Source organism: Podarcis erhardii (genome assembly GCF_964252035.2).
Source record: "Podarcis erhardii genome assembly, chromosome: 15".
Lineage (NCBI taxonomy): Eukaryota > Metazoa > Chordata > Lepidosauria > Squamata > Lacertidae > Podarcis > Podarcis erhardii.
Window position 1 is genome coordinate 16424973 of NC_138505.1, and position 69542 is coordinate 16494514.

General features: G+C 47.6%; 4 protein-coding genes and 1 long non-coding RNA gene across 11 annotated transcripts in view; 2 read left to right on the plus strand and 3 right to left on the minus strand.

Moving 5' to 3' along the window:
- Positions 1 to 1558: 1558 nt before the first annotated feature.
- On the plus strand, positions 1559 to 15267 carry LOC309330607 (intelectin-1-like). Its single transcript, XM_081842326.1, has 8 exons — positions 1559 to 1759; positions 3683 to 3755; positions 5562 to 5717; positions 6795 to 7042; positions 8156 to 8314; positions 9943 to 10063; positions 12509 to 12612; positions 14868 to 15267. Exons 1-8 carry the CDS (start codon positions 1583 to 1585, stop codon positions 15018 to 15020), a joined length of 1191 nt encoding a protein of 396 aa, XP_081698452.1. The 5' UTR covers positions 1559 to 1582; the 3' UTR covers positions 15021 to 15267.
- A 2167-nt stretch (positions 15268 to 17434) lies between these two features.
- On the plus strand, positions 17435 to 24941 carry NUDT17 (nudix hydrolase 17). Of its 2 annotated transcripts, none has more exons than XM_081842521.1 (9): positions 17435 to 17534; positions 18522 to 18651; positions 19359 to 19481; positions 20431 to 20614; positions 21463 to 21488; positions 21837 to 21929; positions 22915 to 23013; positions 24082 to 24218; positions 24362 to 24941. In XM_081842521.1, the coding sequence occupies exons 2-9, from the start codon at positions 18556 to 18558 to the stop codon at positions 24522 to 24524; spliced, it is 921 nt and encodes a 306-aa protein (XP_081698647.1). In that variant the 5' UTR covers positions 17435 to 17534; positions 18522 to 18555; the 3' UTR covers positions 24525 to 24941. The 2 variants fall into 2 exon arrangements, with proteins under 2 accessions (XP_081698647.1, XP_081698646.1); XM_081842520.1 differs by lacking the exon at positions 17435 to 17534 and adding an exon at positions 18249 to 18370.
- A 531-nt stretch (positions 24942 to 25472) lies between these two features.
- LOC309330716 lies at positions 25473 to 27817 on the minus strand. Its single transcript, XR_014151537.1, has 2 exons — positions 25892 to 27817; positions 25473 to 25851 (listed from the first exon to the last, which is right to left on the minus strand). It is a non-coding gene; the product is annotated as an uncharacterized lncRNA (long non-coding RNA).
- A 55-nt stretch (positions 27818 to 27872) lies between these two features.
- On the minus strand, positions 27873 to 57741 carry PIAS3 (protein inhibitor of activated STAT 3). Of its 5 annotated transcripts, XM_081842443.1 has the most exons (16): positions 57601 to 57741; positions 55878 to 55940; positions 47635 to 48100; positions 44732 to 44816; positions 42323 to 42373; positions 41694 to 41784; positions 40339 to 40473; positions 39906 to 40011; positions 39002 to 39075; positions 36566 to 36726; positions 35583 to 35719; positions 34395 to 34563; positions 33409 to 33539; positions 32419 to 32490; positions 31720 to 31757; positions 27873 to 30205 (listed from the first exon to the last, which is right to left on the minus strand). In XM_081842443.1, exons 1-16 carry the CDS (start codon positions 57622 to 57624, stop codon positions 29927 to 29929), a joined length of 2082 nt encoding a protein of 693 aa, XP_081698569.1. In that variant the 5' UTR covers positions 57625 to 57741; the 3' UTR covers positions 27873 to 29926. The 5 variants fall into 5 exon arrangements, with proteins under 5 accessions (XP_081698569.1, XP_081698571.1, XP_081698570.1 ...); XM_081842445.1 differs by lacking the exon at positions 32419 to 32490 and having other exon boundaries at positions 57601 to 57740; XM_081842444.1 differs by lacking the exon at positions 55878 to 55940 and having other exon boundaries at positions 57601 to 57728.
- Positions 57742 to 64852: 7111 nt separating this feature from the next.
- Positions 64853 to 69542, minus strand: part of ANKRD35 (ankyrin repeat domain 35) — a 28828-nt gene continuing 24138 nt past the window's right edge. For both annotated transcript variants that reach the window (XM_081842427.1, XM_081842426.1), the window contains exons 12-14: positions 69404 to 69469; positions 67947 to 68044; positions 64853 to 66506 (exon numbers count right to left, since the gene is read on the minus strand). In XM_081842427.1, coding sequence (XP_081698553.1) covers positions 67982 to 68044; positions 69404 to 69469 — 129 coding nt within the window. In that variant the 3' untranslated portion in view covers positions 64853 to 66506; positions 67947 to 67981. The remainder of the gene's footprint in view (positions 66507 to 67946; positions 68045 to 69403; positions 69470 to 69542) is intronic.

Here is a 69542-nt window from a genome sequence, read left to right on the forward strand (position 1 = left end):
TTTTTTGTGGGGTTTTTGCACCCTTTATTACCTTGATTTATGAACTCTTCTTTCTTAGAACCAGGATGTGATCAGGAATTCTATCTTTAAATAAATAAATGAGTATTTGACTTGGGTCCCACCCCCCCACAGAAAAGCACTGTAATATATATTTTAGTGATCCAATATGCAAATACTTTTCCTCCTAACCTAACCTAACCAAAGGTTTTATTTTGTTTGGATTTCATTTTCCTCATTATCCTGGCACTGTTTCCATGTTGCACAATATGCAAACACATTTATGTCTGCAGAGGACTTTCCCCCCTTTTTGCCACAGCAATGTTGTTCATTGAATGTGCGCATGGGGCTATAGCAGAGCTCTCCAAACTTTTTATGTTGGCGACACACTTTTTAGACATGCATCAATTTCGCGACACAGCAATTCAGTTTTAATAGCAAACTGGAGGTTAAACTAACCCCTTGTAAGAGATACAGATGCATACATAAACTGCAATGACAAAATGTACGGGGACACAGTTACACACCACAACTGGCACACAGCTGGCAGAGTTTGGAAAGCTCTGGGATATCAGGTCCCTGACATTTCCACACTTAATGTAAAGCTGTAGATAAAAGAGTACAAGCCACTAAGTGATGGAAGTAGGAAATGCAGGGGATAACATTGCACCCAAACCCAGCCTGCTGCAGGTCTGTTTCACGCTGAATAGAGTTGCAATATAGCTACTGGAATAAGTTACTGGACAGATAGATGGATGCCTGGGCCATTTGTACCTCATTGTCAGCTAGCTCCTTGGCACTCAAACAGTGTGGCTGCTGGCTCACCCCAAGAAAAACTGTCTCTGGATTAGGTGTTCTTGGTGGGCATAGGCACCAACCCCCAGGGGCTGAGGCAGTTTCAGCCCTCCCCCACTCCATGTATTTTTTTGGAGCCCCTCAATTGTCCCAGGCCACCTCAATCTTCTGGAGAAGTTGTAGCCTCTGGTGGTGGGGATTTTCTTATAGTGAAAGAGGGAAGACTGCAGGGGTTAAGTAGTTTTGCACAATCCTGTTTTAGAACGGCAGGTTCCAAGCTTTTCTGAGCTTCCACCCCACTGCATAGATTTATACCCAGTGGCCCCCTACCCCCTACTTTATAAAGAGTTAGCGGTTTGGAAAACCCACTAAGAAAGTTTAATTCAACAAAATTAATGAAGTTGATTTAGTGAGACCAGCCTTTCAGAACCTGAGAGTCATTTACACCTCCAGCACCACCCCGGCTAGCAAAAGACCCTAAACCTCTTAGTAGCATGTGTAGGAAGACACTTGGGTCAGCTTCTGGCTTATCATGTCTGACAAAGTTCCCCCAAAGACAGGGCTGCAACTGAACACATAGCAGGAGGCCAGTGATACTCTTTTGGAGGTTTCTAGGTGCAATTTTAATTTCAGTGATATGCGACTCTGGAATGCAAGGCATCCAGTAACTTTCACTTCTCCACCTTCTGTTGCAAAAAGTCTTGACTTCCCACCCAACTAGAAAGCCAGGCTTGCAGGGGATGCCCCATGTCTGAAAATGAAGTCTTTTCCCGGAAACATTGCTGAAACCATGAAACCCTTCATCTGCCACTCAGCCGACTCACCCTGCTCTTTGTACAAACAATTCTGGAGTTCCTTGATGTTATCCCCCTGGCTGTTGACTTTTGTCAGCAAGCTGCTAATAAAAGGCAGGACAGAGGCAACCTCTGAGCATCAGAAGACCAGAACGTCGACATCTCCTAACCAGGTGAGCCGGAAACTTTCCTTCAAAGCACAATAGTGTGATAGAATATGGAGGGAACAAGTCACACTCCCTTTGAACACAGAGAACCCACCACTGTAGAGCAGTAGGATTCAGCGGTTGCTGTGTTGATACCAGTTTTGGACAAACTTGAAGACCCAAAGGGAGGCAAGAGGGTTGTGGTGTATCAGTGACTGGTCTCTTTGCATTGCGGCAAATAGCAGCTGCGGGTGGGTGATGTTCCTGGCTGCTGCTGGTAACAAGAATAACAGTGGTGGTCCTGGTTGGTGGGGTGGGGTTTTACTACTACTAGGTTAGTATCAGTGGTCCCGACTGGTATTGTTGCACGATACCCCAGCCTTCAAGTGGTGCAAGATCTCGTGGGTTACAGGGAATGAGGCACAGCAGAGACTACGGTGTCTTTAGGATATATGGTTTATACACAACCTGAGCCTACAATGGAGGGATTCACAGCATCAGTACCACCGAGGGGTCTTGTTTCTCCCATAGCTGCAGCCTGGATTCAAGCAGAAATCAAACATTGTGATCTCTCTCTCTCTCTCTCTCTCTCTCTCTCTCTCTCTCTCTCTCTCTGCCTTTTCCAGCCACCTTTCCCCAGCCTTCTTATCACACATCAACAGCCAGCTCTCAGCTCTGGCTTTTGTCCTTCTAGCTAGGAGGAGCTGAAGGAGGGTCCCCACCCATCTGCCTCTGGCAAAGGGCCCCCTCTCCTTTCCCGCAGGTTGTCAGGTAACACCGCATCTGGCTCCAGGCTAGGATCTGCACCTGTGGGCAGAATATTCAGAGCAGAAGTCCTTTGGTCTTGCAGTTATGGCTGTGATCGTGGAAGAGCGGACATTCAACGCTGCCCAACTTCAGTCGTGGAAAACTTCAGATGGTCTCAAATGCAGGGGCCAGATTACTGATTTGGGTTCCCATTAGATCTTATATATCCCATTGTTTCAAAACAGCGGCACTGGTTGCCCGTTCATTCCTGGACCCAAGTCAAGATGCTCATATTAGCATTCAAAGCCCTAAATGACTCAGGCCCCAAATATCTGAAAGACCGTCTCCTTCCCTGCAGACGCTCTAGGAGGTGGTGTGATTAAGATCAGCAGAGGGGGCCCCTCTTGGTAGTTCCTTTGCCCTCAGGTGCTTGGCGGGGGGGGGGGGTGGCCCAAGAAGAGAGGGCTTTCTCTGTGGTGGCCCCTAAGTTGTGGAAGTCCCTGCAGAAGTGCATCTGGCACCTTCATCCTACAGCTTTCAGGGGATGGTGAAGACGCACTGCTTTGCCTGGCTTTTCACACGAGGGATATATTATTAAGACCCACCTTATTTTTATGGTTGTAAGTTGTTTTTTGATTGCTTTTAATGCTGTAACCCACCATGGGACCTTAGGGTGAAGGGATGAATGAATGAATGAATGAATGAATGAATGAATGAATGTTGGTGTGGATGGGCCGTGGAGAGTTCAGTTGGTAGAGCAGAAGACTCTTGATCTCAGAGTTGTGAGTTCAAGTCCCACGTTGGGCAAAAGATTCCTGCATTGCCGGGGGTTGGACTGGATGACCCTCGTGGTCCCTTCCAACTCTATAGTTCTAAAGCAAGTGATGAATCATGTTGATTGCGGGGCGCCGGATTAAGAGAGACAAATTGTTCAGTCCTTTGATTAAGACCACTGCTTTTTTTTCTGGGGGGACGCATAACCTGAAACATTTTGTGAATCTTTGTACTTTTGTCCATTTACTATATTTCTTTTTCCCAATTTGAACTATAAAATGGTGATTTTCTTGAGTCAAAATGAGAGTACCCCTAAACATTTTTTATTTTTATTTTTTTAGGGGGGAAAGCACTGATTAAGGCCCACCAGTTCCTATGGGTGAGCCACCCCTGCCATTGACTCACCAGCCCTCTCATTTTCACCCACAGAAAGAGTCCACCATGAAGCGATTTGCTCTCCTCCTTTTACTCTTGGTTGACCTCCCAAAGGGGGACCTGTGTGGTAAGTATATGCTGGTGCCTAGGGTGGGGTGAGACTGTGCCAGGATGTTGTGCTTTTCTTTTGTCTTTTTTGGGGGGGGGGCAAGGGGCCTTTCCATACACATTTGGCATATCTTGGGGCAAACTCTTGGAACCGTTGTGTTGGAAGGGCACCTCCAAAGGACATCTAGCCGAGCCCCCTGCCAACGAAGGAGATGCACACCTGCAGCACCCAGTGATAAGTACCTATCCAGCCTCCGCTTAAAAGCAGCTAGTGATTGAAGAGTCTCTCACCTTCCAGGACTCTGTGTTCCACAGCTGAACACCTTGTGCCATCAGGAAGTTCTCCCTGCTATTGAGTCAAACTCTATTTCTCATAAATTGAAACTGCTGGTTTCAGCCCTCGCCTCCGGAGGAACATAAATCAGATCTGCTTTCTGTGAGGGCCCTTCAAATGTTTGAAGGCGGTGATTGTATCTTAAGAACATAACAAACATCTCCTGGGTCAGGCGGCCAACCAGCCGTCTAGTCCAGCAGCCTGTTCTCACAGGGGCCAAACAATTGCCGGTGGGAAGCCTGCAGTCAGGATCCGAACGCAGGAACCCTTTCCCCTCCTGTGGCTTCCAGCAACTGCTAGTAGCCATTGATAGTCTCCTCCTCCCCCATGAATTTGCCCAATCCTCTTTAAAAACCATCCAAGCTGGTGGCCACTACTGTCCCCTATGGCAGGGAGTTCCATAGTTTAACTATGTGCTACATGTAGAAGCCCTTTTGTTTCTCCACCCTGACTCTTCCAATATTCCACTTCATTAGATGTCCCCCGGGTTCTAGTGTCAGGAGAGCGGGGGGGGGGTGTGTGTGTGTCTCAGCCTTTGGTCTCTTCTCCAGATTGAACAAAGCTTCTTAAACCTTTTCTCACAGGATTGGCTTCCCAGGCCCTTGACTGCCCCCATTTCCAGTTTGTTCATATCCCTTCCTGACAACCAGTTCAGGTGAAATCTGACCAAAGTAGAATGGAGCAGTACCAGTGCTGTTGTTTTTTTTTTTTTTTTAAAGGGTACTCACGGGTACACAGTACTGGCACCTCTTTTTTGTTGTTAAAAAGTGTGGCACTTACTGTAACAACTTCATGGTGAGTAAGGTAAAGGTAAAGGGACTCCTGACCATTAGGTCCAGTCCATGGATGACTCTGGGATTGCGGCGTTCACCTTGCTTTATTGGCCGAGGGAGCCGGCATACAGCTTCCGGGTCATGTGGCCAGCATGACTAAGCCACTTCTGGTGAGCCAGAGCAGCGCATGGAAACACCATTTACCTTCCCGCCAGAGCGGTACCTATTTATCTACTTGCACTTCGTGCTTTTGAACTGCTAGGTGGGCAGGAGCAGGGACCGAGCAACGGGAGCTTCCTCCTGTCTTGGGGATTCAAACTGCCAACCTTCTGACCTATTTTTCCAGGGGAAAAAGTACTGACCATTACTTCTCACATTCTGGACACTATACTTCTTTTGATACAACCTAGAATTGCACTGGCCCATTTTGCTGCCATACTACACTGCTGGCTCATGTTTTGCTTATCCATTAAAACCCTGGATGCCTTTTCCTAGGTTCTGCTGTCAAGCCAAGTTGTCACCCTTCCTGTATTTTGTCCCTGTGAGTCTGCCTATGTAAGTGCATTGATCTCTGTTGAAATTCATATTGTTAGTTCTGGCCCAGTTCCCTGTCCTGCCAAGGTCACCCTGGATCCTGCTTCCGTCTTCCAACCTGGGCAACTCCCTCTCCATATGTCTGGGTAACTCAGCCTGTTCACACCTATTGTCCTGCACGCAGATAGCAGCTGCTGCCTCAGCTCCGCAAAGCAAGATGTCCTCGGTCTGCTGCAGAAGTGGGAAGAGGCGTCATCCTGCAGCACAAGCAATCCACACGGTCTTCACAAGCTTCCAAGGAGCTGCAAAGAAATCAAGAGCTCCTCGCCAGGGTGCACAGGTGAGGAAATAAGCAGCTGTTCCGTGGACTACAACTCCCATCATCCCTAGCTAACAAAGACCTGTGGTCAGGGATGATGGGAATTGTAGTCCGTAAACAGACCCAAGTTTGGGAAACACTGATCTAAAGGTGGCCAAGTCTTCTTAAGACCACCCAATTGCTTGATCCTGTATTGCTCCTGAAGGAGTTAAGACAGTTATGATTAAATGGGCGCAAGAGTTTGGTCACAATATTGAATTAGAGATGTGGGAAAGATTATGGACAAAAACAATTAAATTCACTGCATGTACGGCATTAAAAGAAAATTTAATGCAGATGATGTATAGGTGGTATTTGACGCCGACTAGCTAAAATGTATAGAATTTAAGATAAGGTATGTTGGAAATGTAAGGAGAAGGAAGGGAATTTCTTTCATATGTGGTGGATGTGTCCTAAGTTGAAAGCCTACTGGGGTATGATATATAATGAACTGAAAAAGATTTTCAAAAATACCTTTAGTAAAAAACCAGAGGCTTTCTTATTAGGGATAATAGGTGAAGAAATTCCCAAAAAAGACATAAATATATTTATGTATGCTACCACGGCAGCAAGGATACTTTTAGCCCAGAAATGGAAGCAGCAAGAACTTCCAGCATTGGAAGAATGGCAGACAAAGATGATTGAATAGGTTAAGCTGGCGAGACTGACGGGGAAAATCCGAAACCAGTGCAACTGTTTGAAAAGGACTGGAATAAATTTGTACAATATATGAAGGAACATTGCAAACATTTGAAAACATTTGCAAGATTGAAAATATTTTGTAAGGTTATGATTTGATACCTGTTTATAAATATTAGAAGTAAGTCTTTTAAGTATGGAGATAAGGTAAATAGGGTGATGATTTAGAAATGCGAAGATAAAACTGATTACATATGGAAGTCAGGGAGGGGGAGGGGAGGAAGTCAAAGCTCAATTTGAGCAAAGATACATGTGATGAAGAAATTTTATTTGGTTGTTATAAAGGAAAAAAGGAAATTTAATAAACATTATATTAAGGGGCGGGGGAAAGGTCCTGTCTTGATCCTGTCTTTTGAGCAGATGGGTTGTATTTCCTGGCCACGGAAGACGGAGAGATCTACCAGACCTTCTGTGACATGACCACCAACGGAGGAGGCTGGACTCTGGTGGCGAGCGTCCACGAAAACAACATGTATGGGAAATGCACCGTGGGGGACCGCTGGTCCAGCCAGCAAGGCAGTAATGCCAACTACGCTACAGGAGATGGAAACTGGTCCAACAACTCCACCTTTGGGTCAGCTATAGCCTCAACCAGTGATGACTACAAGGTGAGACTGTCTTTGTAGTGGCGCAATAGGTGAACGATACCCTTTGTCTGCCTATTCAGAAGTCCACTGCTACTGAGTTCAGCAGAGCTTGGCCCCAGCAGTAATGTAAAACATGCGAAAGGTTAAAATAACAAGAGATGGAAACAAATTAAAATCCGCGTCAACTTTCTAAACATCTGGGGAGGGTTGTCTAAACTGGAGGCTCCAAGGAAAGGTACAATGACAGCACCGGCTGATATCAAGAGGCAGGGAGTTCCAAAGTTTCACCATATTAAATGACTGAGTTCTTACAAATGTGGGTCTTATGCGGCACCTGTGTGAGAATGGCAATTCTGCCAATTGAAGGTGCATCAGGAAATGTTTCAAAGACATCCCCCTAAAAGGCAAAAACAGGGACAAAAATAGACTGCCTGTACAGGCCACAAATATACCATATTTTTCGCTCTATAGGACGCACTGGACCATAGAACACACCTTGTTTTAGAGGGGGAGAACAAGAAAAAAAATTCTCCCCCTCTCTGCTCAGCGCCCCTTCAGCGAAGTGGCAGGAGAAACGGAGCCCCTTCCATTTCTCCTCCCGCTTGGCTGAAGGGGCGCTGCGCAGCTCTCCCTCTCTGCTGAAGCCAGGAGAGTCTTGCTCTCCAGGCTTCAGCGAAAGGAACCTGAAGCCTGCAGAGCACAGCAGGAACTCGCGCTGCACTCCGAAGTCTTCAGGCGGCTATCCCTCAAGCCTGGAGAGCGAGAGGGGTCGGTGCGCACCGACCCCTCTTGCTCTCCAGGCTTCAGCAAAAGCAACGCAAAGCCTCCGGAGTGCGGGGGGAGCGCTTCCTCTGCGCTTCAGAGGCTTCGCGTTGCTATCGCTGAAGCCAAGGAGCCTGCATTAGCTCTATAGGACACACACACACATTTCCCCTTAATTTTTGGAGGGGGAAAAGTGCATCCTATAGAGCGAAAAATATGGTAATCAGTGGAACTTGCAAGGGGGGGAAATACAGAGGAAAAGGCTCTTTCTCGAAAGTGTCTCCTGTTACTGTAAAAGACACACACACACACCCCAATTTAAAAACCAAACCCTCCTCCCCCTCTAACACCCCTGATTCTCTTTCTTTCCAGAATCCTGGCTATTATGACCTTGAAGCAGCAGACATGGCCATATGGCACGTCCCCAACAACACCCCCATGAAGAAATGGCGCGAGTCTTCACTCCTGAGATACCGCACCGAAACCGGGTTCTTGTCTGAGCTTGGAGGGAACCTTCTCAGGCTCTACCAGGTAAGCAAGTCATGACTCAGGATTTCTGCCGGCTGACTCGGCATTTGGGATTTGGGTGGTTGAGCGGGGCAGGAGACTTCCCCTCCTTTTTTTTTAGTAATCGGGACCCAGGAAGCTCCCTCAAAACCGTCTACACTGACAGACAGCAATGACGCTCCAGGATTTTAGACAGGAGTGTCCCTCTAACCTCACCTGGGGAGGCCACCAGCAGGGATTGAACCTGGGACCTTCTGCTTTCAAGGCAGACCCTCTGCCACTGAGCTACAAGGGCCCTTCCCCAGGCCTCCAGGTTTCCCTAGGAAAGCCCTGCTGTGGCGGAGACCCCAGATCAGGGCCCCATCTGGGCCTGGGGCCTCCAATAAGCCCACAAGCAGGGCAGGAAGGCACCCCCTGGTCACATCCTGGGGTCTCATGGACCCTCCAAGTGCCCCCATTTTCAAGGGACAGTCCCAGATTTACAGAAGCCATCCCAGTTTCTGATTTGGTCCTGGAATGTTCTCACTTTTACTTAGGTAAAGGTAAAGGGACCCCTGACCATTAGGTCTAGTCATGACCAACTCTGGGGTTGCAGCGCTCATCTCGCTTTATTGGCCGAGGGAGCCGGGATGACTAAGCCGCTTCTGGCGAACCAGAGCAGTGCACGGAAACGCCGTTTACCTTCCCACCGGAGCGGTACCTATTTATCTACTTGCACTTTGATGTGCTTTCGAACTGCTAGGTTGGCAGGAGCAGGGACTGAGCAATGGGAGCTCACCCCATTGCAGGGATTTGAACCGCCGACCTTCTGATCGGCAAGTCCTAGGCTCTGTGGTTTAACCCACAGCGCCACCCGCGTCCCATCGCTTTTGCTTAGTCCCTGTTTTCATCAGAGAAACATTGGAGGATATGGAATAGGGTGTCCCTAATTTCATCCAAGTCTGGGATGAGGCTAGGTGAGAGATTTGGGGGGTCTCTCTGAGGCAGAGGAGACAGAAAAAGTGGGAGCAGCTCCACCCTAGAAGGGGCCCAATTCACCCGCTGTCTTTTTGTACTGGGGCTCCCGTCCCCTTGGCCTGTGTCACGTCCCTGGGCTGAGAGTAATTAGATGTTCTGGATCTCCTTTCCTCCCTTATGGATCTTTTCTGGCTGAGCATGAGGAACGTCACAAGCCCAAAGCGAGCCTCAGATCCTGTCAGGGAACTGCCATCGGAGCCAGAGGAGGAGGGAGGGCTCCGGAGGGATGCCGGAGAGCGTCCCAGTAGGGAGAGAGGCAGCCCATCTGCTGGGGAAGGAAATCAGCGTAGCACCAGTGGAGAAGGGGGGCAGATGGGGGAATTGGCGAGGGGGCTCCATGACTCCTCGCCGGAGACCAGCGGGGAGAGCACGGGTCCTCCGCTGCCCACACCCTCCCTGCGCAGAAGACTTCTGCGCAGGGAGAGTAGGAGGAGACTAGGCGTCAAAGAACTTCTTTGCTGGAAGAAGTTCAAGAAACGCCCACTGACGGATTCTGCCAGCGATTGAGACAGCCACGGATGAGTAGCTGTCCGGACAGAAAGGGTTCACCCAGGTAACCCAGCCATGTGTGGCGACGACTTATGCACGAGCAACCCCTAGAATCATTACAGATCCCTTCCTGCTTCTCTTTTCAGAAATACCCCGTGTCCTATGGGATTGGCACCTGCCAGACCAACAACGGCCCGGCCGTCCCCGTCACCTACGATGCAGGGAGTGCCCAGAATACCGCGGACTACTATTCTCCAAATGGGCGAAGTAAGTCTTCCTTCCTTTGACCAGACTGTGGCTGAGCATAAATAAGAAATGGGGACGGGGCTCTTGAGGGCTCTGGTGAGGTCTCTCCTCAGCCTGCTGCTCAACTCACTCAGGTGCCTAACTTGACTGCCTGCCTATTTGCCAAGAATTGCTTTGTTGCAAGGCCTGAGACACATTTATTGAAAAACTGGGTTTACTGAAGAACTGGGTCCCCTCGCATGCTCACCTTACCTGGCTTATTTTTTTAAAAATACCATATTTTTCGCTCTATAGGACACACTTTTCCCCCTCCAAAAATGAAGGGGAAATGTGTGTGCGTCCTATGGAGCGAATGCAGGCTGCGCACCCTGGGCTTCAGGCAGCTATCCGCAAGCCTTCAGAGCCCGGCAGGAGTTCCACGGCTAAAAACGAAGCCAAGACAGCTAGCGGGATCCATCCCGCTCACTGTCTTTTATTATTATTATTATTAGTTTACAGTATCCAAAAGAAAAAACACACAATAAACAAAATCAAAAGAAAAACACATCTAAAACACAGCAGGTAAAAAAAGAAAAAGGAGAAGACCACATTACACAACAAAAGATATCGACGCATCAACACATCATACATCATACAACACATCATACATAAACAGCACATCAATAATTGACTTCCCTTCATCTCGGTTTTGGTCTATGTTACAAAAGGTTTTCTTACTGCAGTTTCACTTTCTTAATCTCTTTAGGTCACAGGCTCTATATCAAGCCTACTGTGGTTTTAAAATTTCTTACATCTGTTTCAATATAAGTCATAAATTTATTCCATTCATTATTAAACTTTGTGCCTTTTTGGTTTCTAATTTTCTGTGTCATTTTTGCCAATTCTATGTATTCAAATAGTTTAATTTGCCAGTCTTTTACAGTTGGGGTTTTTGGTGTCTTCCAATTTGGGGCTATTAGAATTCTAGCAGCAACTGTTGTGTATTGGAATAATATTTGGTCTTCCTTTTTAATTTCTTCTCCAATTATCCCCAAAAGGAAGGCCTCAGGTTTTTTTGTGAAGGTATATTTAATTTTTTTTTTAAATTCATTGTAAACAAGTTCCCAAAACTTCTTAATTACCTCACATGTCCACCACATGCGGTAGAAATTGCCTTCCTTAATTTTACATTTCCAACTGTCTTGGCTTCTTAGCTCTTTGGGGCTGGGGGGGATACTCCCCCCCCTTTATTTCCCCCCTCCCTAAAATACAGGTGTGCCCTATGGTCCGGTGCGCCCTATAGAGCGAAAAATACGGTAAATGACAAATTATGTATCTCTGCAACAAGGGTTTAGGATGCGGCAGTGCGACTGAGGCTCAAGTTACGCAGTTATGTGTGGCATGGAGAAAGCAAATAGAGAAGATTTTGTCCCTCTCTTGTTTAACACTAGAACTCATGCACATCCCATGAAGCTGAATGTTGGAAGATTCAGGACAGACCAAAAAACGAGGGCTTCTTCAGGAAGTGCATAGATAAATTATTATAGAATTTGCTCCAACTTGGATGGCTTTAAAAGAGGATTAGACAAATTCATTGGGGGGTATTGGTTTGTGGTTTTGCTGTTGTTTCTATCATGTGTTTTGTGCTTTCATATTGTATTTTTATGTTGTGAACCACTCTGAGTTCTGCTGATGAAGGGCGGTACACAGATTTTTAATAGTAGTAATACTAGATGGCTATCCTCTGTCTCCATGCTCCATGCTTCTAAATAGCAGTTCTTGGAAACCACAGGAGGAGAGAGGGGCTCTTCTGCTCTGGTCCTGCTTTTGGACTTCCCAGAAGCGGCATCTGGTTGGGCCCTGTGAGAACAGCATGCTGGGCCATAGCTGTCAACTGTCCCTTATTTGGCGGGAAACTCCCTTATCCCAGCGCCGTGTCCCGCTGCTGTCCCTTATTGATGATGTCCCTTAAATTTCCCGGGTTTCAAAGGAAGCAGCTCCTCTCCCTCCCTCCCTGCTGGCCAGGGAAGAGGGGGACGCCAAGTGTGTTGCTTGGCTGCGTTGCTCACCCAATAAGGAGTCTAAGAACGACTGGGGGGTAGAGCTTGCATGCCTTGTGCCGATCAAATCGGCCGCGTTGCCTGGGGACTCGCCTTTGCTCAGCCCTTCCCAGCGGAGAGGCGACAGTGGTTTTCCTTGCTGCATCCCCTTTGCTGGGTTGCTGCAAGGGGAACCACCGCTTGAGGCTTCGTTGGCTGCTGGCTGGGCTTTCTGCCTTTGGCTCTGAGGGGCTCAGAAGTTGAACATACCTGTGCCCGGAAATTCCCTTATTTTCAAATCTGTAAGTTGACAACTATGTGCTGGGCTAGGTGGGCTCCTGGCTTGATCCAGCTGGCTTTTCTGATGTCGTTACACCCAGCTGCTGGCCAAGGTTTTCCACCAGAGGGACTAAAGACACTTCTGCTATTTCTCCTTTCTTTTTCTCAGCCGAATTTGTCGCTGGCTTTGTGCAGTTCCGAGTGTTTAATCACGAGAAAGCCGCCATGGCTCTGTGCCCTGGTGTTAAAGTCACGGGATGCAACACAGAACACGTGAGTCTCCTCACCAGCCTTGAATCTACAGTGAGATGCCCTCTTGTCTCTTCTTGGCTTCTGCCAGTTTCCCCTCCCAACAGCCACTTTTAAAGGATTTGAGTAGTCTCTGCATGTCCTCCACTTTTAACTTAGGATACTGAGGGTTTCCTGAACCTCCTGAAGTTCCATTTGCCAGCTGGGGCCCTCCTCTTCCACAAAACCCTCAACTCTTGCTTGCCTTCTGTTATAAAACTGCTCCTTTTCCCAAGAGTCCATATAGAGTCCTAAAGCGAGTTCCCTATTGGTAGGAGAAAATAACAGAGGCCAACCAGAGAATATTGAGAAGCAAAGCAGCTAGTAAGCCTGATCTTTATTAAACTGTTGCAACAGGGTGCTCAAACCACCCGCCCCCCCCCCCAAACACAGGAGGGAGGAGGAACCCAGAACAATGGTGTGCAAGCCCTTATATAGACTTTTGAAATTGCCACCCTGTAGATCAAGACGCGGGTGACACTGTGGTCTAAACCACTGAGCCTAGGGCTTGTAGATCAGAAGGTCGGCGGTTCGAATCCCCGCGATGGGGGTCCCAGCTCCTGCCAACCTAGCAGTTCAAAAGCACATCAAAGTGCAAGTAGATAAATAGATAAATGTTGCGTTCCAAAAGCAAGGAAGGATTGGACTCTGATTAATAGAATACACACGAGGCTTGACCAGCAAGACTCTGGGAGGAGGTGCCAGTAATAATCCTGTCCACCCCTTGGCCCAGGTCGTTTTATTCACAAAAGAACTTTTTACACAGTGTTCGTAAGAACCAATCAGATTTCCTCTGAGCATTTCAAAAACCCCACGTGGGACAAAGTCAGATCAGAAGAAATCCTTTAACTACAAAGAAACTATTTCCTACTTGAGCATGCATACGTGGTTAAGCTAAATAAACAGGAGCCAAGGAGGAATGCATTTAGTACCCCTCGGAGGTCATAAACCCACGGGAAAGAAAGTCGCATTTACCATCTCCGTGTAAACTCTGTTCCTGGCTTTTAAGATCTATCTAAAGATTAACAAAACTAACAAAAGCTACATCAAAGGTACCTTCTATCTTTATGGCTCAGGATGCCTGGTGAACAACTGGCCTGTGTTTAGAATGCTTATACTTGCCTGTCAGGCGCAGAGAAAGAAAATGACAGAGGTACAGGGGCTTGTGGGATTTGATCAGAAATTATTGTCAATGACTCAAACCCAGTCAAGCAATGTTTTCATTGCGACACAATGGCTTGTTCCATTTTTCATAATTCCTCATAGCAATCCCACCTGACCCCCACATACTGCTCCGGCGGGAAGGTAAACAGCGTTTCCATGTGCTTCTCTGGTTTCGCCAGAAGCAGCTTAGTCATGCTGGCCACATAACCCGGAAGCTGTCTGCAGACAAACACTGGCTCCCTCGGCCAGTAAAGCGAGATGAGCGTTGCAACCCCAGAGTTGTTCGCGACTGGACTTAACTGTCAGGGGTCCTTTACCTTTTAGATCAAGACCACCCCACAATACATCATACATACATCACAGAAGGGGCAGTCTACAGCAGAATCCTGTCTGGCAGGAAACCTGTTAATGAGTTTACCTGGACAGCTTGGTCATTCTTTTGTCAGGATAAATACTTACGGTAATTCCTGAGTCCAGGTCACAGGCTCACCCTATTCATACCCAAATGTGCCATTAAGGCAGGAGTTGTAAGCACAGAGACAATGGCGAGGCTTTTCCCACTTCCATCCAAACTGCGGAGGAATATTTGAGGTCACTGAAAGAGTCAAAATGGCTTTAGGATTGTTTTCCTGTACTGTTTCAGACATGTGTTTATATATTTATGTATGTGTTTGCCTGGTACATTTATTTTATATCTTAGACCTTATAATTCTCATAACACCTTCCTTGTTATAAACAAACTGGGGGTGACCAAAGACTGGGCAGTCAGTGCATTTAGTAATGCAGCTCAAAAGTGCCACCACCTTGGGTGGTTTTTGCTGTTGCAAAAACTATCCCATTGCTGGCTGGCTGACAGTGGCCTGATCACACTCTGATCCTTAAGTCCATCTCTCAGCAGAGTTCACAAGACTAGGTGTATTTTGTATTTGCCCCCCAAGTTTCTTTTTCTCCTATGCTGCTGAGCTCTGCAATCCATCAAGCACATTTCAAATTGCGATCCCATCCTCTCTGTAGGGCTTGCATCCCCTCCCAATTTGTCCTACCTCTCCCCCCTTGTTCTTTCTTCCCTTTCCTAGCATTGCATTGGGGGAGGAGGGTTCTTCCCAGAAGCCAGCCCTCGGCAGTGCGGCGACTTTGCCAGCTTCGACTGGGACGGATACGGAACTCACAAAGGCTGGAGCGCTTCCAAAGAGATAACGGAGTCTTCCGTGCTGATCTTTTACCACTGATTCCAGCAGAGGCCGGTGCTGCAGAAACAGACGCGTCAGAGCCACAACTCTGAAGACGAGAAACTTCTATTTGGGGGTGCAGCAGGGTTGGGGAACCTGGAGCCTTCTGGGAGCTGTTGACCAGCATGGCCAATGATCAGGAATGCTGGGAGCTGCTGCAGTCCAACAACAGCCCCCCCAAATATTTTTTATTCATTTTCAATAAAAAACCAACCAATTATTAACAAATCAAACCAAAACAAATTCCCAACCCAGAATACAGAAACCTTCAAATGCAATAAAACTGTAAAAGCACTGCATTGAGATAGTCCCTGTGGGGTTTGTTCTGTGTGTGACCTAAGGAGATGCATTCCTTTGGAGAGGGCTTCCAGGTGAACATCGCCCTAACCTAAGAACATAAGAACAGCTTGGCTGCTGGATCATGGGTGGCCCATCTAGTCCAGCCTCCTGTTCTCACAATGGCCAACCAGGTGCATCAATGGGAAACCCACAGGCAATTCTCTTTGAAAGCCATCAAGGTTGGTGCTTCCCTTGTGCTGTGTGCTTGTGCTGTGTGAAGGACTTCCATTCAGCTGCATTGGATGTCCACGAGTTCAAGTGTTACAAGAGAGGGAGAGGAACTTTTATCCTTCCACTTTCTCCATGCCATGAATAACTTTAGACACTTCCATCACGTTGCTTCTTACTTAAAGGTAAAGGTAAAGGGACCCCTGACCATTAGGTCCAGTCGTGGCTGACTCTGGGGTTGCGGCGCTCATCTCGCTTTACTGGCCGAGGGAGCCGACGTACAGCTTCCGGGTCATGTGGCCAGCATGACTAAGCCACTTCTGGTGAACCAGAGCAGCACATGGAAACGCCGTTTACCTTCCCACCGGAGCAGTACCTACCGGTATTTATCTACTTGCACTTTGACGTGCTTTTGAACTGCTAGGTTGGCAGGAGCAGAGACCGAGCAACGGGAGCTCACCCCGTCACAGGGATTCAAACCGCCAACCTTCTGATCAGCAAGTCCTAGGCTCTGTGGCTTAACCCACAGCGCCACCTGCGTACCACTTCTTACTTACCTTTTCTCTAAACTAAAAAGTCCCACACGCTTTTCTTCATATCAACCCCTGGATATCCACACAGGAATTTTATCTGCTGATCGCAGCTAGACTTAGTGAAGGTTGTAAGAATCACAATATCATCATCATCATCATTATTATTAATGTTGCATTTCTGACACCAGTGTTGCATGTAGCCCAAACTCTGAGCAGCCAGACTCTAGGTGTGCCTGCATTCACCCAAGGTCCGGTTTCCTTAGAATGAAACCAAATAGAGACTATGGTATCTTTGGGATATATAGTTTTATTTACAGTACACATATACATTATATAACCTGCTCTCAGCGTTAACACCGCAGTAGATCTTTCTTCCATGTTAGGGTTCCAGGGAAGCCCCAAGCCACAGCTTGGGGTCCAGGAGGGAGCAAGACAATATCTCTGTCTCTCCATATTCCAGCATCAACCCAACTCACACACAATTCCCCACTTTGTCCTATCGGTCTCCATATTAGGGTGACGGTGGCATCCAGGCAGGTGGAGTGGGAAAAGCCCACTCATTTGTCTCTATGGCAACAGAGCTCACTTGGTTAAGATGCAAATGACAAGGACCAGTGGCGTAGCGTGGGGGTGCAGGGGGGGCTGGCCACACCGGGCGCAACATCTGGGGGTTAGGGTTAGGGGGCGCAAATTACTTGCCTTGCCCCGGGTGCTGACAACCCACGCTACGCCACTGACAAGGACTTAGCTTTCCTGACAAAGATACTCATAGACAGAGGATCACAGAGGCCCAGGGTATCATTCAGACTGACCCCCCTAACTCTTGCTAAATGAGGGGTATGTATTTGGGTTAAATGTGGGTCCTGGGTCTGAAATGGTGGGAGGTGACTGGCCCCCACTGGCAGCAGCTCTCCAGAGTCTCTTGCAGCCCTACCTGGAAATGTAAGAATTTGAACCTGGTGCCTTCTGCAATGCAAGGGGGAAGCCCCACCACTGAGCTACGCCTCTTCCCCTAAACTTGGGAGATATGAGTTCTCTACTGTATTTAAAAGGATGGGATAGCTTTTCGCTAGAAACGTTGCTTAAAGGGGAACCGACTGGGAGAAGCTTGAGCTATGTGAAAGCGGAAGAGAGATGTTTCAGCCACCTGCCAGATAGAATGGCAGGAGCCTAAAAGTTCCGAAGAAGCGTCAAGGCGCAGGAGGCGCAGGATTGGCCCAGGGGGCAAGTGGGTGGGTTGTCAAGGTAACAGTGACCCACCCTCCTTTGTGACATCATATTTTTCTGCTCAGGGTGGGAGTTAGAAGCGAGGTAGTTAGTGTGTATGGGAGAGAATAGAAGAGGCTCTTGATTTTGATATTTACATATATATAAAAATATAAATATATGTGTAATATTTATACATTTGCTTCCTTTTAAAATGCCCTGTTCTTCGTTTCCAACCTGCTAAGAAAGATCTTCTGCATCTCTCAAGGTGCCTCCAGGCTGATGCATCAACACCCCACCTGCCGCCAATATCTGTTCCCCCGCCCTTGCACTTTTAAGAGCATAAGGCGAGCCTCTTGGATCAGGCTAGTGGCCCACCTGGTCCAGCATCCTGTTCTAACACAGGCCAACCAGGTGCCTTATTGAGAAACCCACAAGCAGGACCCAGCACAACAGCCCTGTCCCCTCCTGTGGCTCCCAGCAACCGGGACTCAGAAGCACCGCTGTCTCCAACTAGCGTGGAGGCAGAGGTCGTAGGTAGTAGCCATCCATAGCCCTCTTCTCCATGAATTTGTCTAATCCTCTTTTAAAGCCAGCCAGGTTGGTGGCTATCACTGCCAACTGCGGGAGGGAGTTCCACAGTTTAACCGGGCGTTGCATAGTGTTCTCCTTCGCGAGGGCAACTGTCCAGCTCCTTGCATGGGGCTGTTAGGAAATGTTTATATCATGCACCCCCAAATTTGGCCCCCCAGCTGTTTTTGGGACTACAATTCCCATCATCCCTGATCACTGGTCCTGTTAGCTGGGGATGATAGGAGTTGTAGTCCCAAAAGAGCTGGAGGGCCGAGTTTGGGGATGCCTGGTTTATACCTCCAGTTGTTCCATTGCAAAGAGAATCATCGAAGGAGCGCGCTTTAAAGCAGCCGCAAGAGGGCTCTCTCTAGCTTTGCCGGCGACGCCTTTTTGCAAAGATTGCAACCCCTCCCAGCAGAAATTGCATTTCCTCCCGCAGCAGCTTCCTGGGGCTGCCCTTAGCCGGGAGTCGGCTTCACTTCCTGCCTGAAACTCACAAGCCCCTAAAACAAGGGATCGTGCAATGCACAGGTTGCTACAGCCTTTGCAAAGGGGGAAAAACGGGTCTCCTGTTCCTTTCCAACCTCTGCGTGCAAATGCAACGCCCGGACGCCGCGGAGCCTTTTGCAGCGTAGAGGCAGCATGTTTCAATTTTTCATGATAGTGAATTTCCTCCAAGTAGCCAGGCTGAAAAGCTGCTGAAAAGCCTCGCTCCGATGCTGGCTAGGAGGGCGAACATGAAGAGCATCACGAGGGTGGTGGTTTACCTGTCCAAAGAGAACAGCTGCCCGCAGCGCGCCAGGTTCCAGCAGGTAGCGACGGAAACTGTGTGTGGGTCTGTCACTCGCTGTCCTCTGTTGGGGTTCTGTGGAAGGATCCGGGTGACTTGCAGGCGGGTGAGGTCCCGCATCCACACCAGGCATTTAGGGTGATCCCTAAAGGCCACGGCAATGGATTAAGCCAGGGGTTCCCCAACATCTGGGTGGCCTCTTGGTTCCATAAACTCGCCCCCAGTGCTCCCTTCCCTATAAAAAGAACAATTCATAATTGCAGTTTGCAGGACTCCCTAAAGAAAATAATAGCACAAGAAATTTGAACACAGTAACAAGTATTTCCACACTGGTTCAAAAGTTAGTTCAACAAATCGATGAACTTGATCCAACAACAGCAGCTTATTATTATTATTATTATTATTATTATTATTAATTGAATTTATATATCACCCTATACCCAGAGATCTCAGAGTGGTTCACAGAAAAGATCAACATAAAAACCACAATATATATATAATCAAAATAAAAACAACAACCCCCTCACAAAAAGAGCCACATTTCAAAAGGGTATAGGATGTCAATCAGGTGAACCAAAGGCCTTTTAAAAGTCTAATAGTAATTTACACCCCCGGAACTCAAGGATTACCTACAGTCTTAATTGGACACTGCTCCCCACCAAAAAATAATCTTGCATACAGTATTATGAAATGGTTACCAGGGTTTTGTTTTTTGTCTGCTTCTCCCAGAGCATCGTTGGCCACTTTTGCACAGGCGACGAAGACAGCTGGATGGTGAACTGCGCCTTGGACCAGCGCCGGTTCCTGATTTCTGACAGGGAGTTTGCTGGCTCCAACAGGGTCCTCTTGCAGGTTGGTGGGGGAGATGGGGGGAGATGGATGGGGTTTCCAGAACTGAAACACACTTTAAAAAATGTTCAGTTCTGCTTCTTTTTTTAAAGACACCTTCTTCAATTTATTTTCACCCAAGTTGCTACTGTGACCTTTTTTCTTTTTCTTTTTGAAAGGAGAGAATAAAAGTATAAAACCAAAAAATTACCTTCTTATTTGTCTATCAGTTGCCCAATGATGGAAAAGGTAAAGGGACCCCTGACCATTAGGTCCAGTAGTAGCCGACTCTTGGGGTTGCGGCGCTCATCTTGCTTTATTGGCCAAGGTAGCCAGCGTACAGCTTCCGGGTCATGTGGCCAGAGCACAGAAACGCCATTTACCTTCCTGTCGGAGTGGCACCTATTTATCTACTTGCACTTTGACGTGCTTTCGAACTGCTAGGTTGGCAGGAGCAGGGATCGAGCAACGGGAGCTCACCCCGTTGCAGGGATTCGAACCACCGACCTTCTGATCGGCAAGCCCACAACGCCACCCGTGATGGAAAACTTTGTCTCAAATCAACACCTCCCTATGGTGGAGTAACATATGGAAAATAGCATTACACCTGTTTTTGCAAAGAAAAAAAATTACAATTGTCTTTCCCACACATCTGTAGAAAGTTGGGATAAGTAACATCCAATTGATTGGGGGCGGAAACACTGGTGTAATTTAGAGCCTTTTATTCTTGGTATCCCTTGTGTCTCTGGTTCCAGTTATAGGTTTATGTTTCTGTATATTGGGCAAGTCATCTCTGATTCCCTCATTTCTTATGTTGCTGCTCTCCACTTACCTGTCACAGGTATCTAAGGATAACCAGCTTTTATCGTTCTTCTTGCAAATGTAGCATCCCATGCTAACCTTTGTTCGGTTCGGTTTATGTGTTTGTCTCATGAAGAAAGGAAAAGATAAAAAAAAATACCTTCTTCCACAGAGACCGCCTTTCTGCCCCATCAAACACCTGACAGAGGCGCAAGCTTCTTCCCTCCCTGCGGAGACCCAGGAGCGAGGGGTGGATGTGGGCGTGGCCATCCTCCTGCAGTCGGCCAATCAGAAAGTGTTGCTGACAAGGCGGTCCAAGACTCTGAGCAGCTTCCCCAACATTTGGGTCCCTCCAGGTAAGAGTTGGAGGTGAGGCAGGGGAAGGGAATGTGTTTGTGACACCACAGTTAGAGAAATTAGAGGTGGAGAAGGGATGGCGAAAGCTGCCATGCTTCAAAGGCAGGAGAATACACAGTCATCTTACAGCCGGACCCTACAGGTGGTCCACAGGAAGGCTGAGAACACCTGTATTTCCCCCTGCAGTTTGTATCCCCACCCCACCCCAGGTAACTGGGATTGAGGCTCTTTAGACTAAGCCTGTATGCTTGAACAGGCCAGCCAAGGACCTTACCTGGGGCCCCTGATTTTCATAAGAAAGTGCTTTGAATTTTTTTTCTTCTTCTTAAGACCAGCAGTATATAAATTTTACAAAATTAATAAAAGAAACAATACCACATTGGCTTTGAGTTGGATCCTGGGGCTGAAGGACCTGACCATTAGGTCCAGTCGTGACCGACTCTGGGGTTGTAGTGCTCATCTCGCTTTATTGGCCGAGGGAGCTGGCGACAGTTTCCGGGTCATGTGGCCAGCATGACTAAGCTGCTTCTGGCGAACCTGAGCAGCGCACGGAAATGTCGTTTACCTTCCTACCGGAGCGGTACCTATTTATCTACTTGCACTTTGACGTGCTTTCGAACTGCTAGGTGGGCAGGAGCAGGGGTAGTATATCTTTATCCCCATCGTGCATGCCGGAGGGGGCCGTATATTCTGTGGAAAGCTGCCCCCCCCCCAACGTTTCACCCCCTTTGTGTCCAAGAGCTGAGACGGCAACTCCAAGAATGAAACGCTGAGCTGAGCGGTGGGCTTAGAGGGGGATCGAGCCTGTCAGAAATAAATTGGCATGGACCTTTTTTTTCCTTTGCAGGTGGCCACATCGAACAGGACGAACAGGTAACGAAACAGCTTGCTGTGCTCTGGGAGGAGAGGAAGTACAGAGGCAACCTGTGTCAGGGGAAACCAGGCTGGGAGGAAATAAGTTTATTTATACCAGGGAGGGTCAATGTGGTTCCTTCTGCATGTTGCTGGACTACGCCACCCATCAGCCTGGCCGAGTCAGGGGCTGATGGGAGTTTAGTCCAGCAGCTTCTTCATGTTGGCTACCTGCAATTTATAGAGATTTCTGTCCCATCCTTCTTGTATCTCAGAGTGGCTTCTATCAATCTGAATTTGTGTTTTTCCTTAAAAAAAAAAGGGGGAGTTTCAGGATCTGCTCCAAACCTGCTTTTTCTGCTCCTGTAGTTGCTGGATGCTGGGCTGAGGGAACTGGGGGAAGAGACTGGCCTGTGGCTTGAGGACGGGGAGTTTTCCTGGCGCCCGCTGGCCCTGTGGGAGGTAAGAGTCACTCAAGCACCCCAGAAGAGCTGAGGTGAATTATGGGGTGCCTAGAAGGGCTGGGAGGGGCCGGGGTTCAAAGGCCTGTCCACATGAGGCAGGGGCAGCCATGTTAGTTGTGCATGACTTTGTCCTCTTCATATCTAAAATGCACAAGTGTGAATTATTTGCGCACTATTAGTTGTGCAGAGTCACCCATGAGAGACTCTTTGGTTTAGCAATCTGGTTAAGGCTGAGGAGACACCACTTCTGATTCCCACTTGGATGCAGTTTGCCAGGTGACATTGTCATCATCTCTCAAACCTGGCCTACCTCACAGGGTTGTGTTGAGGATGGAATTGGGGTGGGGAAGAGCCATGCCACCCTAATCTTCTTGGGGCTATTAATTTTCAAGAATAGATAAAAGAAAGTTAAGAAACATGGCAATACTTGAGACCTATTGCTCTATCTACCGTATTTTTTGCTCTATAAGACGCACCAGACCACAAGACGCACCTAGTTTTTGGAGGAGGAAAACAAGAAAACAAATATTCTGAATCTCAGAAGCCAGAACAGCAAGAGGGATCGCTGCGTAGTGAAAGCAGCAATCCCTCTTGCTGTTCTGGCTTCTGGGATAGCTGCGCAGCCTGCATTTGCACCATAAGACGCACACACATTTCCCCTTACTTTTTAGGAGGGAAAAAGTGAGTCTTATAGAGCAAAAAATACAGTACCTCAGAATTGTCTACACTGACTGGCAGCAGTGGTTGTTTGTGGTTTTCGATGGTATCTTCCCAGCCCTAACTGGAGATGCCATTGGGGTTTGAACTTGGGGCATTCTGCATGCCAAGCAACTGCTCTGCCCCTTGAGATAGGGCCCTCCCCCCAGTGTTCAAAGCAGTTCACTTCCAGTCTGCTCCTTACAACACCCCTGTGAGGAGGAGTCGGTCTTCTCGCACAGCCTAGGGGTTTCCTCACGGGTGCTGCCTTCTCTCACCCACTGCAGTCTGTGTACCCTCCCATGCTGAGCAGAGGCCTGCCAAAGCGTCACCATGTCGTCGTCTACCTCCTTTTGCTTTCCCGCGAGAGTCACCAGCAGCTCCAGGTGAGGTGGTTGGTGCTGTTCAGGGTCACGGGAAGCCTAACCGGGTGTCCAAGCGACCCCCCAGAAGAGAAGATCAGAAGCACACACACACACACACACACACACACACACACACACACACACACACCCTCTTGGTTTTAAACTATGCACAGCATCCATATGTCAAGAATGCTCAAGTTGTGATTGCAGGGGGTTGGAATAGATGATCCTTGGTGTCCCTTTCAACTCTACAATTCTGATTCGCTCTTATGGGCAAGCTCTGGTGACTCTGGTTTCTTGGAACTCTAGTTCAGCCTTTTTCCACCCGAGGGCTGAATTCCTTGATGGGCAGCCTGCCTAGTTCCTAGAGTGGTTTAACAATCTATCTCTCCACAGTGAACTCTGGGAGCTGCAGCTCTAGGAGGGCATTAAGGGGGTCTCCTAGGAACTCTCAGCACCCTTAACAAACTACAGCTCCCATAATTCTTTGGGGCAATTTAAAGTGGCATCCAACCAGCCTTTTAACAGAATGGCAAACCCCAGATATTTCATGGGCAAAGATGGGGGGCATACTTTTGTACTGGTGATAACCTTGTTTACACACCCAGCTTTGCCTACTTAAAATGATCCTAACAGGTTTTTTAAAAAAGAAAATGGAAATTTATTAGAATATTTCATCTCAGCGTAAACAACAGAGCGTCTTGTGGCATAAGCTGAGAAGGATGGGGAAGCTTTTCTGATCAATGGGCCAGATATCCTGAGCCCTGGCAGGCAAAATTTCACAGGTGGGTGGGGCACATACCTGCCAATCGCCCTATGTCACAGTGACATCAGGTGATGCTGCACTCTAAAGTGAAGCCCTGGTTGTCGGGATTTCAAAGCACGGTGTGGGGCTGTTTGAAAGCCCTTTTGCAAGGAGACACAGACTGCTTTCAAACCTCTGAAAACCTGTTTGCAAAAGGGCTTTTAAACAGCCCCACACTGCTCTTTGAATCGCCAGTTTTCTTTCAAAATAATATCCCACCGTACTCGACATGCCTAGAACAGTTCTGGTTGCTTGGCTGTGCTTACTTTTGTGTCACATTTCAGGTGAGACTGAAGCCCAATGAAGCAGAAGTGAGCGCTTACACCTGGCTGGACGAGCCAGTCTTGGCATCCATCGCTGCTACGCAGAATGAGATTGGGGCCACCAGTGCGATGGCAGGCGATCTCCCACCAGCTGTCAGGTATGTGGATGGTTAGGCGATGTGGAAAACGGGGGGGGGGGAGAGCACCCCCCTCTCCTTCAGCACCTAGGTCAAAAGTGTGCTGGCAGCCCCTTGGGCAATGTTCTGGGCTAACTGGGCATCTTCTTTGCCTCCCTGAACAGCATCACCGAACTGCAGCACGGCTCAGCCAAGACAGTGGCCATCCCCACCACAATGTTCCTCAGCTCCGCTCCGCTACAGGGGGAAGATGTGGAAAGAGTGAGCACTGGGACAAAGTTTGCCCTCAGGCTCTGGCTGGACACTTTAGCGGTGCAAGCAGAGTGAAAGGATCAAAACTGGGAAGGAAGAAAAAGAAAGAGGTGGCAAGCCACCTGGGATATGATCCAGACTCAGCCACTGGATTTAATCCTAGTTTTATGCTGGTGCCAGTTGGCTCTCTCGATACCACTAAGGTTAATCAGGCTTCCCTTTTGGGGTGTGTGTGGGGGGGGAGGACTGATCTAATGGGGGAATTGTATTTTCACATTTTATTGTTCAGTGACCAAGGAGCAACAAGAGTTTCACTTCTTGCCTGGATGTAGGCACACTCCACATTAACAGGGGCAGGAAAGCAAATGAGGGCTTTTAAAAGGTTGGGTGTGTTGTTTTTTTAGCAGAATCTGTCATTGTACATACTTAAAAGAGGCAGTCCACTGGGCAGCCGGGAAGAAATAAACGAATGCAGGACGCATCTGAATTTCACACCATGAGTTCCAGAATTTTATTTCATGTGCTTGTCTGGTTCCTGTTCAAAGGACTAGCACATATGGGTTCCCGTCGCATTCAAGATAACAGAAAATAACCCGTGGAAGTGTGGCGGATTTGAAGCCCTGTCTTCTTGCTCAAAAGTCTTACAACTTGTTCACTCGTCACCGTGGCCATGTCTAGCAACCACTGCCGTGCTTTTTAGGAAGGGGCAACACATCTTTTGTAATCAACTACTGCTGCTATTATTTTAAAAATACTTGTTTTGAAAAACCCAACAAAAATAAAAGAATTGGTGACATATGGCTCCACTTTGCTGCTCTGCTCAGATCAGCAGCCGTATCCTGTACCAGCCGCGGCTTCCAGCCTGCCTGCCAACTCTACAATTCAAGGGTAGCCCCGGGTGCAGCACATTGCAGTAGTCCAGTCAGGACTGCCAACCAGGCTCTCTTGGTCCAGGGACAGCCATAGCAGGTGAACCAGCTGAGGCTGGAGAGTGGCACTAATGAAGTTAGAACTCCACAACAGTTCTTTTGCCAAGAATTTATTTTATCTAAAAGGTACTTTTTGCATATACACAATGGCTCCAAGCTGATAAAACAAAGAGATTCAATGGACAGAAAAAGGAGACCCAAAAGTGTGAAGCGAAGCATTCCTCTTTTTTGCTATTGGGGTGCAGATGAAATGTTTTATGAAGTTAGTGAGATGAAGCAGGGTGTGTGTTCTGTCTGCAGACACATTGTTTTAAAGCAGTTGATAATGGCAATGAAAGAAAAACCAGAACTCCTGACCTTTCTTTGTCCCCAAATGCTCATTGTTAATGTACAAAACATTTATGCCTGTAGAGCTTGGCGGTTCTTCATGCAGCTGCCTGGTCTTAACCCCCACTTGAAAAACAGCCACAAGGCTGCATGCCAAGGGGGGGGGGTAGGAACCTTGGGGGACACCTGCCCCCAAGTTCCAAGAAAGTGTCTTCCTGAAGGCTCCCCACACCCATCCTTGAAAGACAAATCAGGTCAGCACAAATAGATGCATGTGTTGTTGGAAGAGAAATTTGTAGTATCGCTTACCAAGATTTCATGCTTCAAAGGAGCTGGAATGTTGGCAATGCTCAGGAGGAATGGGGGGCGGGGGAGGTGTACAAAGCATAGAGATTTGAGGTTGGAAGATAAGACTGCAGCTGTAATACAGGGCAGGAGCTCCCTCCCCGCCCCCAGCTCTATTTCTGGCTTCAAACCTTGCTCAAAGAATAGCCTCACATCACGACGCTTCCCCCCCAAAGGACTAGAGACTTGAGTTTTTGTATAAACAGAAGTGGAGTTTTCAGGAGACGAATGCCTAGGGCTGGGTGACAGAAGTCGGTGCGTTTTGCAGTCTAGCGTTATAGATTTATGTCAGCTAGAAAAGTGGCGCCCCACCTACCCTGAAGGCGTAAATCTCTCGGCGTTTGACCGTTCTAAGCAGATGCCTTGGAAAACAACCCCCTAGATGGAAATGACATGGGGACACCCAAGTCACACACTTAATGGCACATAATGAAGAACATCAGAAAAGCCTGCTGGATGAGGCCAGTGGCCCATCTAGTCCAGCATCCTGTTCTCAGTGGTGGCCACCCGGATGCCCATGGGAAACCTGGAAAGCAGGATTTGAGCACACAAGTGCCCTCTCCCACCCTGCGGTCTCCAGCACCTGGCATTCCTGGAGGCAGCGGTGAGCAGCTACTGATAGGCCTCTCCTCCATGAATCTGCCTAATCTTTTAAAGCCATGGAGGTTGGTGGCCATTGCTGCTTCCTGTAGGAGGGAGTTCCACCGTTTCAACTCTTCATTACCTTTCCGATTCAAAATATCTCCCCACTTCTACAGCCACAGATCACCAATGCAGATTAATACTGCTTGCCCACCAAAGGATGCTCTGAAGAAATGGTGCAGCGTATTTGCATCCATTCAAACATCCTCTAAAATGTTAGTGAAATGATATATTGGGGTGGGGTGAGGTGAGGAAGCTAATCTGCGTTAAAGCAAAGGTTGGATGACCTCCAAGGCACCAACCCTTACGCTGTAGTCTGGAGACATAAGTGCTGCTGAAACGTAAGACATTCCCTACAGTGGGAACTTCCAACAAACTCAAATTTGGATCGCCGTGAAGTACCGTATTTTTTTCTCTATAAGACTCACTTTTCCCCTCCTAAAAAGTAAGCGAATGGAGCGAATGCAGGCTGCGCAGCTATCACAGAAGCCGGAACAACAAGAGGGATTGCTGCTTTCACTGCACAGTGATCCCTCTTGCTGTTCTGGCTTCTGAGATTCAGAATTTTTTTTTTTCTTGCTTTCCTCCTCCAAAAACTAGGTGCATCTTGTGGTCTGGTGCGTCTTATAGAGCAAAACATACGGTATGTGGATTTTATGTGTTGCTACTTGGGAGCGAAGCGGTTCGAGGCGGCTTTGGCCCAGTGATGCTAGGAAGTTTTCGGGCTGCTTAATTTTGACTTCCACCTCACTTTGCCAGCTGATCCTTTTGGCTGAATCCTTTTGGTGGGGTTGGGGGTTGGGTTTGCGCCTTCTGCATGTAATGGAAGGGCTCTACGACTCAACTATGGTCCCAACGCAGGGAGCGAATGTCTCCTATTTAAGGTTACCTTCAGGAACCTTAAATAAGCTTCCAAGGAAGCCCAGGATTCATCAAAACCTCTTTCTTGTTCCAAACTCAGATTTAAAACAAAACTTGAAAGGACTTATCGAAGCAAAGTTCTCCGCGGAGTGGGAGTTCTGGGTAATGGGCTATGCCAAACGGAATTAACAGCTCTGATCAAAATGCGTTGGAACATTTCCTGCCCTGAAATTGGGCATTTCTGGCTTTTTGATCTGCACACCGTGGAGTGATTAAAAAAAATAAAGCTTCCTCATAAGGCTGTCACTGCTTTGCTGCATCTGGCTTAGTGCTCCTGTTGCTTTCAAGCAGGGAGAGATTTTATTATTTAAATTCTAAACTGCCTTTCAGGGCAGAACCACTCCACTCAAGGCTTGTTCTTCTTGTTGAAAGCAACAGGATTCGTTAGAAAAGGAAAAAGTGCTTAGCTTTCCAGAACACTGTCTGTCTTTCTCACCGCATCGTCTGGCTTGGAAAAGGCGAGACGGGCAGGTGCAGGAAGCGGAAAATGCAGAAGCAGCGGCTACGAACTTAAAACACACACACGCAAAACAATTATGCACTTAAATACATAAATAAAGTTTGTGCAATGGACGATGCGCTGCCCCCACCTGGGCAGGGAGGGAAGTGCAACCTTCATTTCGTCCTCGGAAGAGAGGGTGGGGGGAAACACAGAAAAGATCTTTGGAGTTTCTTATGTACAAAAACTGAAAATATAGATTATAATAATTATATCTATCTATATATATATCTATATATATATCTTTTGTTCTCTGTACAAGATTGGCAGGAAATATTTTAAGAGGAGTGGGGACGGGAACCCTAGATCTACAGCTTTAGAAAAATACACTGTGGTAACAACAGTCTTGAGGATGGGGAGGCCCGCAGTGGATGTTGGTGATGGAGGAGAGGAGGACAGAGACACGGGGCGGGGGGGGGGCGCAAATCACGGGACTTTTAAGGGCATGCTGGTTTCGGAAGCGTCCCCTGGGGCTGCACATTAGCGTAAGTCCGAATGTCAAGGAAGCACAGCTAAGGAGGTACCTTTGACAAAGAGTCAAGACTGTGTTGCCTGCAATGGGTCAGGTTTTGTGGGCAGTGGGGGGGGCACACAGACCCAGAAGTCACAGCCCATTGCTCTGTAGAGGGCACAAGCTCTCCACCCACCTGCGGCTCCCGTCAAGTGCGCACGCAGCCCAGGGGAAGAGGAGAAAGCAGTCACAGAAGCCCCCACTGCGGGAAAGTCAGCAGGAAAGTGGAATCTCCGTTCCCCAGTCCTTTTGAGTCCTTGAGCTGCTCCAAAGCTCATCCCGGGCTTGTACTTCATCTTCATTATGAGTAAAAGAACTTTTTTTTTTTTTTTGCTTGCCATCAGGCTTTCTCGAGTGTAATAATCTTGAGAAGTTTGGGCACACGGAGGATCTTTGAGAAATCTGTTTTATTTGTGGCAAAACTCTCAGCTGGAACCGGCCACTCTTCACTGTGGAAGTGAGTTTCCTGTTATGCCCTCACCGGATGAGTCTGTTAAAAATCTGCTTGGGAGGGGGGTGGCTTTGGTTTTGGCAAATTAGTACACTGCTTTCAAGTCTCACGTTAGCCCTTCATCAGGCACATACAGTATGTCCTTCCCTGACAAACAATTCTATCAGACTTCCACTTTTTTGTTTTTTTTAATGCCAGTCTGAAATGGTCCAATATAACCTGCCTGGGATCTCTGGTCATTTGTTGCAGAGCTGGCGATGTGCTGAGTATGAGCTGACCCAAACACTGAATTTATTCATGCTTACGATAAAGTTGCCTTGATTTCACTGGCATTTTGAGGATTCTGCATTCAAATGCTGGACAGAAGAAACCCAGGTTTCCTGCTCCCACCCCCCCAAAAAAAGGGGGAAAAAGTGGAATTCTGCAACTCAGATTATATGTTGACGAGTCTTCATTTGCATAAATAATCCTGCTTCTGTTAAGCCATGGGGACCTGGAACTCGACCCTCCCATGACTGAAATTAATTCTTGTTTCCCCAGTTCTTCAGGGCTTTCTGGACTCCACCAGCTCAAAACTCCCAAGCAGCTCCAAGGCCAAATGAAAAAGCGAGATTCTTTGGGCCCCCCAAACTGTCCCGAGCCAATTCCATCATTTTTCAAACCTTGAGAAGAATTGAAGAATGAAAAAAAGAGCCCTGAAGGAAAACAAGAGAAAGATCTTTGCCCGATTTGTCTCTTTGCAAGAAACAGGCTTGACGGAATTCTGTTTTTCCTTGTTTCACTCCAGTGGGGGAACGACGATTCCACCTCCTGCCCTCCTGTAGGGAAAGGGATCTTCCATGCTGTAAGCTTTTAGTCTAGAGAGATGATATCTGGCCGGCACCCTGGCAAGATGGGGCTGCCCCCCACGGTGCCACTGCGCACATGGCTTTCCCGCAAGGCCGTGGTGGGTGAAGAGACAACACTGTTCATGCGGCTGCTGCTGCTGGTGGGGGAGCCCACGGTGCCATGGGACCCCACCACCACAGGGGCCAGGGGGTTCATAAAATGGGGTGAGGTGCCACGATACTGGAAGAAGTGGCTCAGGGTGTCTTGCTCATCCAGGGAGGTGATCACGGAAGGGCTGTAATGCTGTCAGGGAAGGAGACAATCAGTTATTTGGTGCAAAACAAACAAACAACAACAACAACGAGTTAAAAGGTATTAACCAAGGCTGTGAGCCGGCATGATCCATTATGTCAGAGGAGAGGGGTGGGAAAACATCAGGGAAAACACTTAAAAACAAAATCCCTAGGACTCCCATGATCTTGTCTGCTGCCAAATAGACATGGACGTCAAATTAAAGGAAGTCTGATGTAAGAGCTTGACCCATGGAAACGAACAAACCCCCAAGTCTGGCACACAGACAAATAAACCAGAGCTTATTTCTCCAAAGTTTGGTTTCTTGCCTGGTGCCTCTGCAGCCTGGCGAGCGTGTGGAGTAGCCCCAAAACTTCCTAGGTGAAGAAGAACCCTGGGTTCCTGCACAATCGCAAGCCACAGTTAACAAGGAGCCAAGGTCTGTAAGCATCAACAAAACTCTGGATTGCGAGCAGTGAAACAAAAGCACAATTAATCTGCTAGGCTGGGTTCAGACAAACCAACCAACCAGAGTTTCATACAATGGTTTAATAAGCTGTGGCTGGCATTATGAGCGAAGGATATCCCCATGAAAAGGGTAAGAGGAACTGTCAATTTACCAAGTCCGGCCAGACAGGCTCCCTGCTTCCCCACCCAAATCCAACAGGCAGCAACAGCTTTAAGAAGTCCCAGGAAAATCAAAACTCCTTTCTCTAAAGGCAGATAAAGGAGATGACTCTTGAGTTGCAGAGTCTTGCAGTTCATGAGGATTTCCTCAGAGTGGGAAGCAGGTGAGGCAACTACCACTAAGACCAATTAACATGCCTCTCACAAACATTTGTTGCTCGGGGACAGTTTGGAAAGGAGGAGGTGGGCAAAGTCCAGCGGAGAAAGAGAAACTGCCCCCTCCCTACCCCTGCTTCAAAATCCAACTTTGTTCTCATCAGGTTAAGTTCCCTCGAAGTTTCTTAGATTGTTACTGGCAATCTTGGGCTGAGCTTGCTAGATCAAAGCAGAACATTTTGCAAGACAAGAGCAACTCTTTTGCAAAGGTTTTTATAGGAGCTCATTGCACAACCTGAACTGAAAGCTCAAAACCAGCCTCTCTGCAACGGCTTCAGCACAACAGCTCAGCTCTAAGGTCCCAGACAAACACAATTTGCTTTCCACGGAGCCGAGGGCTGTTAAGCTGTTCTTATTTCTCAGAGCAGTTCTAGGAATGGATCCACACAGTGAATGCACCTTGAAAGGAAGGTGCTGGGGGGGGGGGCAGCAGCCTGCTCCCACAGTGAGAACAGACAGAGCGAAGCAAGGAGGTAGGAATTTGCAAGAGGCAGGGAAAAGACTGATTTCCCCCAGCCTGTGTTTGCTGGGTTAGCTCAGTGGCAAGAGAAAGGCTGGGTTTGCTGAAGGGTGAAGGGTGGAGAGAAAGCTCACTGGGTGGCTATGTTGCTGAATACATGGAGAAATGAAGACTGGGGAAGGGAGAATGGGGAGATGAAGGAAAAGGGGGGGGGGGAACATACCTGATTTTCACTTTGAAGGAAGGAAAACAAATCCAGACCTAGAAAAATGAAAAGGTGAAAAAATAATCTTAATGGTAAAATGAACATATTGGAGAAGAGGAAGGGATTACTAAAAAAAATATTGTAAAGTTGGGAGGGGTGTAGGAAAGGATATTTTGGTCATGGCAGGAGGGCCAGTCTCCATGGACACCGCAAAGGCCTCAGTGTCCTGGGAGGGCCTGCCAGGGTGGTGCCATTGAGGAGCACTCCTGGGATGGGTGACCCACCTGCCTCCATGCCCCCCCACTGCCTGCAGTGGCAGAGGGGTCCTCCTGTGAGCAACATCCCCACTGCAAGGAGAAAACACTGCCCCTCCCTGCCGCACAGCTGAGGAAAGGGAATGCAACACCCCCAGTCAAAAAACTAGCATTGTCGTTTCGGCTGGAGCAGTATTGCTTGGCCTGGGGGGCACAGGGCACTGGGGTTCACTTGGCATGGAGGCACCAGCCGGGAGAGAGACTAGTGGGGGGGGGGGGAGCTTCCTGGCCTTGTGGCTGGTGTGCAGAGAGGGAGCTGTGCCACACAGCGGCTGGCCCATGACATGCCAAAGTGCCTGACATCCTCTCTGGGCCAGGTTTAGGTGGGTATCGAGCTGGCAGCTTTAGCGACCGCAGTTACATCAGCATTTCCTGTCTGTCTGTTTGTCTTCAGAGCCTTCACCTTTTTTAACTTTTCGGACTCTGCCTTCTCTCCTCTCCTCTCTTGCACTGCCCAATCCCCAGGCCACAATTCCTTTGGACACAAACATACAAGCATCACAACGGGAATGAGGCCTATCAATCAGGAGGGGCAGGGAGCACCTGGCGGGATGGGGAGCGGCTCGCTTTATGCCAGGCGAGAGTGAGACTGTGTATTCTGCCAACTGAGCAAGAATGGCACACTGACACACACCAGATCCTGGGGGCTTTGCACAGCGTACGGCATCTCAGCCAACTCTTAACATTTTTGGTCTCAAGGTTTCGAAAATGTGCCAGGAAGGATATGGGGTGGGCTTAAGGAGAAAATTAAAAAATGTTTGCAAATAAGCTTACTCTGCTTATATCCACGCAGGTCACAAATATGTTTTCTAGGGTGTATTTTGGCATGGAAAATCCCGAGCAAGCCGTACGTTCTAACAGAGTTCATGCTGCTCCATCCCACCACACCCTGAAAGCCAGACGTAAGGTTGATTTGCCTCCCTGCCTGGTTCTGACCAGCAACCCTCAGCTCTCTTTCTCCGCAGGGCTCTGTGTCCACAGCTGCATCCTTCAGAGGTATACACCAGGATTGTGTAAAAAGCATTAGATTGGCTGTGGTTCTTCACAGCCTCTCTCATTTCTGAGGCTGTCCCTAGGCGCATTTGCATTCCAATAAAGGCCTCTCTTTTCACTTGGAGCCTGCATCCTTTTCTGCGAGGTATACTTCAGACCATTTAAATTTATCCAACATGGGTCGAGGGCACAGGGGAACAGTTTATGGAACCAGGGGGGCAATATCCCAAAAAAGTTTGGGAACCACTGGTCTAAGCCTTCACAGCGCAGAGAGTCCCGTGACAACACTGCTTGGTTCTGGTGGAATTAAGTTACCCTGCTCCTACGGGGATACAAAACAGAGCAACAAGGAACTAAACACAAGCTTTGGCCCTGTGCTGAGCGATGCAGCCCAAATTACCTTGGATGTCCGAGGGGACCTGGTAAGGGTGGTAGTCGGGGATCGGAAGGCTGGAGAGGTAGTCGCTCCCCACAGTGGCCATCGGGGGACTGCGCAACACTGAGGAGGGCTGGTGGTCAGGGCTTAATACTCTGAAATGAAACAGAAAGACTAGGCTTGGAGAAGGAAAATAAAGGGGGAGCACATGGCGGTCAGGTATCAAATCATATGCATAGTGTACTGACAGAAGTCTTTCTCCCTCTCTCATAATACTAGAACCCAACGGAGTCATCCAATGAAGCTGAACGTGGGAAGACTCAGGACAGACAAAACAAAGTCCTTCTTCACGCAGCACATGACCTAAAACTATAGAACTTGCTCCAGCAGGAGGCAATGAGGGTGACCATCCTGGATAGCTTTTAAAGGGTAGGGGGTAGGCGAATCCAACAAAGCTATTGATGGCTACTGGTAACAATGGCTACACTGCCTCCACGGCCGGAGGCAGCATTGCTTCCAAATACCACTTGCTAGAAACCACAGGAGGGGCTCTTGTGTTTGTGGGTTTCCCACTGACCTCTGGTTGGTCCCTGTGAGAAAAGGATGCTGGGCAAGATGACCCGCCCCCCTTGACCTGATCCAGCAGGGCTCTCCTTATTGTTCTCTGCTCTTCCCCATTCTGATTAACCCGCTTAATCTGGACCTGGAGCATTCCGCACAAGAGAGTGGGTTCGATGAAATTATCGATGGTTACTAGCCATAATGGCTACAGTAAGGATTCTGAATCCCAGTAGCTGGAGGACAGCACAGCCGTGGTTTAGCATGCTCACGTCCTGCTAGCCAATTTCCAATGGGCACCTAGCTGACCACTGTGAGAACAGGATGCTGGATAAGACGGATCCCCCCTTGGGCCTAATCCACCGGCCAGGCTCTTCTCAGGCTCCTACACTCCCTTCTTTCCACGCAAAAAGGTTTAACCCAACACAGAGGAAACACAAAGCGAGTCCCACCCCTTGGGTCCCGCTGCAGATGGGATGGCCGCAGTGGTGAGCGGGAAGGGCTTCTTGGCGGGGGGCTCCTCCTCGTCTGAAGAGCTGTCCAGCGTGAGGTCGATGACCTCCACTTTCTTCTTGCCTTCGGCCAGCTGCTTCCCGTCAGAGCCCACTGTGTACAGCGAGGCTGCGAAGAGGAGGAGAAAAGAGGTTAGGGTAGGCGAAGACAGACAGCCCTGCCGTAAAACAGCAGCAGGGCTCCGATCTTGAAACTCGTCAGCACTCAGGTTAGCACAGGCAGCAAGGAGTTCCCTGTCCCCCCCGCCAGGAAGGTGTGCAGTTGGCTCCCAACTCCCTTCATCCCTGATCACTAGCTGTGTCAACCGGGACTAACAGAAGTTGGGAGTCGAGTAACATCAAAGGATGTAAGCTAGGCTGACTTAGGAAGGAGGAGCAGGAGGAGCTGCAGGGGTCCCAGGACTATGGCATTTTTGTTCCCAGGGTCTTGTATCTTGCCCCTGCCATACAGACACGTAGGCAAGACTTGAAGAGCTTCTTCCTTAACTGAGATCATGGTTAGCTAGGATGTCTGAAGAGGAGGAGAGGGGCTGTGGCTCTGCCCTGCCCTCTCCTCAACTGCTTATGCCTGGCTTGGCCGTGCCCTTGCACTGTGACTATAATACCTCTTGCCTGCTTAAATGCAGGAGGGATGTGAGTGCAAATCCCCAAATGCTGCACAAAGGTGACATCAGTTGCTCGACAAAAAGTGGCAAAAGTGTGTCAAAGCAGGAATTTACAGCCCTTGGGCTGGTCAAGAACTGTGTGTTTTGCTTGCTAACTTGGCTATTGTATCTTTATCTCTTGCCTTGCTCTTGTCTGTCTGTCGTGAAGATCTGTCCCAAAATGCCACTCTAAAGTACTTTGGCTCTTCATCAATCTGCCATTAGCCATGACACTGCTAGGCCCAGACTAAAGGGCACCAGTCGAGGGCCCCATGAAGGCCAGAAGAACTCAAAGATGTCTCATCCTCTTCTAAAGCCAGCAAGTTGGCGGCCGTCATTGCTGCCGCATGTGGGAGGGAGTTCCACAGTTTAACTCAGTGTTGCATGAGGAAGGGGACTTTGACTCTTCCTCCCATCAATTTCAATCACAGAACGGCCAACTAACATGCACAGGGAGGTGCCAGGCCTCCCTAGTTCCTCCTACCTTCCAGCCCATTGTAAGCAGATGGCTGGCAAACCTCCTGGTTCTCTTTCTTGGGCTTCATGGGACACCAGGAGCCATCCTCCATGAATTGGATCTCATCACAGTCTGTGACAGAGTTGAGGATTTCCATGAACAACCTGGGGGGGAAGGAGGGGAAACAGAGGAAAACATAGGGGTGATTCAACATCTGGACGGTGGCTGAAGTGCTATAGCCCTAACAACCTGGAGGGCACCACTTTGGTGGAATCTGAGATTACTATAATTGATCTACAGCTGGCCATAATCTTACATAGTCCCTACGCTCTTCTTCTCTTCTTTGTGCACAAGGAGGAGGAGAAGAAGCTTCCTCATTCCTTTAGAACAGGGGTAGCCAATGTGGTCCCCTCCAAAGGCTTTTGGACTACAACTCCCATCATCCCTGACAACTGCAATGCTGGCTGGGGCTGATTGGAGCTGCAGTTCAAAAACATCTGGAGGATTCCAGGTTGGCTACTTTGAAACTCGCCACAGTTCAAACTCCAGAAACCATGACGCGTTTTAACGAACGTCGGATAGAACCAACCACAGGTCCAAGTTTGTACGTGGCATAACACTGTAGTTTGTCAAGCAAAAGCAGATGTCTGCATGGAGGGAAAGTGAAGGAGAGCTATGCCAAGCCAGAGGGTCATCATGGTTTGTTCGCCAACAGACGCAGGCCACACAAAAGATGGACAAAACTGTAAGTATGGCTGCAATTCTTGAAGAGCAAAGATGGCGGACAGAATGTGGCTTCTGGAGAATCTCATCTTGTACTAAATCATTTACTAATTTACAGAGGTTGTGGAACCATTAATTTCTAGGTAATAAAACAGTACATCTATGCAGCCCTGAAGATAGACAACACCACCATCCCTCCAGAATTTAGTACGTCTGATGGCAAAAGCTGTGGGCAGGAGGGGTCATGCGGGGAGAGAGCCTGACCTCTGAGCCTCCCCCAGCATTACCCGTCAATAATCAAGGCCTCGTAGGGGGCCTTCTTGTCACAGACAGGGCAGGTCCAGGTGGGCTTCTTCTCATTCATCTGAAGGTAAAGGGCTGCGTCAAAGCACTGCAGGTGGGTGCAGGTGAAAGCTCGGCAGGGGACGATGAGCCTCATCTTGCCCAGCTGAAAGGAAGAGGGAGCTTATTTATCATAATCTATCTACTGCATTTATATCCCACCACTCTTGAGAGTTAAGAAATCCTTGCTGGTTTACTTCAAATTATCCAGAGATCTACCAGAAGATCTCAATCCACCTTCTGCCCACCCTGGTCCAGATCACAGACTGGGAGCCCTTCGCAAATAACATTGGTATTGGTGAAATTTCACTGATAGAAGCTTCACATAGAAACTCCCTATGCTCACATACCATACCATTGAGCTTTCATGGAGGTTGCAAGCTTTAGCGTAACTAAAGCTTCTAGCGGCTGCCGGATTAGTAATTGCCTGTTATTGGAAGCATCCTGAAGTTTTACTGTTTTGAGTCTGGAACGTCGCTTTGTTGGAATGCCTGACCAAACACAGATGGGAGAGGCTGTATCTGACAACTTCGATGCAGAATGGTTTCCCTTCTTTAAATGTCCCTCCGGTTTCTCATTCTTTGTTATGAGGGGTATTCAAATACCATCTGATACTCAGTGAAGCAATATTGTACACTGGTTTTCTGTTATTATTTTATTCTGCAGCTCTGTATTACTTTTTCTCTGTCAACCTATTTTGCGTGTGTGTCTGCATATTCTTGTATAAGCATAATTAAAAGAAGAAGAGAACTTTAGTATTACTATATCAGCCCAAATGTAATCACAGATGAAGAGGGCATCTTATTCAGGGCATCAAGCAAAGGCTGGGCCTTGACGTCAGATGCCTCCTGTTCAGAGAAGAACAGAGTGGCATGGAAGCTTCGTTTTCTGCAGCACCCTGGAAGCAGGCTCTGCTGCAGCGCTTGGGAGTCCCCAGCTGGGGCCTCACACTGAATACAATGAGCAAAAGTGCTGAAGTGGGATTTTCCTTGTGCTCAGGGAAGGGCTGCTGATCCAGTGGAGCCACTCACTAACGGAAGAGGAGGGAATTCGGTCGATTCTCCCTGCAGTTCCCAGGCTTATTTTCCACCCTGTTCTCTCAACACTCTGAAGTCGGCTTGAGAGAGAGAGTTGCAAGGGGAGAGGGAAAGCCCTCTGGGTCTCTATGTTCAGGGTAGAAGTTGTGACCAGGACAAGGACCTAAGAAGAGCCCTGGCGGATCACGCCAATGGCCCATCTTAGCCCAGCATCCTGATCTCAGTGGCCAACCAGATGCCCCAATGGGACACCAGCAGGCAGGACCCCAGCACAAGAGCAACTCTCCCCTGCTGTGGCTTCCAGCAAGTGGTATTGCTGCTTCCAACTGTGGAGGCAGAGAGGAGCCATCATGGCTAGAAGCCATCGATAGCTCTCTTCTCCATGAATTAGTCCAGTTTCTTTTTAAGCTATCTAGGGTGGTAGCCGTGACTGCCTCCTGAGGGAGCTAGTTCCACAGTTTATCTAGGCACTGCGTGAAGGACTTTATTTGCCCTGAATCGTCCAACATTCAGCTTCTCTGCATGTCCCTGAGCTCTAGTGTTAGCAAAGAGGGAGAAAACCTTTTCTTTATTCACCTCCTCCATACTCACCTTTTCTCCAAGCTAAAAAAATCTAAATGTTGCAGCCTTTCTCCATAAGGGGATTTGCTTCACCCCCCCTTGATTATTTTGCTGGCCCTTTCTTGAACCTTTTCCAACTCTACAATATCCATTTTTGTACACAATATTCCGAGCACAGTTGCAGTACAGATTGGCATGACAGCATTATATCAGCAGTTTTATCTTCAGCTCCTTTCCCAACGATCCCTAGCATGGTATTTGCCTTTTCCACTGCCGCTGGGTTGGTATCTTCATCAAGTTACCTACCACAACCCCAAGGCCTGTCTCTTCCTGGCCAGATTTGAGAGTATATGGAAAGTTAAGGGGAGAGGGTTTTGCCCCCAAATGCATCTGAGATTAATTATCTTTGGTTAAGCTTACAGCTGCCTTCACTAACTCCATGCCCTCCAATTTTTCTGGATTACAGCTCCCAACTCAGCAATGGCTGCTGTAATCCAAGACACATGGAGGGCACCAGCTTGGTGAAGGCTGGTTTGCAGCATTATACAACATCAAAGCGGAAACAACAACGGGAGAAAGGCAATTTTTGTGAATAATGAGCAAATCATCAGTTGCAGGTTCCAAATACATATTTATGAGCTTGGGCTGGAACAAGCTCCTCATCTGTTTTTGGAAAGATTTATAGTGTTTTGGCAGATTTATAGTGTTTTGGTGGTTCTTCATGTATTTACATATATACGGCTTCATGTGAAATAAAGAGATAAAAGGAGAAACCCGACATACCGGACACATGAGAGAAACTCGTAAGCTCGTTGTCGCTATCTCGCTGTCGGGATCGGCTGTCAGTTTTTCTTTGACTGTGAGGTGTGGGGAGAGAAAGCAAAGAGCCCACTCAATATTAGGAGCACACCATGATGCACACTGTGTGGGACCAGCCATGGCTCCGGGGTGAAGCATCAGCTGGCATGCAGAAGGGAAATGGTTCATCTCCATGGGCAGCTGGGGAAGACCCCTGCCTGAAACTTGGGTAAGGTGATGCTTGTCAGGGTAGACCTGAGCTAGATGGACCAAGGGTCCAAATCCGTACAAGGCAGCTTCCAACTCCCCCCTAAACACCTGGTGTGCGAGGGCAGGACTCCACTCTACAATCTCTTTTTACACTGGGACTTTTAAAAAATAGGATCTGGAGTAAAGCTCTGCTCCACATTTAGGCTGGATGAACAATTTCCTGCAGGCAGGAGGGCAAACAGATCATAGAACTGTAAATTAGAAGGGACCCCTTGCCCACAGCCGTCCCTGGGTGGGCTTGAACCACCAACCTTCTGGTTAAAAGTCAGACATATTGACCCATTGAACCATCCAGTTCTGGGAGTAGTATTCAATTCTTTGCACTAGCGGGCAGCACTTCTGCTCATGAGAGATGAAGCACATGACTTTCACCAGTCCCCAATACACAGCACAAGGGCTGCAGTGAGCCAAGATGATAGCAAAAAGGTGCTTTGCCTTGTGTGACTAAGAGAGCTTTTCACTAGTGCTAACCTACCACCTGGAGGTAATTGCAAGAAAAAAGCACACACATCCCTGACGCAGAATCATAGAGTTCGAAGGGACCCTAAGGGTCACATACTCCAACTCCCTGCAATGAAGGAACCACAACTAAAGTGTCCTTGACAGACACAGAACTTACTCAGGGCTCGTGAGTGGTCTGGGTTCCGGATGCCCTTGGCTCTCAGTTTCTGTAGCAGTGTCACTGATGTCAACTGTTTCACCAAATAAACCGATAGGGAGTAATTCTAGGCAGAAGGAAACCAATTATTATTCAGTTGTACAGAGGAATTAATGTATTCACTGATCTACGCAACAGGCTAAACCCTGGCTGAAGGCCTCCCTGCCCTTCTTCAACCATTGGCTGAGCTTTGCTGATGTCATGGAATGTTCACAAATGTTTAGCTGCCAAATTGGAGAGGCTGCTCACAGGATGTTCAGTTTATTTATTGCCGATCACCTAACTGGGACAGGCACTTTCATACACACAGTTGCAAGGATGAACAGGAAAGTGGAATAATTCTGTTCACACGTGGGGAGAAAAGTGCAACATAAACCACAAAGCTTCTCCTTACCCTGCCAAACTCAGAAGACCAGTTCACGACGATTGTATTGGGGACGGTGGCTGAAAGCCGCACCAAAGGGGTGATGTTGATGGGTCGACTGGGCCGCTTGGGCTCTGCCCCATTTTTGGTGGGGGGAAGATAACCCTGCAGAGGCAGAAGAGGACATCTGAGGTCAGGCCCCTTGACACTTTGCCAAGGCTGGACATACAGGGAACCAAGAATAAGGATGGCAGGTGGGCCATCAAGGGGCTGAAGTCAAATATGGCCAAGAATCCCATGAAGCCAAGAATATACAATCGTGGATAGGAGGCAGTTCACCTTTCCATTTCATTATGGTGTCATTTGCTAGGAAGGGCAGCCATGCCCCCAGCTCCCCTAGGGGCAGAGGAAAAGCTCACTTACTGCCTCCCCCCACTCTCACTGAAGGCATCTCCTGGAAGGAATATGAACATAGGCAGGCACTAGTGTGCATTCCAGAACACCACCAATAATAATAATAATAATAATAATAATAATAATAATAATAATAATAGTTTATTACCTGCCCTTTACCTTAAGGTTCCAGGGCAGGTTACAACATTAATATACTGTCAGGATTAGGGTCCTGACGCCCCCATAACTTTTCTGGTATGCATGCCTGGTCTCTCAGACCCCAGGGCATGTACAGAGTTCAGCAGAGTGTTGGCAGCAAATGAATCACACCAACAGCTCACTCCATCGGCAAATATGCTTTACTGAAGCATTTTGATAAGCATTGCGGTTGCAAGTCCTCAGCCAGATCCCTGACTGGGTGCATAGCGTAAAAAACAGTTACAAAGAGACACCGGCGAACTGCATAGCTTGAAAACAAAAGAAAGACTGACTGACTCTCACACCTGCATACAACTATATAAGGAGGGCTCAGACAGCCTGGAACCTTCTGGTCAGCAATGAATACTGATGAAAAAGGTCTGCTGAGTCACATGTGCAATATTTAAAGCCGTTTAAAACAATCACAAAAATAAGGGAGATGTGATGAGGAAAGTGCTTCTTTGAGATACTATATAAACTATACACCAACTATATGGGGTTTGACAATGTGTAAACATAGATGGACTCTCCACACCTTTTACTTCTGCAAAAAAGACTGCTATTAATTCATTGCAAAGATGAATGGTGATGGAGACTGTTGCCTGGTGTATATTGTACTACAGGCCATGTACTGTTGCAGGGTTGTTTGATTGTACTATAACATTAAAACATTTATTTGAAAAGTACAACTTGGGAGATCAGAATGTTCTGCATGCAAAGGGTGCACTTTTGCCACTAAGTCATGGACCCTTCTGACGGAACCGAGGAGCAGGTGGGAGGAGGAGCTTACTCACCGGAAGAGGGCAGAGCTTCCCATTGATCTTGACAAACAAATTGGGTGGGAAATAGTCCTCTTGCGGGCAACTGGTTTCACACAAACAAAACCTGCAGAGAGGCAAAGATACCGGAAGGGTGAGGGGAAGACTACCCCAAGGACAAAATGGTAACTAGAGAGGGAGAGTTTCCCAGAGTCAAATTCCTTATTAAGAGAGATGGATAAATGAGAACACAGAATCACAGAATTATAGAGTTGGGACCCTGAGGGTCATCTAGTCCAACCCCCCTGGAATGCAGGAACCACAGCTAAACCACTACGCAGGCAGGGCCTCCTAAGTTGCTCTGAGCTCTTATAGGGCAGGCCTCAGGGATTTTGCTCATTTGTAACTACACAAATGGGGAGGAGGACAGGTTCAAGGGCAGGCCCACCTACAGCACTTCACAATAATACAACCTAGAAGTCTCCAGAGCATGGAATACATTGGCCCAGTCATAGCTGGCCAACCAGCCTTGGCGAAGGTTGAGCCAGGACTGCTTTATACAAAGGAAAAAGCACCCCAGGAGCCAATCCCTAAATAGTCTGAGATTTGTAGAAATGTATTTTTCCGATTTGTAAAAGCCCAAGAAAACATCAGGCTCTGCTTACCTCAGCTGTACCTGGACGGTGTAGTCACATTTGGCAGCAGGTAAGATATCGCTGGAAAAAGGAGGGGTGGAGGAGAAATTCTTAAATTTCCCAGAACAGTCAAGCTACTTGGAAATACTGTCATTATAATACAATACGTAACAGGCTGAAACCTACTTTTCAGGTTAGATTTTTGTTTTGTTTTTAAAGAGCACATACACAACAAAAACCAGCCCTCCACCCCCCACTGGCGGAACTTCTGTGACATCACAGAGGGCTTGTGGGCTTTCTAACAGCAGAGGGGAAACAGCCTACCACAGATTGTTGCTGTGAGGGAAATGGGAGAATTGTTGACCTGCATGGGGACAGGGAAGAACCTTCTCTTTGGCTTGTGTCTTGGAACATCAGAGTCAGCCTATAGTTAGAAAATTAAAATTACAATAAACAGGGAGCAGAGGGCCAGCACTTCACGCAGCCGCAGCCGCCTGGAAGGGGTTCTCTGGTTTAAGAGCACAATTAAGAGCCTGCTGGATTAAGCCAATGGCCCCTCTAGCCCAGCATCCTGTTCTCACAGTAGCCAACCAGGTGCCCGTGGGAAACCTGCAAACAGGATTCAAGCACAGGACCACTCCTCTCCTGTGGTTTGCAGCAACTGGTATTCCAAAACACTGCTGCCTCCCACGCAGGGAGGAATTTGTCTGAGCCTCTAGGCTGGTGGCCATCCCTGCCTCCAGTGGGAGGGAGTTCCATAGTTTAACTATGTGCTGCATGACTTTCTTTCACCTGCCCCCGAATCTTCCAACCTTCCATTTCTATAGCAAGCAAGATGGTGTCATTTGCTGGTCCACAGCCCAGGCCTAGAACTGTGTCATTGTCTGGAGTTACAGCACGGAGCCAGTGGGAGATGTTTGGCTATGCTGCTGTATTTGCCCCTGACTGCTGCCAGTCTCCGCAGCAAGCAGCCCTTGTTCCTGCCCAAACAATGCCCAAACTCCTGCTAACAAATGTGGTACCTAAGGCTTTGTTCAAACTGACTACAGTCAAATTATAGGTGGTCAATTAGTAGCATTTGACCAGCGTGCTAAGCCTAGCAGCCAAACGTCTAGTTTATTTTTAAAGTAACTCTTTATATATGAAGTCCGCAGCAGGGAAGGGTAAAAACCTTCTGGAACGCCCATTTTGGTTGCATATATGTTTATGCGCAGCTGCCTCTGTTGGTGATACCCATGGCGGGGGGAGGGGGTTGAAGTTTGGGAGAGGGAAGTAGATTATATTAAGAAGCCACTTATAGAGGATAAAAACTGATATGAGGGAACTTTAAAATGAAATTATATTACAGTTATAAACACCCAGGACGGGTGAGCAGGAAGTCATTAGTATTGCAGAATAGGGTTATAATTATTGAGTGTTAAAATGTAATTTTGAATCTTGAAATCAGATAAAATATTGATATTGGGGGGGGGGATGAGAGGTCATCTTTAACTATCCTCTAAACGAAGGAGCCAGCCTGGTTGCCTTGTTCTACTGTAGGCTACCTACTTAGGCTAGAACTAAAAAGTTACTCCCTAAATTGTGTATATCCGACAATAAACATAGCTTCATTACTTTCTTACCTACAAACATCTCTCTCTCCCTCTCTGTATGTGTGAAAGCAACAGGAAAAGCCTGCTCTCTAAGCAAGATTCACTGGTTTAAACACAACTCATCCTGCATACTATCCCATTAGTTTGTTTGTGTGGGTGAATGCGTACATGTGAAAATTGATTTGAGGTGTGGACGTGTTAGTCAATGTGGAATTTGTGTGGGTTTTGAGTGAATGGAATTGTAAAGTCCTGCATTGTGGGTTTTTTCTTCATGTTTTATATAATGTATTTAATTTTGGGTTTTTTCCTTTGTAAACCACTTTATAGGCGTTTCCGGTGAAAAGGAGGATGCAATACTTGAAATAAACATCCTGGTTGTAGCATTGCTCTTATGTTGCTGGCTTGGTTCAGACACCGCACCACAGTTTGTATCAATCATAGTTTAGAACAAACAAGCCAAACTAGGGTTTATCAGATGCTTATTTGATTCATTTTCTGTCTGGCTGAGCACTCCTGTTTCGAGGCAAAGAACCGGTTGTCACTTTGGTTTGCCAATTCAGACACTGCACAAAATAACGATACTTAGTCCTAATGCGTAATTAAAATTTCCTGATGCTTAGTGCAAACCATGGTTTGCAGGCACACTTCAAACCAGCTTCCGATTCCAGTTTCTCAGGCAATCACAAACTGTGGTTGTTAACCTCAGACATCACACCAGTTAAGCACCCTTGACTGTGGTTTCATACGATGTCTGCACTCAGCCATTGCATTGTGTGTGTGTGTGTGTGTGTGTGTGCGCGCGCTGAAAGAGCTACTAATCCTAAACAGAAAATAAAATGGCCCTTACCGAGAGGCAAGGATTTGCTGCACCTGCTGAGGAGTCAAGGCAAAGGTGAAGTGAGCCTCCTCAAACCTCTGGCTGTTCACAGATGCTGCAAAGAGAAAAGGCCAGAGGCTAAGCAGTGATCAGACAAGGCTGCAATCAGAAGCCCACATGGGAGAGGCCGAACCAAGCATTCTGCTATGCACAAAGGAATCCTGAAACAGAGGGAAGAGGATGGGGTGGGGGGAGCTCAGCAGGCTCCCTGGACCACCTATTTGCCCTCTCCATCATAGGTGGAATGGAAATGGGCTCCACATGCTTATCCCTGGCTCCTTAATGTCTAGCACAGGGGTGGGGAAAATGCAGCTCTCCAGATATCCTTGGACTCCAACTCCCATCGCTCAGCCCTAGCAGTCAGCGATGGTCAATGGTCAGGGATTATTAATACTATTATTACACTTAATTTATTAATTGCCTTCTAAACTGCCATCTCAGGTGGGACGCAGGTGGCGCTGTGGGTAAAAGCCTCAGCGCCTAGGGCTTGCCGATCGAAAGGTCGGCGGTTCGAATCCCTGCGGCGGGGTGCGCTCCCGTCGTTCGGTCCCAGCGCCTGCCAACCTAGCAGTTCGAAAGCACCCCCGGGTGCAAGTAGATAAATAGGGACCGCTTACTAGCGGGAAGGTAAACGGTGTTTCCGTGTGCAGCTCTGGCTCGCCAGAGCAGCGATGTCACGCTGACCACGTGACCCGGAAGTGTCTCCGGACAGCGCTGGCCCCCGGCCTCTTGAGTGAGATGGGCGCACAACCCTAGAGTCTGGCAAGACTGGCCCGTACGGGCAGGGATACCTTTACCTTTACCTAAACTGCCATCTCAACTAGGTTTAAAGACAGTTCAAAACACAAGCACAGCTAACACATTGCAGCAACAGTATTGCATGGAGGTAGAGAGGAAACTGGTGAAGAATCACCAGTGTGCACTACCAGTTGGGAGGGAAGGAATGATTCAGTGAGGGACCATGTGCTCTGCATGTGGAAGGACCCAACCCATGGCATCAGAAGTTAAAAAACGGATCAATGTGCAGCAGGTGACAGTGAAGACCCTCCCACCCAAATCCAAAGCTGCCGACTGGCCATCTGATCTGGCTGAAGGCAGCTTCCTATGCACCTCAATATATAGATATTTTGGACTACAACTCTCATCAGCCCCAGCAACTATGACCAGTCCCAAACATCTGGAGGGCCCTATGTTGGGGAGGTTTGGCCTGCACAATTCAGGTTCCTGCGCACAACTTGCAAAGCAAAAAAACCATCACACAAAATAGTTAGGGAAGGCAGAAGGCATTGTGCAACTTGCACAATTGACACAGATAATGGAATTTTTCTTTCTTTCAGTGCAGAATGCATTGTGCCTGGTGTATATGAGACTAGAATCTCTGTGTCTTCTTACTCTCTCTCCTACCATTACAGGGTGAGACGCAAGCAGCTCTGCCCCTCAGCAGAAAAATCTGAAAAATGCTAGCCCTGGGATAGAGAAATTCCCAGGCCCTGCAGGTGAAGCCAAGGCAAGAACTATCAGTTAAACATTCCTGCAGCACTTCATGGCCTCAGGAATGAGAACAAGGACCCTTTACCCTTACTCAGTCTCACTCTGGTTCTACTGCAAAACGCATGCCACTCTATATTATTTTTATTATTATTATTAAGCTGGCATTAGCTCACCAACACTCTTGCCATGACAAATCTGTCAGTTTTTCATGTGCCATAAGACACATATAATTACTTTTGGCCCTGACAATCAAACCAAAACTTGCAAGGATTTGGCAATGGTCTCCCTCTACCATCTCTTTCCATCTCCTTGGACACACACAAAGCACTAACGCTTTGTTAAATTCTCAGAAGAGTGTTTATTTTTTGGAATCTTGGGACTCAACAAAAATTGTCTCACTGAGAAGCTTCTGGTTTCAGTGGCTCATTTTCCACAGCACAATGAACCATGGCTTGCCCTAACCATCATTTAGCCCCCCCCCCCCAACAGACAAAAGGCAATCTTGGGTGCAGAGCTGCTTGCCTCTTTCCATTTTCTTCTTCTTTTGTTGATTATTGGACTAATTAAATAATTTAACCAGAACACAAACTCTGCCGCACAAACTGTACCCGCTCCACCCTGTAACATATGGTTGCATTAAAGCCTTCCTTAGAGTGACATCGACTTTTGGACTCTCTCTGCTTATATGAACCTAAATAGTATTTAGATCTGAACTATTCTTTCAGGATGATGGGGGGAAAAGGGGAGGGTGTTTTGTTTGCCATTTTTCCCTTTTCAATATGTAACTCAAATTAGCCAGTCTATTTTTCATTTTCTATCCCTTCAGCATTCAACTTTGTAAGTTCACCTCAATGTCTATGGCATAAAAGACCTCACAGGGTTGAGCAACAGCATAACTAAGATTTAAGAACATAGGGAGCTACCTTATTCTGAGCCAGGCCACTGGTCCATCTAGCTCAGTACTGCTTACACTGACTGGCAGCAGCAGTGGATCTCCTGGGTTTCCACACAGGGGACATGCCCAGCCCTACCTGAAGATACCAGCAGAGATTGAACCCGAGACCTTTTGCAGGCAAAGCAGCCGCTCTATCGGCGAGTCTCTTCCATTTGTCATCACGCCAAACCATAGCTAACCACAAACCCAGATTTGCAAACCCACTTCAAGCCAAGGCTTGCTGGCCAATTGCAAATCATGATTTGTCAATTCAGACATAATGATTTCCTCTTGTGGCATCTTATTTCCCCTGGCTGGCGCCAATGTTTTGGCAGACAGAGTTTGCAAGCTTCTGGGTTCCACAGCACTCTTCATCCCTAGCTATCTCAAGTTCTAGAGTCAGTAGGGAGGAAAGGGCAAAACGGAAGAAACAGCTTGGAGGACTCACCCAACGTGGTGGGCTTGATGAGCTCGTCGTATACATCGTAGAAGGGCAATCGCCGCATTTTCACGTCCGGGTGAACCGGGTGGATGGGGGGAGACAAGTGTGGGACATCCGCCTCATGCTTGGGTCCCAACATAGGCACCGGGGGCAACATGCCAACCGGCACCCCAGAGGTCACTGACCCGTTGTCGTAGGGCAAGTGGCACATGGTGCCCTGGGTCAGCGTCGTGGTGGAGGGCAGCTGTCCCGCCTGGAGGTGCAGCATGGATAAGTCCGAGGGGGTGAGGATCTTCCGGGGGAACCGTCGCCGGTACAGCTCCTTGATTTTCATCTGAACGGCCGGGCTGCAGCCAGACTTCAGCAGCTGCAGGGCCTTGGTGAGCAACTCATGCTTCCTCCCGCTCTTGTTTCTGCCCGCGAAACCCAGAAGCACCTGCAGCTCCGACACTCTAAAGCTCATAACCATGTGCTGGAAGGGGGTAGAGAGAGGAACAGAATATTTAGAGAAACATCTAGATTTTGAGATGGCACTCCCTGAACCCCAAATTTTAGTGCTAGCCATCTCTGGCATTAAAACATCTGATATTGTACACATCTGGTACCCAACTTAGAATGAAGCACCTATCTCCAGCTCCTGATTCCATCTACACAAGAACCAAACTGACTCTGCAGGATTTCCAGTTGTGAGGGTGGAAGACGGGTGGGTGGGTGGGGGTACTCCTAGACAATAGAAGGGGAGAGGGTGCTGCTTAGGGCACAGAGTTTGGGCTAGAGAAGCAAAAGCCTGGGGAGGAGAAGGAAAAATCCAGGTTCACTTCACCCCATATCATCAAGAAAGAAATGGGAGGGGAATTGATTTTTTTAAAAATGGAGAAATTGGTGGGAGAAAACCAGTTTTCTAGAACATAAGGAGGGCCTGCTGGATCAGGCCAAGGGGGACCTATTTAATCCAGCATCCTGTCCTCACAGTGGCAAACCAGATGCCCCAATGGGAAAGCTGCAAGCAGGATTCAAAAACAAAAGAGCACACTCCCCTCCTGTGGCTTGCAGCAAGAAGAAGCACTCTTGCCTCCAACCATGGAGGCACAGCATAGTCATCATGCCTAGCACCCATCGATAGCCCTCTCGTCCATGAAATTGTTAATGAAATTAATAATAATGAATTTGGTCCAATCCTTCTCTTTCAGATCTGCAAGTAAAATACTTTTTAAAGCAGAGTTTTAAAAATACTACTTACGCAGCTAATTCATAGTCCTGCACACCTCCCAGTCAAATACAAGATTCAAAAGCAGTAATATCAGCAACTGCAGTGCTGATGTACTTGATTGGATGGCCAAGCAAGCAACAATTCTAGGATCTGGTGCTGGAAAAACACTTTCAGATGTTGCCAAATGCAGACCATCTTCAGGTGCTTCATAAATGTGTGCAGCCTAAAAGGTAAGGCGTTTCAACCTTCTGGACCTGGGCTCTTAGCTCATGAAGTCACCTGCAGGAACCCGAAACACTCTCTCTCTCTCTCATTTTCCCAAATGGCAAAAAGCTCTTATCAATAGCTCCTAGATATATTCACGGTTGCCATTTCAATAAAACTAAGGCATGTATACCTTTAAAAACTGCATAGCTTTATATTAAAAATAAAAAAGTCAAGCAGTGTGTAAATTGTGTGAAATAAATAAATAAATAAATAAATACGCGATACAACTGTGAGCACTAAGATATACATTAAATACACACACACTTCATATTCTCAAACCAGCAAAATAAGTTTAGGGTTAATGAGAAAGCACTGCATGCAATACAACTTTTTCCTAAAATCCACTCCCCAAAACTTCCCCCCCAGGTTTCCCCCATAGCTACAAAATGTTTTGGAATGCGATACCTTTGGTCAGTCTTGCCCCCCACCCCCTGCAATGTAGCTGCCTGCTTCCTATCATGCCACGTTATAGGCTAAACCAGGGGTCAGCAAACTTTTTCGGCAGGGGGCCGGTCCACTGTCCCTCAGACCTTGTGGGGGGCCGGATTATATTTTGAAGGGGGGGAAATGAACAAATTCCTATGCCCCACAAATAACCAGAGATGCATTTTAAATAAAAGCACACATTCTACTCATGTAAGAAAACCAGGCAGCCCCCCCAAATAACCCAGAGATGCATTTTAAATAAAAGGACACATTCTACTCATGTAAAAACACTCTGATTCCCGGACTGTCCATGGGCCAGATTTAGAAGGCGATTGGGCCTGATCCGGCCCCGGCCCTTAGTTTGCCTACCCATGGGCTAAACCATCCCAAAGAATTGAGGGGGAGCAGGACATAACGTACATTCAAGAGGCATTAGGTCATACTTGGAAACTTAGGAGTGGGGGGCAGGTTAGCCATTAATGTCTCCCAAGATCTGGATCATGCCAAGGTGGTCACCTGAGCTCAGTGGCAGAACACCTGCTTTGGGAAGAGAAGACCCAGGTCTAATGCCTCTCAAATGCAGCTCAAAGGATCCGGTAGCCCATTAACTCAGTAGAAAGTACCCGCTTTGCATGCAGAAAAGGGATACCAAAATTATCAAGGAGATGGAGTGACTCCCCTATGAGGAAAGGGACTTTACTTCCTCTCTACAGAAGCAAACACCTTTCCTCTCATTTCAAGATGGTAAAATGTGGGCTGGGGCAATACCACGGTTAGGCAACTCAACACCTGGTTGAGTGCTCATTATTGGCTCTATGTCAGCCTTCTCCAACCTGCTGTTCTTCAGATGTTTTGGACTACAACTCCCATCAGCCCCAGCCAGCACTACAGCTGGGTGGAAAGCAGGAAGTGGAAGGAGGCTAACAGGTGTGCAAGCAAGGGGTAAGGGGAATGGAAGCTTGCAGCATGTCTCCAGTAGCTAGTTTGAAAGATCACCTGAATTTAGACACCCTTTAAATTGGTTTCTAGTCCTCACTGACTACCAAGATCAAAGAGAGAAAAATGACCAGCAACACATGTGAGGTTTGGAGGGAGAGGAGGTGGACAGTCTTTCTTGCAAGGGTACTCACCTCCCACCCCTTCACCCAACTTCACATTTGCCAGCCACATTTCCTCATCTCAAACCTCCACAGGCTTCTCTCCCTGCTCAAAACTCAAGAACAACCAATTCAGAAAATAAGGCAGGGCAACTCTGGTCCAGCAGATAAAGAACTGCTTTGGGGCCTAAGAGAAGATGAGTTGGGAGTCTCACCTCTATTGAGTGTGCAGACCCAGGAGGATGAGAACAAACACCTAACTCACAAGGCTGTTCTGAGGATGAATGTCACAATTATTTAAAACACTAAAAGTTTGTAACATGGGAGGAGCTACTCAGAGATGGAACACAAATTATAGGACAACCTGAGAGGAAGGCGTACACAGCATCACCCCAGGGGTTTTCAATTAAAGATAAAATCCTTTCCCTTTAATCCTCAACAGCATTCTAAATTTGGGAGTCTCAGGGTTGTTTGGTTTGTAAATCGGGCAGAGGGCTGCTCATTCCTGTTTTTATGCTATTTATATGGTTCAGTCTGCTTTTAAGGTCTTGTTTGTTTCTTGTTTAACAGAAAATAAATTGAGAAATGTTATGAACGCAAACAACAAAACAGTCTATATAGGTTCACAGAGATACGGGGACAACGCGTGGTTTTCAATCTGCTTCTCAGATTTTCAGTGGGAGCTCTTGCCAGTGCAAGAGGCACAGAGAAGGTTGTCTTGAAGCCAAGAGCCTCTCTGGTTTCCAGGATGCAGCATCAACAAGGCACTCTTACTCTCAAGAATTACAGGGATCTCTCACTAAGCTACCGTGGGCGTTTTGGTTTTGCTTCTGCGGCCCAGGGCAGTGTTTCCCAACCTTGTGCCTCCAGCTGTTTTTGGACTACAGTTCCCATCATCCCTTGCCACTGGTCTTGCTAGTCAGGGATGATGGGAGTTGTAGTTCAAAAACAGCTGGAGGCACAAGGTTGGGAAACACTGGCCCAGGGGATGGGCCACAGCAAAATGGTAGGGTGTCCCTCTGGCTGCCAATTGCTGGGAATCACAAGTGGGGCTGCTGTGCTCAAGTCCTGCTTTCGGGCTTCCCATAATGGGCACCTGGTTGGCCACTCTGAGAACAGGATGCTGCTGTGGCCAGGCCATTAGCTTGACCCAGAATGCTCTTCTTATGATAAACTTTGCACACAGGAGACCCTAGGTTCATTCCCAGCTTTTCCAGATGGGGCTAGGAAAGACTCCTTTTTGAACATCCTGGAGATCAACTTCCATCAGCCTCAACCAGGATGGCCAATGGATGGAACGATGAGTGTACTAACCCAACAACAACTGGAGGGTCACAGTCTCCTCGGTCTTTGGGCAGGCTCTACTGAGCGAGAGCAACCCATCTTCTGTAAAAAGAGGTTTCCCATGTTCTAAGTCAAAATATCTGTGAAGCAGATCCACAACTTCTCTGTGCAAAGATGGAGCATTGCTACCTGGGGCAAAGGATTTTGTATCATGACAATATTTTTCATTAATATAAGAGGAAAGGCAAGTTCCTAGCCTCTGAAGATTAGATTGAAATCATGTGGGCAAAGGTGAAGGAGGAAGCTGGATAATGGCAGGAAACGGGGGGCGCTGCAGAAGATTTTAGTGCCCACCCAAGATCTAAATTCCCCCTTTGTTCCATGTGTACCTGACAAAGCATTGCAAGTTCTTGGGAGTTCTATATATGTATAGTTATATATACAGTGAGGAATTGCCTAGTCTCTGCTTGCCTCAGAGTCTGGGAAATCTTTTATTTTATTTTTAGCTGCCAAATATGCAAAATTATCAGAGATAGTCCTAAGTATACAATTGCTGAAAACAAACCCTTCATTTCTCTTTCCAAAGGAGCCCCTTCCTGGACACTGCAGCCCCACCCCCCAACCCCAGACAGACAGACAGACCTCCAAAGTGGGGAAACCAAATCTTTCTTGGTCTCAGTCAAATAAATATGGAACAAACGAAACAAAGCAGAACATGGAAAAAGGGTTGATGGGGGCGAGAAAGAGAGACAAGAGGGGATTCAGTTTGCCGGGAGGGAGCCTTCAGACTTCAAAGAGGTTAAGAAAGCCATCAAGGCAGCCAGCTGGGCAAATGCTCCAGCTCCATGGGTGGGCTAAATCAGCCTTTGAAAATGCAACGCTCTACACACACAAACACAACCAACCCATGTGCTTAAACATTACTCTCCTCCAAGTGAAATGTCTTAGCTGAGGCCTTATTTGCAGAAGGGGGGATTGGCAGAAAAAGGGCCTGGAAAATTCCATCCTTTAAATGGAGGAGTTGGGGATGGCAATGCAAGGCCCACAGGCGGCTCCCCACTGCTTGCCAGATCCGGCTCTTCCTGTCTGAAAAAGCACAAAGCGGCAAAAAGTGGGAGGGGGCAGGGGAGAAGGGAGTTTGTGTAGTTGTGCTATCTCCTTCGACCTGACCCACTGCATATGCCTGACACTCCCCACACCTCTTACATTTTTGCAGTTACAGGATTTCCTACTTCTGCCTACGTTTACTCAAAAGTATGCACTGCAGAGTTCAACAGGACTTAATCTCAAGGAGGCATGTCTGCATAATATTGCTGCCTAAACCTTATATGCACATATTTGAGTTACTATTATTATTGCACTATTACATAAAGGTAACCCAGGGATATTAACAATGTATAGTAATTTAACTATACAGTGAGTCCTTAATGAGACCCTGGTCTTTAGCTTCTCTTTGCAGTGTTTTCACATTTTCATTTGCCATGGGCATGGGGGGAAATTCTCTAACATCCACCCACCCTTATTGCGCAGCAGGATTTGCAGAAAAATAACTTCTTCTAAGGAGTACCTGATCTCAGATAAACCCACAACATGAAATATGCACCCCACCTGTGGTGGGGAAACGTGGAAACTACAGAGATCCCAAGAACTAGAAAATGCAACAGGAGCCAGACAAGAAGAAGCCCTGGGATCCTCTCTGGTCTCCAAATAACTCACTTGGCAGTCACTGATCTTACTTCACTCATTGGCTAAAAACACGTAAAGTTGGGAGCAGCCAGTTTGGGCCCGTCTCACAAAAATGGCTTGGAAGAAGACCTGCACATTTGCTTCATAACTTACTTTCAAGGAGAGCTATAGGCTTACTTTCTTAAAATAACAAAAACAAAAAACAGAAAATTCAGAATCTTGGGCCCCTGCTGGCTATGGGACCAGTATACCAGGAGCTCCTCTGCCCACCTCTCCAGGTGTTAAAAGCAAAGTGTTCTGATTTAAATTCAGGAAAGGTGTGCTCTGGCTCTCAAAAGTTCAGGAAGTGACACCTTACATGTACAGAAGGGCTTCTTTCAGGGCTCTCCAGTTCAACCCTAACCCTAAAGAGATTCCAGCCATGAGGGGCAGGTACCCTGCACAATGCGCCTTGAATAGCTTGCTTGAGCCACCTGATGCTATTTGGTATAAAGTTATCCTTTCAGTCACCGCTGCTGGCATTTGATCACCTGCTATTAAACCAAAGTCAAACCTTCCACAGCCCTGAAGATGAAAAGCTGGCCTGTTGCTGCCAACTTTGCCTTTTAAAAAGTAACTTTTGTTCTTTTTGTTAGAGTTGCTGTCCCTGAGCTTCATTTCTTCCTTTTAAGCAAACTGCAACTGCAGGCTGACCTTGCTGTTCCAAGATAAAAGGGAAAGAAAAGGAACTTTCCCGGGAACCCGTTCAAATTTGAAAAAAATCTCACATAACATTGCAACTCTTAACTGTTCTTTATATATTTTTTAAAAGTTCATTTCATGGTTTCGCAATAAACAGTAACTAATTTGTTTCTTAGCCATGAGTATCAAACTTGCAGGTAGTTGAAGTTACCTTCCCCCCTTTCTTGTTCTAATCAAGCTAATGCTTTCAAAATCTTGACCATTAACTGAATCTTCCTTAACTAGTCAAATGCCCCAGAGTGTGGTCTGGATTGCCTGTCCGAGGGAATGTGTTACACGCTAATGATTCTCTCTCGTTACACACTAAAGATTCTTTAGTCCTTTCCAAGACTATGGCTCCTTGCATTCTCTCAGCAGCATTCATACATTAGGCCTAATTCCTAAAATGTCTAGTTCTGGCTCTTCATGTCCCCCTTCCGTTCAAAGGCATTATTTTATTTAAAACGTTTCTTACGCAATGACACAACCATTTCAGAGCAGGTCATAACTATAATATTAATGTTCTCAATATCATTCTTTTCTGCAACAGGTGTGATGGATGTGGTCTGGTTCACACAAACAGCAAGGGGAAGATTGTACTAATCTGGGAATCACAAGACTGATCCACGTAATTTTAAAACAGAACAAATCTCAGATTCTGTGCAGTTAGAAAATTAACACAGCGAGGAGAGGAGTTGTAACATAGCCAATTCCCTGCTGTAGTACGGAGATTAGATTTTGCATGGAGGAACATTCTGTTGTGTGAACTCCCCCTCCCTTGCAAAGTGGTACATTGGAGAAACTGTTTTAACCACCTCCTCTGTTAATGCAAATTAGACTTTTTGGGGCAAAGAAGCAGAGGGCATTATTCAAGGGCTGTGTGTATGTGTGAACAAGCTTTTAAGTCTGTACATGTGCACAGCCTATACGAAAAGCCGCTAACACGTATTTGCTATAAATACTTCCAACGACCTGAAGACAAAGCTCCCTTACTACTAAACAATGTGTGGCCACACCTGGCTGAAAGCCCCACGTGAGGTATTCACCAGTCAAGCCAGCTTGTCATTTTATTGACAGAAGCTGTCCAGTCTGTCAGCATTCTACGGCTGTCGTCTTCCCCTACCTCCCCAAGCAGTTAAAACATGGTGATTCCTTGACAACGCAGCCCCTTAAGCCAATGAGAGATGTAAAAAGGGTCAGAGATAAGCAAGCGATGATTATTAATATGCTTGGGTAGATAAGTTTAAAAACGAAGGATTCACAATCCTCTCCTGCAATTTCAAGACCTAGATTTCCCAGCAAGCTCAATGTTGGGGGTTAGTAAAGATCTAAGAGACAGTAAAGTTCTTTCATTAAAAATAAGATGGAAGGTAAGGAAAGACAAAAGCTGGAAAGTCTTAACAATTATATGAATGTTTAAAGGTGTCCCCATGACTACTCCCAGCCAAGGTGGGTAGAACCTCAAGATTTACCCCCAGGAAAAGCCAGATAGGAACCCATGCAGGGGATTTTAACACACCAACGAGGACCCCAAATTGGTTTCAGAATTCGTTAGTTACCAGGGGCAACTGCATATTCCGGGGTCTGGCAGTGGGCAATGATGGCAGTGGGCACTCTGACTCCTAAAGATGAGAAAGAAAGAAAAAAAACCATATATACAGGAGAGCAACCCCACACTAAATTCTCTAGCTATGGGATCATATCATGAAACCAACTGCAGCACAGGGGAAATAGGAAGCTGCTTTTACCATACTTATTAGCCACGTGTTGTGGCCGTATTTGAGCAGATTATACGGAATCAAGCCATTGGTTCAATTAGCTCAATATTCTCTACACTGACTGGCAGCAGTGGCTTTCCAAGGTTTTAGACAAATGTGGTCTCTCCCCTCCCTACCTGGAGACGCCAGCAGGGATCAGACCTGGGACCTTCTGCATGCTAAGCAGACCACTGAGCCATGATCGTTCCTCAATGATCTTATCCCTCCTCAACCCCAGATCACACTCAATGTGTACACCCCTGCCACAGCCCACCCTTCCACCTCTGGTTTTCATTACACAAAACTACACATACCCAATGTCCCTTTGGGTCTTCTATCACCCCAGGTGTTCTGCCCCCACCCCAATATTATTTGTCTCCCCCCCCCCAATATCCTTTTTACGACACAGGTTTTCCCAACTCACCTCCCCAATTCATCCTGAACCCACGTCTGATTTCCTCTGCTCTCTCTGTACCCCAAACACCCCCATCTCCCTATAGCTTCTCTCTCGCCAACATACCCCTCCCTCCACATCACCACTGTACCCCATCTGCTGTTTTGCAGCCCCTCTTTCTCACACTAATACCCCTCCCAGGCAAATTCTTTTCTCACCCCTTCACCCCCTCACTTTGAACTCCACCCCCCCCACCCGATCTCCTGTAGGAGTCATTTCCCGCCCCCTCCTTGACCCCATGTTCTTACTCCCCAATCCTACCAAGGCTTCTCACTCTGCACATGTTCTTACTCACCCCCCAACATCAACCCTCCCCTCCCCCTGCACCCCCACAGCTACTCACACCCCACCCTCTTTACACCCATCACTAACCTAACCTATACCCCATTGCCCCCCACAGCCCCATTATTCCTTCCCCCTTTTACCCCGGGCTTTACTGCACAGTTGCTTTCCACACCCACCTCTCTTCTCCCTCCCCCCAACCTGCCAAAAAAATGTACCCTCAGGTACCCCCCTTCCAACCCTCCCCTCCTTTTCTACCACCCCCCATTTATTTCATGCAATAAAGCTCTCTCATATCCCTCCCCCCACACACACCTGGGGGGAGGATGTCCCTCTTTCTACCCCCAATTATCCCAGGTACCTTCCCCATCCCTCTTGCCTATTGCAGCCCCCCGTTTTCTACCCCCCCATTTGTTTTGTATATATTCAAGGCTCTTTCATATTCTTCACACACCCAAATAGCTGGGGAGGGGTTTCCCTTCTCCCCCCACAAAAAACGCGCCCCAAGTACCCCCATCTTACCAACTACAGCCCCCGTCATCTTTACCCATTTGCTTCATGCAGCAGAGGCTCCCTCATCTTATTTGGGGGCTCCCTCCTTATATCCCCCCCAAAATGCACACCAGGTTTCTCCTCCTCCCCTATCTCCCCCCCCCACATTTTTCTACCCATTCGCTTTATGCAATAAAAGCTCTCTCTTATTTTTTGTTATAATTCTCCTCCACCTCCCCTTTCCTGGGGGGCGCCCTCCTTCCCTCCCCCCCCCCCCGCCCCGCTTCCTCTTCCTACCTTCAGCTCGGCCGCCTCCGCCATCTTGAGGCATCGTAGCCGCCGCGGCCGAAAGCGGAGGGGGCGGCCCAGGGAGCGGCGATAAACTCCGCCGCCGCCCGAGAGCCGCACGGAGTGCCAGAGGGGGCAGGAGGAGGGAAGACAATAGAGGGTTGGAACGCCGGAGGAAGCCCCGCCCCCTTCGAGCTCCGCGGAGGGGCGGGGGTTGATGAGAGGGGGCGGAGGAAGCGCCGTAGAGAACAGCGGGGAGGGCCTAAGGGAGCGGCGCTAAATTCTTCTGCCCGCAGTCAGGCGCACCGTGCTCTTTTCAGCCGCTCTTTTTTGGGGGCGCAAAACCAAATTGTTTAGTTTTTTGGGGGAATCCTCCCCTTAAAAATAGTGATTTTACGCTTTGGGGGCTGTTTTTCCATCGCGTTGCCATATATCCGGGGTTTCTCTGACAAAATTTCCCTGACAAAATCTGTATACCGCTTGGTTGTAAGGGGGTGGGAGGTGGGGGAGCTCAAAGTGGTTTACAGAAAGAATAAACATTTTAAAATTGTCGGTTGAAAACAGCTTAAAACGACTATTTCAAACATTCAAAAACAACGATGTTTGACGATCAAGTAAAAACCATGCCTAACCATGCTAATCTCTGATGCAGCGGCCCCGAGGCTGTCATTTGATTGCAGCCCCCCCCACCCCATAATAATAAATGTTGTGACACCTTAATTATTAGCAGATTTATTGTGGCAAAAGCCTGCTCTGTTTGATGCATGTAGTGGCACCCACAATTTGGCAGAGATACGTCTGGGACTGGGAAGGTAAAGAGGAATAATGCTAGGTAGGTAACCAGCCTTGTAGCTGGAGGGTCTAGCGCAGGTGTCAGCACACTTTTTCAGCAGGGGGCCGGTCCACTGTCCCTCAGACCTTGTGGGGGGGCGGACTATATTTTGAAGGGGGGAAATGAACGAATTCCTATGCCCCACAAATAACCCAGAGATGCATTTTAAATAAAAACACACGTTCTACTCATGTAAAAACACGCTGATTCCTGGACCGTCCGCAGGCCGGATTTAGAAGGCGATTGGGCCGGATCTGGCCCCCAGGCCTTAGTTTGCTTACCCATGGACTAGGGTAGGAGCAGGAGGAACAATCCGCACAGAGTAGCTGCAACCAAAATGTTATTATTGTTGTATTAGATTTATTTATATCCCACTTTTCCCCCAGTCTGGGATTCAAGGCGGCTTACACAGATAAAATATAACGAGCTAAAAGTATAGAAAACACCAAAATGTAATTAAACACGAATAGAATTAAAATAGTATTTTTTTAAAAAAAATCAATTAAATGTAGGCAGTTAACAATAAAAGCATCATAGCACCAGCCCTTTCTTCAAAATACAGGTAGCCCTGATGCAGGAACCACCCTGGGCTCCTTTGTGATGAAGGGCAAAATGTCAATTAAATATGTTTCTATGAAAATTATACAGGAAAGTTGTATCTACTGTATGAGGTTTTAAAACAGGGCATGCGGGCTGCAAGTCAGCCCATGGACTTCATACTCACTAACTGGAAGTTTCCTGCTTTTTTTCAAGAGCAAATGGGTACAAGTCACCTATTTGTACAAAATCAGCTCAGGAACAAGATGGGGAAAGGGTTAACCCTTCTCCTGCTCCCCACTCATGCTATTTTCTTCATTAAACCCAACCACAAGCTTCTATAGAGGGAAACTCAGCTATCATAAATGCACAGCATTTTCAAACAACCAATCCATTAACGGATTAATTGGATGAAAAGCAGGCAATTGAAATCTTCTAGATGGCTGATGGCCTTCCAGCACAATCCAATATTTGTGTTTACTGAAAGCAGATCCATTTAAAGCGTATCCAAGGCATGTTTACAGCACTGTGGTCCATGAACGCTGATGATGTGACACGGAGCTCATGGCAGAGTCGCGATTTGAACCCAGGACTGTTTGGTTTGTTGCTCACCGTGCTAGCCTGTATGATGTGTGCTGTGCGACATGGGAGAGGGCCTTCTCAGTGGCTGCCCCAGCTTTGGAACTCCCTCCCTAGAGAAACCACAATAAGATTCGAAGCACTATCAATTGCCCATTTATTCAAAATCCAGTTAAACCTATTCAGTTCAATTAATTCAACAAAACTGACGACCGTGATCCAGTGATACCAAAGCCCAGTACATTCATTTGCCTCCAGAGCCCCTTGCCCCTTAGCCCATACACCCCTGGTTAATCCCACTGCCCCCCACAGGGAATCGCTACCACCCACTTTGGGAACCACTGATGGCAGGAACTGGTCTGATGGTACCTGCCAAGGTGCTGATGCCAGGCCTGACCTCAGACCACACACTTTGGTTGCCAGTTTTCTACGTGGAAGTGATTTCCGTGTACGAAGTCTCGGCAGAGTGTGTCTCTGTGACTTTCACTTACCAAGTAATTTTTTTATAGAAGGTGGTGTTTTCCCTGCCGGCTCAGGAGTCCCAGCTGTCTTCAGAGAAGTCCAGAAACGGTTGTGGTCTTCTCTGCAGTTCCTGCAAAGGAGCACTATGATCAAGGCTTTCTCAGTTGTGTGTGTGTTTTTCCCTTACTCCGCAGAAAAAGAAAGTATCAGACTCTCCCAAACAGCTCAAAACCACTCCTTCCCCGTCATCTGGGAGGTTTATCTTGGCAGTTGGAACCCGGAAACCCAAGTTAACAGACCCAGGCTGGTTAAAAAAATTTCATCACAGTTAAAAATAACTTATTTCTTTCTTTTTGCTGCCAATGCTGTGCTGCCCCCTGGAGCTCAGCACTCCACAGCGCCAAGAATAACTGAACCATCCTACTCATTTATATGGCTCATATTTATCAGTGGTTTTCAAAGTGGTCCCCCCCCCCCCCGGGGGTGGTGGGGTTACCCATGAGGGGCGCTAAGAGGCAAGGGGGGCCCTGGAGGTGTAAATGACTCTCAGACTTTCAAAATAAAAGTCTGGATCAAGTTCATCAAGCAATGTGCGTGATTTGCTTTTTCTAATACTTGCTTATTGCCATCGCAATTTATTATTTAATGTGAAGTGTTTAGGCAGACGCCTGATACAAGCATAATGTGCGAAGGGCACACAGAGTGAGTGTCTTAAGAATGTAGATCGGCAAGTGAGTTGCTCTTTAAAACAAGGGCCTCCTGCCACTTGCAGCAGTTGCAAAGCCCTCTCCGCAATTTCCATGTCGGCCACAGTTCCTGGTGTGGCTTGAAAGGACCCCACGTTGTGTCATTTTGCTCTGAAACCCTTTGAGGAATTGTGGAATGCGTCTGAGAGGGCCTCGCGCTCTCAAAACCCGCCTTTGGAAGTTAAAAAACAACAAAAACCACTGGACATCTCGTGTGATTAAAGGTAAGTGGCTGTCACAACATCCCACAAAGGCTTCAGATGAAGACTTTGGAGCAGTGGCGTAGCGTGGGTTGTCAGCACCCGGGGCAAGGCAAGTAATTTGCGCCCCCTAACCTGTGGATTTGCGCCCCCTAACCCTAACCCCCAGATGTTGTGCCCGGTGCGGCCGGCCCCCCCTGCACCCCCCACGCTACGCCACTGCTTTGGAGGGATGCAAGCTTGCCCCCAAACCACCCTGAGAACGTTTTTTTTTGGGGGGGGGAGAAGAAAGAATATTCAACGCAGCACATTTTTTGAGTGCATAAATGCCCAGTTTGCACGTTCAGCAATAACAGGCAAAGCCAGACAGACAAAACCCACCTGAAGTGTAAGTGGAAGGGGCAACGTCAAGATGTTGGCTGAAAGTAATATTATTTATTGTGATTATTCACCAACAGGACTCAAGGTGGGTCATAGCAATTTTTAATTCAAAATTCAGAACAGTTAAAACAGATTGCAGTTACAGGAACAGGAACAGGGTGGGCTCTGAAAACAAACATCTCCAACATCAAAGGTCACAGTAAAGAGGTGTCTCTTCAGCATTTGCTAAAAGCTGTATAGTGAAGTAGCCAGGTGCAACTCCATGGAGATGGACTTCCACAACTTTGGAGCCACCACAGAGAAGACAGCGTCCTGGGCCCCATATTTCTGAGGGTGGTGGAACAACCAAGAGGGCCCCCTCTGCCAGTCTCAGAGGGTCTGTAGGGAAGGAGGCGGTCTTTGGGGTATTTGGAGCTCGAGTCTTTTAAGGCTTTAAGCACCAATGTGAGCTTGAATTCGGTCCAGAAATGAACTGGGAACCAGTGAAGCTATTTTAAAAGTATGGGTTTCTCAATGGAACCCCATCCAGTCATCTGGCCACTGCATTTTGGACCATTTCAAGTTTCCAAGTTGTCTTCAGGGCATAGCTGTCAACGTTTCCCTATTCCGAATAGGATTCCTCGCAAGAAAAGGGAAAAGTTGACAGCTATGCTTCAGGGGCAGCCCTACTTAGAGCATGTTGCAATAACCCTCTCTGGAAGTTTCCAGAGCATGAAGTACACATGTACTTTCAATCAAGTACCATCGTCTCGTGGAGACACACCCAGCTTTTGCAAAGGAAGGTGCTCACTCAACTTATCTACCCTGGGCAGTAAGTACATAAGGTCCGAAGAAGAGGTTGCTGGATCAGGCCAATGTCCCAGCATCCTCTTCTCACAGTGGCCAACCAGTGAGATGCCTGTGGGGAACCTGCAAACAGGACCTGAGCACAAGAGCTCTCTCCTCGCCTGTGGTCTCCAGCAATTGGTCTTGAGAAGCATTTACAGTGGTACCTCAGGTTACAGATGCTTCAGGTTACAGACTCCATTAACCCAGAAATATTACCTCGGGTTAAGAACTTTGCTTTAGGATGAGAACAGAAATCGTGCTCCGGCAGCAGGAGGCCCCATTAGCTAAAGTGGTGCTTCAGGTTAAGAACAGTTTCAGGTTAAGAACGGACCTCCAGAATGAATTAAGTACTTAACCTGAGGTACCACTGTACTGCTTCTGACTATGGAATCAGAGCTTAGTAACCATCAATAGCCCTCTCTTCTGTGAATCTCTTTAATCCTCTTTTAAAGTTGGTGGCCACCCCTGTTTCCTGTGGCAGGGAGTTCCATAGCTTAACTTTGTTCTGCATAGAGAAAAGCTTTGGTCTGTCCTGGATCTTCCAACATAGTGGGCCATAAGCATCTCCTTTCACTACCCCTTCTCTCCAGTCTCTGGGGAAATGGCCACAGTCGGAGGAACAGCTTTGTGTTAGTTCCTCCCAAAGGCATTTTTAAAAAATGGACTATAATTACTCTGTGCGCCATTTCCAGCGTCCCTTTCAAGGAAACCAAGCAAACAAGGAAGTTGGCAAGGCTTTCCATCAACCGTGTCAGTTTCATCGGACAAATTCAGAACGGATAAAAGCAGAAGGCAGATCAATTCAGTACATGCATATCTAATAATTTCATTTGCAATTTGTTCTGTTGATGGGTGGGGATGGGGGGCTGAGAGCAATGCCGGGGGGGGGGTGGAATCCCCACTCCAGGGTAAATGGAAACTTTGCTCAGATCTTTGGCAGACATTGTCTACACCCTGGAGGCAGCAACGCTTCCAGTTGCTGAAAACCACAGAAGAGGAGAAGGCTCTTGTGGATTTCCCATTGGGGCATTTGGGTGGCTACTATGAGAACAGGAGGCTGGGCTAGATGGGCCAGTGGCCTGATCCAGCAGCCTCTTCTTTAGCTCCTCCTTAAGGCAGAGCTGGCCTGCCCCTAAGGTGATATGGAGCGCCAGCCTCAGGTGGCAGAACTGCACCTGCCCCACCACCTCTGCCGCCAAGGTGGGGTTCTGGTGTGCGGTTTTGCCGTTCATCTTCAACCCAGGCAGAGGAGTCGCTTGGCAATGCTTTGAGGAGTGACCTGGCTGCTGTCGAGTTTGGTGAGAGCTGGGGCCAACGGAAGTGGTGGTAATGCAATGGGTGGCAGAAGACAGTGGCAATCCCCATTTTGTCTCAGGTGGCAAAATGAGACGGGCCACCCCTGTCTTAAGGATTAGGGACTTTGAGCCAGGGAGGATGCAGCAATTCTGTATTCTGTACACAGCACCCAGCAGTTTCCCATTCCTTCAAAAAAGAGTGCTTTATTTTTATTTTTTGCCCTGTGAAATTCTGGGAAGGTCATCAGCTTGAAAACTGGGCTATTTCTCTCTGTTCCCTAACTGGGTTGGCAACCAACTCTCCCATTCGCTCCACCCTTTCTCTATGGAAACAGGTTTTTTGTCCCTGGCTTCCCATTGCATTGTGGGCCGATGCAGAAGGTTGGCTGCTCTTGCTTAGTTAGCTTCGGAGGGGGAGGGGGACACCTCCAAACACAGGGGGTCCATTTGGGGAACAGAAATGCAGGAAAAGGGGAGAGGTAGAAAGGAAAGGGTGGACCTGAAAGTGGTTCACTTTGCCAGACTACCCTCTTAAAAACGGGTTATGCCATTTGAGGGAATTTGCAAACAAGAGACCATGGGCCCCAGTCCCTCCTTAATTTTTTCCGTACCAGAATGAAGCACACGTGTAGACACTCTGCTGGATGGTTGCCATTTTTATCATACAGCACGAAAAGGAATTTTGTGCCGGAATTAAGCTACAACCAGCATGCATATTGTCACTGGGGAGAACTTCACTGCACAAGATGTGGTGCCTATCGCTGACAGTTTGCCACAATAGTTATAAGGACCCTCCCTGGCCAGCAGCAGTGTACCTTTCAATGTACCACTGTTGTGCTAGGGAACAACAGTGTGTGGAGAGGCTGTTGTCTTCATGTCCTGCTTGTGGACATCTGATCGGCTCCTGCTGAGGCATCCGATTGGGCCCTCTTGGAAAGAGGATGCTGTGCTGGATGAGCACCCACCTTGGTCTGATCCAGCAGCCAGGCTTTAGGGGCTCATCCACATTTTCACTTGAACCATATTTTGATGGTGTCACATCCCGATTCATTCTCCCAGGTACGAAAGCATTTTTTCGTTCCTCTGCGATTGCACCTTGCGAAAATTCAAGCCCACCCGCTGAATTGAAGCTCGGTTAAGCAGATCTCTCTCCAGGCTTTCTACGCAACTGATAAGATCCGATTCAGCCCCAAAGATTGCGTTTCCGCAAGGCAAAGCCACGGGACAACGAGAAAAGCTCTCAGACTGGGTGGGAGCAGTGATGGGATTAATTGGCACACGATGTGATCAAAATATGAGTGAAGCAAAATTATGGACAAGCCCTTTGACGTGCTCAGAGAGGGTGACCCATGGGATAGACATGTGGGGAGGAGGGAAGAGACAACAGACTGAAGGCATTACTGCCAGGCACACATAATTTATTTGAGTTCTTTCCGCAGGACTCAATGCAACCTGCATTTTTCTTTTAAAGAAACAAAACTAAACACAAGCATGCACACTTTCTCACACAGTTGTTAAATACACAGTAGCACAGATCTTTTTTAAGATGAAGCAGCAGCAACCACCCCTCTCCAGGTGATCCAAACGAGATTAAACAAATAATCCTTGGCAGAGGTCAGAGTGCATGGCCTTGGGGTACCTGACAACGTTTTATGATTCCAAGAGCTGAAGGATGCATCTTGTGCAAACTGTCACAGCCGTGATCCTCGCAGAAGGGCTCAGCCATTAACCTAAAAGCCACCCTCCTTCAGAGCAGGGGAAAGCAGCTGCCCCAGACAGTGGATGTGAGGCACTACTATGGATGGCAGAGGGGGAGATGGGCAGATCAGAGGCACGTGGGACCCAGTTTGCAATGGGGCATCCTCTTGCGTAAGCCTTGCTAAAATGAACAGGAGTAGCACAAGAGCATTACTCCCGTTCTTTACAGCGGGCAATTCTGGATCACCCAATGGAGGAGAGGGTGATTGATGGCTCCTAGCCACAATGGTCCAAGGGCCGGAAGCAGCAACACTTCTGAATACCAATTACTGGAAAGCCCAAGAGGGGAGAGATGCTCTTGTGATCAAATCCAGCTTGTAGGCTTCCCACAGGCATCTGGTGCTGGCCACTGTGAGAACAGGATGCTGGACTAGATGGGCCCATGGCCTGATCCAGCTAAAAGCTCCTCTCATGTTCACTCTGCCAGAGACTCCAGGCACAGGTTATCCTGTCTAGCACAGGTTATAGTGTTGGACTACTAGGACCTGAGTTCAAATCCACACTCTGGGTGACCTTAACCTCCACTCTACACTTGTCTTCCCCAATTTCTCTGTTCTCTTTTTGTTTCTTATCCCTACCTAGAGTCAGGGGGTGTCCTACTAATATTGATCGATTTTTTAAAATAAAAAATAACGTTTTCTTTTTATTGTTTATAGCATGGTTTTTATTTTAAATAATATGTGGGAGAGGGCACCATACTCTGTTCATTGCTTGCGGCCTCTAAAGGTCTTAATCTGGCCATGTATGTTGGGTCTTGACCCCAGGGAGGGAAAACCCTACTGGACCGAGGCCCACTGTCAACTGTGTGGCTGCAGGGGGCATCTCGCCATCTCTGACACCAAAATGCCTTGGGGCTAAGGCCCATCGCCCTGGAATAAGCCAGTTTCAAGATGGGGATATTGATTCACTTCCCTTATAGTCTCTCTTTTACTCCCATTGCTCACTCTCCTTTCTGTTCACCAGCCCAGCCCATATTCCCCATTCTGCAACAATAATTTAAAAAGAAAAATGTCAGGGGGGGGGGAGACAGAGGAAGATATAATACTATTTTACAAAAAAAAATTCCCAGTACAGTACATGGGTGGGCATCACGGTATGGAATCTTTGCTCCCTGCCGCATAGATTTGCCACTTGGACAACTTCGGAAATCAAAGCTGACCTCTGGGAAGAGGTGTGTGTGTGTGTGTGTGTGTGTGTGTTTGTGTGGACGGGCGTCTTGATGCTAGAAAGGTACAGGAACCACAGGCCAGGATTCTTCTTGCCCTCCTGGTATTTGCCTCTGCCATGGAATGGAAACCTGGAATGAGAAAATTATTCGAACACTGTGAAGAACCAAACATTGAAAATGTTACAGAACACCTGAAAACGCCATCTTGGTAGTCACAATAACCCCAGGGCTAATTGTTCATTGCTGCAAGAATGAGCTCACATGTGTTAATCTGCTTTGAAGCCTTTGTTTGTTAGTTGGGAGAGGAGAGGCTTCTTACAAGCTGCCTGCCAGCTACTCCCTTATCTGAGAGATGGATGAGACAGTTGGGAAGGGGCCTCTGAGCCAGGGGTGCATTCATTGGGCTACTGATGCCGGTCTACATAGTTTGCTGGGTGTGTAAAGGTAAAGGGACCCCTGACCATTAGGTCCAGTCGCCGATGACTCTGGGGTTGCAACGCTCATCTCGCTTTATTGGCCGAGGGAGCCAGTGAACCAGAGCAGCGCATGGAAACGCCGTTTACCTTCCTGCCGGAGTGGTGCCTATTTATCTACTTGTACTCCGTGTTTTCGAACTGCTAGGTTGGCAGGAGCAGGGACCGAGCAACAGGAGCTCACCCCATTGTGGAGATTCGAACTGCCGACCTTCTGATCAGCAAGCCCAAGAGGCTCAGTGGTTTAGACCATAGCGCCACCCGCTTGGTGTGTAAGTAATGCTTAACATATTAGTGCTTGGCAGACAAGTCATGACGACCTCTCACTGCTGCGGTGTCCAACTCGTGTCTGTAATGGCACCGAGGCTTTGCAGGTTGTGTTGTTAAGATGACACTTTTCTTTAATAAAGGGTCTTTTGACATCCTTTGGTATCCCTGCACCAAGCCACTTTGGGCCTGTGGATCAGCACAATCGGCATAGGATTCATGAGCTTTGCAGCAGAGCTGTCTCGCCTCTTGGGGGCAGCACTTGCTTGGAGGTCCCGATCTTCATTTTGGAATCGATTCCTAACCCAATGCAGCAAGAAATCTGCTTGACTACATAGGAAGGAAATGAACTTTAGACGGGCTCAGAAAGTATTCTGAGTGCTTTGAGCATGTTCTTTGGGTGTGCAAAATAGCTCCCCCCCTCTTTTTGACTAGGAGTGGGATCTTTGATGGTTGGTGGCTTCTACAAGCTACCAGAATATTACTATTACAGTGGTACCTCGAGTTACAAATGCCTCAGGTTACAAACGCTTCAGGTTACAAACTCCGCTAACCTGGAAGAGTTACCTCGAGTTGAGAACTTTGCCCCAGGATGAGAACGGAAATCGTGTGCCAGCGGCACAACGGCAGCAAGAGGCCCCAATAGCAAAAGCACACCTCTAGATAAGAACAGTTTCAGGTTAAGAACGGACCTCCGGAACGAATTAAGTTTGTAACTAGGGGTACCAGTGTACTATTATTACTGTTGTTATTATTATTATTAAATTGCATTGCATTCAAAGGGCACAGAGCAGTTCACAACCAAAAAAATACATAACAACAATCTCACATGAAGGGGAAGTGGGAGGCCTGGAAATTTGCCAGTCAACCGTCGTTTGTCCTCAGGATCCGTAGCAGCATCGCATGGACTTCCTCGTCCATGAAACCCTGAATTGGAGAAACACCACACGTCAGACCCTGGGAAAATTCACCAGCATCTTAGCTGAAATTTCTCCCAATAATGACTTTTCTGCATTTATTTATTTTATTGCATTTGCAGTCCATCTTCTTCTCCAGGGAGCTCCAAGTGGCACACTTGGTGTCCCCCCCCCCAATTTTATCCTCACAACAACTCTGTGAGGTAGGTTAAGTTGAGGAGCAGTGACCGAGCTCAAGGTCACCCAGTGAGCCTCACTGTCAAATGGGATTTTGAACCCTGGTCTCCCAAGTCCTAATAGTCTGCCACTCTAACCACTATACCACACTATATGCCGTTTTGCCTAATGCAGACATGGCAAAGTGCCTTTTGGTATGTTATTTCCTTTTTTATATAACAGTTTATTAATTTTCAAAAATAAAATTCAAAAATAAAATATAAAAACAGTATAAAAACAAAACAAAATGAATCAATTATGACAATTCAGATCATACATCTTAACTCAATTGACTTCCCTCCACTCCCCCTCTTGGTTCCATTGTATTAACTTATTCATGCATGTTCCTAGAGCCTTATATTCTTAATAATCCAATCTTAAAACCTTATTCATCTTAATACAAGTAACATTTAGAAGTTCTAGTAATGTACAAATCTATAGATTTATTGGTATGTTATTTCTATTAAAATATGTGGCCTTATACACACTCCCCCGATACATGCAATGTTTGCAACACATCTATTGACTGGGAAACTGCACCCAAAAATCGGGAGAAATGTGAATTTTGAAGGATAGTGGAACAGTACTCATGTATTGTTCCAGAACTGTCAATTAGGTACCTTAGCCTTTCATTGTGGGCTGGCAAGAGATCATGTGACTGGATGCTCCTCCCCATATTACAAAAACAAGCACATCCCAACGCATAGAGAAAGCTAGACATCACGGAGGGGCATTTCGAGCCTAGTTTTCTTTTGCTGACATGCCAGAGTTCTATATGCCTTTTTCAATAATAAAAAATAATCCCCATCTGGGAGTTTTTGAAACATGCAACCCAGATCTGCTGAGAGAGGGGGTTCAGTAGAGGAAGGTCTGCTGTGTGCATAGATCAGCCCTTATCCTTCTGACTCAGTATGGTATACAGCAGCCTTCTCCAACCTGGTGCCCCCAGCATGGCTGGGATGGGTGGAAGTTGGACTCCAAAACAGCCGGAGGGTTGGCATGGGAAGCAGAAGTTCACTATTCCCAATGGAACACCATCCCCTGTCCCCCCAAAGTTATTAAGTTTCCAGGGGTCCACCTCTTGATCCCAGACTCTGGGAAGGAATATCTCCTCCACTCGAGGCTTAGGGACAAGCACCTCTGAAATGCTTACTTGGGCTGCGTTGAGCAGGTGTGTTCTGTAGATGGCTACAATCTCTTGGTGGTTCTTCTGGACAACCTGAAATACATATGAGTAAGCCGGTGAAATGAAGTCCACAGACATTCTGCTGGCAGAAAAACGGTGGGGGACT

Coding starts and splice junctions, on each gene's coding strand:
- PIAS3 (XM_081842443.1), bottom strand. CDS start 57,624: ATGGCGGAGGCGGCCGAGCTGAAG. Junction 48,101..55,877: donor GGAATATGCAGTTGCCCCTG/GTAACTAACGAA, acceptor ACCCCCTTCCAG/CACATGGTTATGAGCTTTAG. Junction 34,564..35,582: donor TGCTTACAATGGGCTGGAAG/GTAGGAGGAACT, acceptor TCCTCTTCGCAG/CCTCGCTGTACACAGTGGGC.
- NUDT17 (XM_081842520.1), top strand. Junction 18,652..19,358: donor AGCGCGCCAGGTTCCAGCAG/GTAGCGACGGAA, acceptor TGCTTCTCCCAG/AGCATCGTTGGCCACTTTTG. Junction 21,930..22,914: donor GCCCGCTGGCCCTGTGGGAG/GTAAGAGTCACT, acceptor CACCCACTGCAG/TCTGTGTACCCTCCCATGCT.
- LOC309330607 (XM_081842326.1), top strand. CDS start 1,583: ATGAAACCCTTCATCTGCCACTCAGCCGACTCACCCTGCTCTTTGTAC. Junction 7,043..8,155: donor CAACCAGTGATGACTACAAG/GTGAGACTGTCT, acceptor CTTTCTTTCCAG/AATCCTGGCTATTATGACCT. Junction 8,315..9,942: donor ACCTTCTCAGGCTCTACCAG/GTAAGCAAGTCA, acceptor TTCTCTTTTCAG/AAATACCCCGTGTCCTATGG.